The 72,089-nt window shown below is 43.4% G+C and overlaps 2 long non-coding RNA genes across 5 annotated transcripts in view; both read right to left on the bottom strand.

Moving 5' to 3' along the window:
* Positions 1-8,330, bottom strand: part of LOC129645057 (uncharacterized) — a 9,114-nt gene extending 784 nt beyond the window's left edge. Inside the window, exons 1-4 of the long non-coding RNA XR_008711146.1 lie at positions 7,123-8,330; positions 6,807-6,907; positions 2,434-4,312; positions 1-2 (exon numbers count right to left, since the gene is read on the bottom strand). The exon at positions 1-2 is cut by the window's left edge and continues 262 nt beyond it. This is a non-coding gene — a long non-coding RNA (uncharacterized LOC129645057). The remainder of the gene's footprint in view (positions 3-2,433; positions 4,313-6,806; positions 6,908-7,122) is intronic.
* A 7,342-nt stretch (positions 8,331-15,672) lies between these two features.
* On the bottom strand, positions 15,673-66,390 carry LOC129644359 (uncharacterized). Of its 4 annotated transcripts, none has more exons than XR_008710814.1 (5): positions 66,253-66,372; positions 29,981-30,627; positions 28,691-29,122; positions 17,062-17,166; positions 15,673-16,652 (listed from the first exon to the last, which is right to left on the bottom strand). It is a non-coding gene; the product is annotated as an uncharacterized LOC129644359 (long non-coding RNA). The 4 variants fall into 4 exon arrangements; XR_008710815.1 differs by having other exon boundaries at positions 29,988-30,627; positions 66,253-66,371; XR_008710813.1 differs by having other exon boundaries at positions 28,691-30,627; positions 66,253-66,390.
* Between the last annotated feature and the right edge of the window lie 5,699 nt (positions 66,391-72,089).

Here is a 72,089-nt window from a genome sequence, read left to right as displayed (position 1 = left end):
TTCTGGGAGAAAAAAGAGAAACCATTATGATGCTCAGAATCCTGTTTGGCCAAGAAGGAAGATGGTGTGCCACCTGCAGAGATAAAAAGTCCACATTGACCCTAGTTGGACATTTGCCCCTTTATCATAGACCACTAACCTGGTGAGTGGGATAGGATCTGGCTTAGAAATCCAGAGACCTGGGTTCTGTTCAAATCCTGCCACCCAGAGCTCTGTGCCCTGAGGAAATCCCTTTCAGTCTCTGGGTTTAATGGTCTACAGCATAATAAGATTAAAATCACCCCCAAGCACTTTTTCAGTCCCAACATTCTATGATATGGTTCTGGTTAATATATTCCCTGTTTATTAAAGAGCACCCTTAAAATAAATAATTATTAAGACATTGACCAAGAAATGTCTTAGTTAGTGACACTCCTTTTTTTTCTTTAATATCAGAAATACTTTAAAAGGTGTTCTTGATAGTAAAAAATAAAAGCATATGGGCTGTTATTAAGGCTATTTGTTTCACTATTCTACCAGATATTGGGAGCTACATTATGTAGTTTTCCGACTGTCTAGTATAGCTATTCATAAAAGTCCCTTAAATTTAAATACCCGAATTTTTTATAAACAAGAAAACATCAATAAGCAGTTGACTTTGAAATTATCCAGCTATCTATTTTCTAGCATTATTTTGAGTTACAAAAGTAAGAAAAGACCCTTTCAACTTGTTTCATTTCTCCTTCTGGAAGAACTATACACCAGGTCTCATTTCTTGACAGTAATTTGCTTTGTTATCATAAGTCCATTGCAGAAAATATGTCTGAAATCACTTTGGAGACTGCTTCCTTTCACCATGACAAGGGCAGTAGGGACCCAAGTCAATAAGTGAATGAGAACAAAACAAATGTGCTCTCAAGTCTCACTTGGACGCGGGGCCTGTATATCTGATGCCTTGTAGAATGCTCCCACTGCTTAGTCTCCCCGCCACCTCCACACAGTGGCACAGGACCCGGCACACGGCAGTAACAAGACCTGCTGTTCCTGAGTCCTTAGTAACGCTGAGCAGGGTGCTAGGAGCTCACCATATCCATCTCGGTCAGCTTTCACATCTATCCTGTGAGGTGAGTTTTATTATTATCCCCATCGTACAGATGAGGAGATTAAGACTCTAAGAGTAACTTCCCCGAGGTCCTTTTACAGGTGAAATGATGCTGAGACGGGCTCAAACCCAAGCCATCCAATGTCAGAGTCTAGGTCTTAATGGCGGGTCTGCACAGCTTCCCAAACGCCCTCAACAAGTATCACAGCTAGAAGGGTGGGTAGAGGCGTGAAGGCAGCCAACAGCTGCTCCTGCCTTCCTCTCTTCTGTTAGTCCCTGCTGCAGTGTCGTGACAATCTACAGCTTAAAGGTGCTTCCTGCCCTTTATCCCCTTGAACAACTTTATATTGGGCCGTATTCTGGAAGTGGTAAGCTCTCTGTTCACCAGGGCCGACCTTCTAGAGAAGGGGGTGGACAATAAGCAAGCACACACGTAAATCAACAAAGGACCAGCAGATACTGAAACATGTTTGGAGGCAACAAAACAGGATGGGGAATAAAGTGACTGGAGAGAGAGCACAGCTTGCATTTGTCCTACTGACCTACTTCTAATTACTTCTACTGCCAGATCCCCAAAGAAGTCCAGCTCTTGGAAACTTTGTTATCACCAGAGCCTCAAAACTAGTGTCTCTGTTTGTGGGTTCTTTTTTTCTTCAGTTTATCAGGTTGACCTCTTTGAAACAGTATTCCTAAATTGTTATGTTTCCTTCTTGCATTTTGATGCATGTTGGACTCAAATACCTCAGTTTACACCCAGGTCTCCCCATCACCTGCGCTCTTCCTGCACATCTGAAACCATACCCTTTCCTTCATCCACAAGTATATCCGAAGCGTCAACCATGTGTTGCCCCAACACTAGATCTATGGTTCTCTGGGCCCCGTGTCCTGGATCTTCTACATCTTCTATACTTAGTCCCTCATTCCTGATGCTGGAACAGTCTTATTCGCTCTGTCATTCGCTCCAAACTTTCTTGTCATTTAGAGACTGGCTCAAGTCCTGGTTTGACAATGAACTTTTGACTACTTATACCATTTCAAACTAGCATTCTTTTTTAAACAATGTCATTAGTTTCCATAACTTAAAAAGCTTTCCGTAGCTTAGACATCTCGTTAGTTCCTATAGCTTTCGATTTCTCATTTGTTCTTATTTCTCCCTGCCGCTTTCTATTTTCCATTGGTTTCTATTTTGGCCCCATTGCTTGGCAATCCTCTCTCATCAGGACGCTGTGTTGCACGACCCTGTGTGGGATTGAGGTTTGTATGTTTATTCAGGACAACAACTAGTCCTTCTGTTCCTCTCTTATCACCTAATCAATGATCACAATGGCAACAAAAATGTATTGAGCACTTACCATGCGCAAAGCACGCTACTAAGTGTTTACACTGCTGAATCTATTACTCCTCCCCAGAGCTTTCTGACCATTGCCTGTGCTTGGCAGACGAGGAAACTAAGGCTTAGACAGGTGACGCGATGTGGAGAAGGTGGCACTTTGCAAGCAGCAGCTGTGGAATTTATTTTTTGTTGAAGTACAGTTGATTTACAGGCTTCCCAGGTGGTGTTAGTGGTAAAGAACCCGCCTGCCAATGCAGAAGACATAAGAGAAGTGAGTTCAATCCCTGGGTTGGGACGGTCCCCTGGAGGAGGGCCTGACAGTCCACTCCAGTATTCTTGCCTGGAGAATCCCATGGACAAAGGAGCCTGGTAAGCTACAGTTCACAGGTTCACAAAGAGTTGGACACAACTGAAGGGACTTAGCACACACTCACGCATGGTTGATTTACAATATTGTGTTTGTTTCAGGTGTACAGCAAAGTGATTTGTATACATAGATAGATAGATAGATACAGACATATATGTGATTATTTTCCATTATAGGGAAATACAGGATATCGAATACAGTTCCTTGTGCTATACAGAAAATCCCTGCTGCTCATCTAGTTTATTTATAGTAGTTTGTATCTGTTAATATCATACTCCTCACATATCACTCCCTATTCCTTTTCCCTTTTGGTAACTGTAAGTTTGTTTTCTATGACTAAAACTCTGTTTCTGTTTTGTTTATAGATTTCTTTGTATTATTTTCAGATTCCACATATAAGTAACATTCTACAGTATTTGTCTTTGTCTGACTTCACTAAGTATAATATACTCTAGTTCCATTCATGTTGCTACAAATGGCTGTATCTGTTTTTACAGCTGAATAACACCCCGCTGTGTCTGTGTGCACATGTGTGTGGCACTTCTTAAGCCAATTGTCTGTTGATGGGCACTTGAGTGGTTTCCACATCTTGGTTATTGCAAGTAGTTCAGTTCAGTTGCTCAGTCATGACCCACTCTTTGCGACCCCATGGACTGCAGCATGCCAGGCTTCCCTGTCCATCACCAACTCCCAGAGCTTGCTAAAACTTACATCCACTGAGTCAGTGATGCCATCCAACCATCTCATCCTCTGTCGTCCCCTTCTCCTCCCGCCTTCAATCTTTCCCAGCATCAGGGTCTTTTCCAATGAGTCAGTTCTTCACATCAGGTGGCCAGAAGTATTGGAGTTTCAGCTCCAGCATCAGTCTTTCCAATGAATATTCAGGATTGATTTCCTTCAGGATCAACTGATTAGATCTCCTTGCAGTCCAAGGGACTCTCAAGAGTCTTCTCCAAAACCACAGTTCAAAAGCATCAATTTTTCCAGATTCAGTTTTCTTTATAGTCCAACTCTCATGAGAGCTGGACTGAACTATTCTATAGTGCTTCTATGAATATTGGGGTGCATGTCAGCCCTGGAATTTAAATCTAGAGGTTGTGGTTCCAACCCAACCTCTAAATCAAGCTGCCTAAGCACAACCCTCCTCATTTCTTTATAATCCCTGGCTCCTTCCTAAAGGCTTACATGCACTCAACATTAAAAAGCACCATAGGGGTGGTATGGTGGGGAGGAAAGAAAGCACGTAATTCTGGAGCAGGTTTCTGTCTTTTTGGATGTTGCATCTGCAAGGATCATGTGGGAAAATGCCCCAAACACTGCCTCTGATCAGGAGGTGAAGCTTCCACCGAGGAATTGGTGGGTAAGAAGGGAAAATGCCTTAAAGTCATCGATGAGATAGGGCAACATGAGAGCTGCTTCAGGGTGAAGACAAACACATCAAGAAACTCAGAGAGTCATGCTCGCAACATCGGGGGTTCCACGGAACTTGTTCAAGTTTCCCCTGAAGGTCAGTGGATTTCTGATAATTGAGCTGCAAAACAAGTGGAAGTAGGGGAAAGAGATGTTATTGATATTTATCAAACATAAATAGGAAGGCATGCAACAGTTTGGACACCCTTTTAATTTTTTTCCTTTTCCATTTAAAAAATAAGTTATAACACGAAGTTCAATGCTGAACTAAAGCAGGTCCCCATTTTCTGAGAGTCCCTGAGAAATGGAAGGGGAGCAGGATCTTTCTAATGCCTCTGAGGGATGGAAGGGGAGAGGGATCTTTCTGAAGCCTCTTTTATAGACTCAGTTTAGTCTCTCGGTCATATCCAACTCTTTGTGACCCCATGGACTGCAGCACGCAAGGCCGCCCTGTCCATGACCAACTCCCAGAGTTTACTCAAACTCATGTCCATTGAGTTGGTGACACCATCCAACCATCTCATCCTCTAGCTTCCCCTTCTCCTCCTACCCTCAATCTTTCCCAGCATAAGGGTCTTTTCCAATGAGTCAGCTCTTTGCATCAGGTGGCCAAAGTATTGGAGTTTCAGTTTCAGTATCAGTCCTTCCAATGAATATTCAGGTCTGATTTCCTTTAAGATTGACAGGTTTGATCTCCTTGCAGTCCAAGGGACTCTCAAGAATCCAACACCACAGTTCAAAAGCATCAATTCTTCAGCACTCAGCTTTCTTTATAGTCCAACTCTCACATCCATACGTGACTACTGGAAAAACCATAGTCTTAACTAGACAGACTTTTTTTTGGCAAAGTAATGTCTCTGCTTTTTAATATGCTATCTAGGTTGGTCATAATTTTCTTCCAAGGAGCAAGCATCTTTTAATTTCATGGCTATAGTCACCATCTTCAGTGATTTTGGAGCCCCCCAAAAATAAAGTCTGTCATTGTTTCCATTGTTTCCCCATTACTGGCCATGAAGTGATGGGTCCAGATGCCATAATCTTAGTTTTCTGAATGTTGAGTTTTAAGCCAACTTTTCCACTCCCCTTTTTTACTTTTGTCATGAGGCTCTTTTTTTTAATTAATTAATTTATATTTTACTTTACAATATTGTATTGGCTTTGCCGTATCATGAGGCTCTTTGGTTCTTCTTCGCTTTCTGCCATCAGGGTGGTGTCACCTGCACATCTGAGGTTATTTCTCCCAGCAATCTTGATTCTGGCTTGTGCTTCCTCCAGCCCAGTGTTTCTTATGATGTACTCTGCATAGAAGTTAAATAAGCAGGGTGACAATATACAGCCTTGATGGACTCCTTTCCCAATTTGGAACCAGTCTGTTTATAAGGTTTATGCATCTGTTTATAAGGTTGGGTGTGCTCAGTTGCTCAGTCTTGCCTGTTTGTGACCCCACGGATTGTAGCCTGCCAGGCTCCTCTGTCCATAGAATTTTCCAGGCATGCATGCTTCTCCAGCAGATCTTTTCGACCCAGAGATTGAACCCGCATCCCTTGCATCTCCTACATTGGCAGATGGATGCCTGCCATCCACTAGCACCACCTGGGAAGCCCTCTTTATAAGGGCACTAATCCACCCCACTCCAGTACTCTTGCCTGGAAAATCCTATGGACGGAGGAGCCTGGTAGGCTGCAGTCCATGGGGTCGCTAATAGTCAGACGTGACTGAGCGACTTCACTTTGACTTTTCACTTTCATGCATTGGAGAAGGAAATGGCAACCCACTCCAGCATTCTTGCTTAGAGAATCCCAGGGACAGGGGAGCCTGGGTGGGCTGCTGTCTATGGGGTCGCACAGATTCAGACACAACTGAAGTGACTTAGCAGCAACTTAGCAATCCTATTTATGAGGACTCCACCCTCATGACCTAATCACTTCCGTAAAGCCCACCTCCCTAAATCTTAACCCCCCAAGGGGTTAGGTGAGTTTGTGAGGGACACAAAGTTTTCAGAGGACTAAAAGGGGGAAGAAAGATGTTTCCTTAACTTGAACCTTTACAACCTGAAGAGACACCCTGGTGGCTTAGAGGGTAAAGCATCTGTCTACAGTGCTGGAGACCCAGGTTCAGTCCCTGGGTCAGGAAGATCTCCTGGAGAAGGAAATGGCAACCCACTCCAGTATTCTTGCCTGGAAAATCCCATGGATGGAGGAACCTGGTAGGCTATAGTCCATGGGGTCGCAAAGAGTCGGACACGACTGAGTGACTTCACTTTCACTTATTTTTACAACCTGATTGTCTGGACCAAAAGAAGAACTAAAATCGGGTTGGAAGTGAGGAGGTTTGGTCAGGGTAATAATAATAATCCACTCCAAAGGTGTCTTTACCAAAGAGACAACGCATTTTAAGAGTTTTAAAAATCTTGTTGGAAGATCCCAGAGAATAAGAAAGGAGGTCATACAGAAGCATTTGCAAAAGCACTGATATCTTTTGGTTTGGGATTTTAAATGGCAGTTGTCTGTACCAGCTATATTAAAACAAGCAAAATGTTTGGAAAGTCTTATCATTCAAGTGTGAGATACAAATAAGAACCTTAAAATCATATATAAGAATGGCAATCAGCTTACCAAAAATTTAAATGAACATCAGGTTTAGTGTAAATCTCCCAGCAACTAAAGCAAGAAGAAAATTTTAATCAGTTGGAAAGTTCCAAATTGGATGACGTCATCTGCCAGAGAAAGAAAGTTATTTCTGCTTTGCTTCTCATGAAAATCTCCTCACTGCTCTGGGTTTCCCAGAGCAAACACGTTTTCAAAACTGCGGTGGTTTCCCCTTTATTTCTTCATAGGAAAAGCTCAAATATCACCCCCAAGCATAGAGCTCCATACCCACTAGTCTACTGAATTCAATATGTTGAGGCTTTCAGATTTCGATTAAACACACCAGTGAGAAATCCATGAATGTGCTGTGTTCCCTTCCAGTCTTTGCTGAGCGCCTTGCTTGGCCCTTACCAACAGGGGCAAGTTATTTCCTTCTGTCCTGAGGAGCGGAGGCCAGCAGGGTGTAAGGCGATAGCCTTGAAGAGCAGGAGTTCAAAGACGGCGTCCGCCAGGGAGCCTTGACCTCACACAGCTCCGAGTCCTAACCTACACCCAGTTAGCAATCTGAGAACCAGCCTCTCCAAACACACACATCAAGAGGACGCCTCGAGAGGGGAGAAACCGCTGCTTTCTCTCGTTCATGGCTATCAAGCTTCCATGAATGACAGGCTTTTGGTCTCTCCTCAGCTGTTTTTAATAGGTTGAAAACCCCGAGGCTGCTGATCTGTGATTATATAAACATATATATATATATTTCGATATACATTTTCTCAAGTCTAAATAGATAGTGTATATGTGGTTTGGAGCTAGCTTTTATCAGGAGTCACTCCTCTTGTTATTTTTTTTTAAAGTCTGGGCTTTGTTCTCCTTCAAAGACCTTTTTTAAAGAAAAAAAATATTTTAAAGGTACAGTAAGCTTTAGTGTCCTTGATTGTTCTCTGCCAAGAAGCCCATTTTAAATGTTTGATTTCCCACCCCCTCCTCCCGAAGTTGTGGAAAGGAACAAAGTGGATATTATTCTTTCAGTCTAAGTTTAAACAGCTTCATGAGTGGAGCCAATTGAAGTAAATCATAATTGCTAAACAGGATTAAGTTTACAACAGCCTCGCGAAAGTCTACAAAAAAGCTCAACACAAAAATAGACCCAGACAACGGGAGCGCATTTGTATGTAGCTGCGGTTCCAAGGCTCCTTTTTCTAAAAGGCTGGTGTTATGAATCAATGCGCGTAAAACAGTCACCTTGCTGGTCCCGTGTTCGCACTTGATCCGTATTATTTATGTCCCACACTCTATTATGTAACTGGCAAACATTTTCAAATAGGAAGGCTCACATGCCACCAACGGTGATGGACAATCAGGCTGGATTGCTTTCTCCCGCATTTAGGAAATGAGGGCGACCGCACCCCGTCGTCCCCATTTGTCCACCCTTTGTACTACACGATTCATCTTCAGACTAATGGATTTTATGCAGGTGATCAAAAGTTGTGGGCTTACTTCTCGACTCAATTAGCTAAATTATTTCTTACCATTTCAAATCATAGCCTAAGGCTCCACAAGGCAGCAATTAAAAAAAAACACTGAAAAGTCAGACCATTCATGCTCAGACCTCAGACCTGGAGTAAGAAAAGCCCAAGCCCTTCTAAGATCCAGAAACCAGCCTGCTCTTCAATTTTGTAAGCCCATCGTCCCCAACCATCTACTTTCACTTGCTCTCAGTTAGAATTTTCATAAAGTCCTGAGTTGGACCAGGCACTGTGGTGCAACCTTTCTGACCAAGCCTGTTGTCAGAACACTATTCTGCCAGCTGCTCAGGAAAAGGGGGTTCTATGGTCTAATAAGTTTGGGAAATGTGCATTTCACAAAGCTCATTAGCATATTAAAAACACCCAGAGGTCCTGCATAAACTTTTAACTTAGCTAACTTAGTTGAGCCCCCGTTTCCCAAAATCAAGAGGCCACAGAATCTCATATTCAACATAATACTCCACAGAACCAGTGTTCTGCCAGGATTCACTTTGGGAAATCCAAATTTAGCGGGCCAAATTGGCTCTCTGCTTACATTTTTCCTAATTTAAGTTGAACAATACGTTATAAATAATCCCTTGTGCCTTTGTGGGAAGTGCCATCATCTCTGGAGTTCTGTGGATGGTGTGAGTTTTTATGTGAATTGGGATTTCTGTCGGGGCTTAAGCAAGTTGCTAATGTGGGGTCTGAAAGCATGCATTCTCTGTCACCTTCCTCCTGGGCGAAAGGTCTTCAGAATGTATCCTGGTGACCCGTTGTAACTTATCCTTGTAATGCATTCTTGTAACTTTTACAAATGCTTCATTTTCCCCAATACTGAACCAAACCTCACTTCGGTCTCTGCTTGACTAGTATTAAGGCAGCCAAGTGAACTGTTTAATACTCAGTCTCAAGCTGTTGAATCCAGTTCCAGGCCCTCTGCAGCAAAGACACACACTTGATTCATTACTAAGCTTCATAGATCTGATTTCCTCACTACAGTGAAGTTACATCCTTGGAACACAGTGCACCCTGTGATCAAGCAGCCTCAAGACCGTTGACCTTCACCTCCCCTAGCTCAGAAAGCTGCAGACCGGGCCTCTGTTATCAATGGGATTCAGCAAGGACCCAGCATAATAAACTCTTAGCTCCAAAATGTTAAGTTTTGCCAGAGCATATGGGATTATAAAAGCAAATGTGTATTCTGCATAATATTGTGTCACGCTGTCAGGCACATTTTTAAAAAAGGCAACACCCACAGGTCTGAACAACTTCAGTTTTATGCAAATTCTGCAAGCACTAAGACGTGCCTGCTTGTCACTTTTTTGTTGTATCAGCATACTGCCCCAGGGAGGAATCACGTCTCGTCGTGTTCTGCCGTTATTAGGGTCGACCTCTGCAAATCCTCTCGCCACTTGCTAAAGGAACTTCCAGCCCTGCACGAGAGTTCTCTGTTCACATCCTTCTTTTGTGACTGGCAGAGAGGAGCTTCTGTGAGTACAATGATGCAACTCAGTCCTCCTTGGGAATTCAATGCCATGGATGCCCAACCCCGCACGCTTTTTATAATCATGACCATCATCTTTTTATTATGTCTTGGACTTGAGGAGGCCTGGAAGCAGATGTAAGTCATGATGACCTGACTTCAATGGGAGAATGAACCAGGTGGCTAATTGTCTCTAAAACAAATACACTGATAATTAGCAGGAGAGCACAATGCAACAGAAGCCTAACCACCAACCTTTATTTAAGTTAAGCAAATGGGTCAGCAAATGCTGCAGCTGCACCGTACTTTGACAAGTTAATCAGGGAGCCATACTTCATCTCGGCAGCCACGCCAGCCAAAGCATGCCCTCAGGACTTGATATCAATGATGCTAAAACTGTGAACTTGGGAAGCTGTCAATACTCACAACCAAAACCCCTTGTCTGAGTACTTGGCAAAGCCAAGATTTAAGGTGCTAGACTTTCTATGGAATGCTGGGGTCAAAGCCTGGACAATAGGAAGACGGTGAGATCTCACCTCCACACATTGGCAGAGCTAATAACTGTGGCTGTCTGGCAAACTTCGCTTTTCTAGGGTTTAGATTACTCTGCTTGGATCGACGGACGTCTAGATCAGGGCTCAGCACACGTTTTCTGTAAGGGGCCAAAGAATGAATACAGGTCTTGAATGAATGAATGGGTCTTGTGGACGTAATGGTCTCGGTCAAAATTCCTTGGTTCTGCCATTTTAGCCCTAAAGCAGCCATAGACAAGTGGAAAATAAATTAATGGAGCTGTATTCCCATAAAATTTTATTTATGTGCACAAATTAAATTTTATATACTCTTCACTTCAAGAAATATTCTTCTTTTGATGTTTTTCCAAGCATTTACAAATACAGGAATAATTCTTGGTTTATGGGCCATTCAAAAAACAGGCTGGATCTGACCCATGCACTGTAGTTGATTGACCTCTGGCCCAGATGAATTAATTGATCTGGAGTTAAAGTATCAGAGATAACATGGGGTCTTTCTCTGTGATTTCCTGTGTATCGGTTATTTCACCATACAGGGGAATTCAGTTATTAGAAGAGCTAGAATCAAGGCCAAGGAAATGGGCTATTCAAATTACTTGATCATAATAAATACACATTGATAACCTGTGTACAAGTCACTCAGATCCTGAAGGGTGGAGACTCCAAAGGAGGTTATAATTCAGAGTTCCAATTGGACAGGGATCAACCTCAAGGCACAGGCAAAGAAGTACTTCCCTGAATGACTTGTCAATAGGTAATACAATACACAGATACTTTAACCCACATTCTTCATTTCTGGGAGTTTATCCTAAAGAAATAATTAAAATTACATGCATATAAAAATGTGTATATGTGTATATCTGAGACACTTTGATGTACAGCAGAAATTAGCATATTGTAAATCAACTATACTTCAATTAAGTAAAGAAAAAAGTGAAATGTACAGAAAAAAGTCACTATGTTGTGTAACAGGAACTAACATAGTGCTGTAGCTCAATGTACTTCAAAAATAAACACACATTTTAAAATAAAACAAGGACTTCCCTGGTGGTCCAGTGGCTATGAATCTGCCTTACAATGCAGGGCATACAAGTTCTATCCCCGGTCAGGGAGCTTAGATCCCACATGCCACAGAGCACCTACTGAGCCCACAAGTTCTGGAACCCTTGTGCCACAAGGAGAGAGTCATGTGTCACATGCAGTGAAGACCCCACATGCTGCAACTGAGGCCCGATGCAGCCAAACAAACAAAAAGAAAACAAAAAAATAAAATTACACACAAAAATCGAAGAACATCATCAAGGATGTTCATTGCAGTATTGTTTACAAAAAAAAAAAAAGAGGCAAGCTAAATGTCAAAGAATTATAACTTAGTGAAGCAATCCATTATCCATGTAATATCTATACAGTGGATTATTAGGTAGCCATTAAAAGTGTGGCATATAACGATATGTATTGGTATGGGAGGATGTTCAACTTGAGGCCAGAGGCAGGCATATAACAAAACAATAAGACAAAATGGTATAATTTTTGATTTTAGATTTGCAGAAAAATGTCTCAGAGCACATAACCAAGAAGTGGTGTTAATTGTTCATCTCTGGAGGGTGGGTTTATGACTGATTCTTAAATTTTTTCTTCTGTATTATATTTATAAAATATTTTTAATTCACCCATTCATTGCATATTTATTCAGCACTGAAGATCCTCTGGAGAAAGAAATGGCAACCCACTTCAGTATTCTTGCCTGGAGAATCCTATGGACAGAGAAGTCTAGTGGGCTATGGTCCATAGAATCACAAAGAGTTGGACATGACTGAAGCTACTTATCATGCACACACGACTATCAGGTTCTAAAACCTAATTTTCTACAGGGGCAATTTTATATTTTTTAATTAAGAAAAAAAATTTTTTTAAAGAGGTGGTCCTGAAAATTGAGTATAAGAATACCTATAGCAGTTGGGATGAACCACGTGGGAACCCACATCATAGAAGAGCCACTGGGGAGGGTGAGTACCAGACAGAATGAGGCAGAGGCTGAGAGGGTCTCTGATGTATGTGAAGCTACATGGGTAGCACTTGTCAGCAACACTATGTGGAACTCTGTCACTCTTTCCACTGTTTTTCAAAACTGACCCTTGTAAGCATGCCCTAGGCTTATTAAGGGTGCAGTAGATGAGACCCCAGAAAACACAATGGCATCCCACTCCAGTACTCTTGCCTGGAGAATTCCATGGACAGAGGAGCCTGGTAGGCTGCAGTCCATGGGGTCGCTAAGAGTCGGACACGACTGAGCAACTTCACTTTCACTTTTCACTTTCATGCCTTGAAGAAGGAAATGACAACCCACTCCAGCGTTCTTGCCTGGAGAATCCCAGGGATGGGGGAGTCTGGTGGGCTGCCATCTATGGGGTCGCACAGAGTCGGACACAACTGAGCAGCTTAGCAGCAGCAGCAGAGACCGTAAGACATGGCAAAGTCTAGCCTAATAACACACAGACCTGTAATGCTAATTTCTTCTGAGAGAGAAAGATTTATTTGTTTTATTTATTCATTGTGAGAATCTTCCCAAAAAGGAAAACCAATGGGTGACTTAACAGAGATTTCTCACTGTAGTAGAGTCCACACTTCCCTGGTTTGGGCTGATTTTGACATCTTGTGCCATGAAGTGTGTTTTAAAGAATATAGAGCAAAGCCCCACAATGGTGTTGATGGAGAAGTAGAAAAGTAGACATGGCCATGACTTTCTACAGACTTCTCTCATCTGTTGGTCTTACTGAGGTGTGTGATCTTTTCAGATGCTGAGCCCAAATATTTGTTCTTCTGACACTGAAGTATGCCTGTCATTTTCTACTGCACTTGAGCTTACACCTGCTGTGTAGTTCAGAAAACCCCAGAGAAAAGAAGCATTTACAAGGTTATTGGAAGATGTGGACCTCCAATCCTATCCGGTGTATCCTGCGTTTCACATGTTTATTTCAACTATGAGATTTTTATTATGAAAACTTAGGAACAATAACGATTGGACCTGAACACCAGAACGAACTGCTCTCAGTGAGCTCTTGTGTCAATTCCGACAGCTGGATGTAGCTCAGCTACACTGACGCCTTATCAAAAGCATTTTTACCGAAGACAGAAAGATGGGCTTTCTATGGAGAGGAACTAGAGGTCCCAGGGACCTAGGAAACTTAGAACTGATACTGCATCTCCCACTTTGCCTCCATCACTCCCTCCCCTTCCACACTTGAGAGTCTATTTCATTCCCTGCATCTCTGTTTCCTTTGACATTGGCTAATTCTCTTGCAGCCTCCTAAAATAATAATTCTGGTGTGTGGCTGGCTGATGACCCAACATGCAATCAAAACCATGCTGGCCAGATATGTGCAACTGCTTCTCAGCCATTGCTGATCCATCTGTCACTTTCCGTACATTGGTTTGGAAAAAGCTTTCATGAGCAGAGTCTACCAAGCATGCTTGCTATACACATCACATATCATCACACACACACACATGAACTCATTTGTATGGAGATTATTTATGTGTATCTGTATCTAGAACATAAACCAATATTTTTAAACCTCTATTTATACTTTTTTTTTCATTTTTAAATAAGCTATCCCTTTCTCCTAAAAGGAAAAACCTGGAATGCTGGTTTCATTGCTGCCATTTTTCAAAAGATCCTTATCTCTAATTCAGGATGAACCAGGTTGGGTCACAAATATTTGCATCAGCTATTTTGTTTCTGCACACATTCAAAGGCGCAACAATGGTCCAAACAACAGAGAAACTTAGCAACAGTTGCTCTTGTCTTCAATATAACACTTAATTTTTCCATTAATGTATGAAAATTCTCCAGAGATTGGCTATGAGCTTGCATTGCTATTTTTATTTTTATCAATAATAATAGCAGATTTTATTGGGCAAATCTTTTGCAGCAAGCGATATGTTTATGCAAATCATCTTTTCATCCTCACACCATCTTTGAGGCATAGCCAAAGGGTAGATCGTTTTATCCCAAATGAAAAGATAAAAAGAAATTGGTAGAGATGTCAGCACAGGGAGGATTACTGGCCTTGAATTTGGTTTGAGGTTTTACTCTTTCCCTCAGCCAACCAATTCTCTCTCCGGCCATTGCCCACAGGGTGATGCTTTTGCATACGTATGTTAGGTAATGTAATTTCCTGCTTGCTTGTACAGGGGTACAAGTACTTGCTTATACAAGTACTGTGTACTTGCTACACAGCGCCTGACCTGTCTCTGGAACCCTATCTCATACTTCGTTCTTCATTCATTTTGCTCCCATGCCACTGGCTGCCCAGGGTTGGTATACCTTGGAATCACCTCCAAGGACAAGAATCCCTGAGAGTGTCACTTATTAGAAAATGTTCCAGGAAAAGCCAGTAGGAGAGTGATGGAGGTGGGACAGAAAAAGAAGAAAATCCAGCAAGGGTGAGAAATCGAGAAAAGTCCCACTTAGCACTGCTGCGGCTGCTAAGTCGCTTCAGTCGTGTCCGACTCTGCGTGACCCCACAGACAGCAGCCCACCAGGCTCCCCCGTCCCTGGGATTCTCCAGGCAAGAACACAACTTTGCCTTATTTCTGCAGGGGAGGTCTGGGAGGTACCCCATTGGCAAGGGAGCTGGGGAATTGATACCCCCACTCTCATCAATATTGCTAAAGGGCTGCCCCAGAGAAGGTCCACTCCCAGGACTCGTAGCTCTTGGGACTTTCAGGAAAAGTGAATTCTGGAGGTCTGAAGGCAGCCCTCTGATAGAGAGGCAACTGCTGCCCCTGGGAAGGAAAGCACTCCAAAGACTGATGACTCCAGATGGACAGAAGCAGAGAGCTGATGGCACCTGGGACACTGGATTCTGTCCCTGACACTCTCCACGAAGGCGTCTTGGGGCTTCATCCAGGCCTGCCCACTCTGGGCTGCTCTGCCCCTGGCCCTCTGCACTGCTGTCTTCTTTCCCCAAAGAGCCTCTGCTTCACTTGTGCCTCCTCCAATCTCCTGTAAGTGGAGGTGGAGGTCTCTGATTAAACCAAGTTCCCCAGCCTCCAGCTTTATCCTTCTCAGCACTTCGTATCATCAGTCATGGTTTGCTGACTCTTTTGTTTGCTTGTTTGCTGGCTTCCTATCTGCACCCTGACCCCACCCTGGTCAACTTCACACTTCACTGAGCGCAGGGATTTTGTGTGCCTTGTTCTTTACTGTATCTTGAGCAACTAGCCCAGCTTCTTAAGTACCCAAGAGGCACTCACTCAACAATGTTTCTTGAAGAAGTGAAAACTGAATCACACCTTTTCACACAATGATTTCAAGTATTCCACTATGGATAGCAATTCATTTTAAGATACCTAAAAATAAAACTCAGAAGAATAGAAAATATGCTCGTGTTTTAAGAAACCTAAATTCCACAATAATATATTAACAAACAAAGCCAAAAATAATTCAAGTATAATCAAAACAAAACAAAACAAAAAACAAATTAAATATGAAAGCTTCTCTCTACAGTGGGTGGAATAGTCAACAAATGGTAGAAATAAGAGAACTAAAAAAGAAAATTGGGGGGAGATGTTTCTATTTTAATAAACCAGATTGTCTCCAAATTGGGTATGGGAACTTCTTTCACACATAACATTTATTTTTATCCTACTCTCCCCCCTAAAAATAAGGTGTTTACCATGTGAGCTGAGAATACTCAAGTTCCCTTTGGTACATGGATGCAAATCTGGCTTCAATTCTTTCCCTCCTGCATCCAAGATGAGTTGGTAGCTCCTCCCACCAGGAGGCATTGTCTATTTCCCTTCCTCTGGAATCTGGGCTTGCTTTTGACGGTATAATGAGGTCAAAGTGACAACGATCCAGTTGACTCCGGAGCTTAAGAGACCTTCCATGCATCCACTCTGTTGGAACCTTGCCGCTGCCATGTGGATAAATCCAGACTGACCTGCGGGAAGGATCAAAGGACACGTGGAGCGAAGCTGATGTGTCCCAGCCATGGCCAAAGGGGCCCTGGCTGACCAAAGGGATGCCAGTAAACCCGGCGGAGGTGGGCAGAGCTCAGCCCAGATCAGTGGGTCCATCCGGCGGATGCATTGTCTTGTCAGTAATAGTCAACAGTTCTTTTTAACCACTTAGTTTTGAGGGAGGGCCATTCCACCACCACAGCTAGCTGAAACTTCCCCAGTCATCGTGCTGGACTTCCAGCGGAACCTGAATCTCACAACAGCTCTGTCTGGTTGCTTCAGGGATGCTTTTCAAGTCAGTGTCAGAAAAAAGCCATCCGAGTTCCTACCTTATAGCACAGGGAACTGTATTTAATACCTCATTATGCACATAATGGGAAAGAATCTGAAAGAGAAGATATATACATGTGTATAACTGAATCACTTTGCTGTATATCTGAAGCTGACAACATTATAAATCAACCATAATTTTTAAAAATTTTTAAAAAGAAGCCATCTCAGAATTATGTAGTGTGAGTGATCAACAGAAAAACAACCTCAACAGGTAAGTTCTGTTAGAACAATAGCTCCTTCAAACACCTAGTGGTCTGAGGCTTGAAGAGTTAGAGTTCATTTTGACAAAAAAAGACAAAAAAATACATGACCTCCCTACCTCACAAAAAATAAAAAGAGAATCCCATTAAGCTCCTCTCTCTATTATAGCATTGAACCATGTTCACTAAAATTTACGTACTCTCTTATTTTATAAATTATTAGATATGACTTAATGGTAAGTAGAGGATTAAGTGACTCACCATTCACTTCATGTTTTTTAAGTTGTAGGTGGGATTTTGTTCTTGTCACTGTTACCAGATCATCTGCTGTTTTATTGTCCTGTGCAGAGATAAGAATCTAGGCACCTGCCAAACCAGAAGAAAAGAAAAGAAATCAGGAGAGGGGCCAGGGGGGAGGGAAGCTTTGTTCAATGTAACTACTGGCTGGCCCTACATGAAAAAGAATAACGAATTAAGGAATAACCTGTCGCACGTCGCTGCGTCCATGGAGGTGTAGATCTTTAAAGCGGCGTCCATGGAGGTGTAGATCTTTAAAGCGGCGTCCATGGAGGTGTAGATCTTTAAAGCGCACCTCAGTTGCCGCAGTTACCATTTTGAAAAATGAAACGATGGAATCATCCAATGAAATTTTGGCTGCACTTCTCATGGGGGTTCAATGCGTTGTTTTGGTATTGACGGTCCTTCCCTCCAGGTTGGCTGTGAGCGTTTCCATTCTAATTATGCATTGTTTCAGGCCAGAGCTCATTTTCTCACGGTTTTGTACTGTGTCAAAAGCCGAGATTTTAAAAATCATCCTTTCTTTTGTTTCTTTGTGTTTTGTCATCTCCTTCCACATACATATGCCTGTACATCCATTGTTTATGGATTTATAATTAAATAAAGAATAGTTTTATCCCTGCTCAAGGAGCTTTGGAAATTCAGAGTTTACCTCCTCATAGAATAGAGAATTTTTTGATTTATTTACCAGATTTTAGACTTGTGGCATCTAAGATTTGTTAATGCACCTTGGCGACCTGAATTTGTCCAATGTAAACCTTCAAGAATCCTCTACCTATAGAGGTGAAACAACAGCAGACACTCAAATGACTCTTTGTCCTTGCCTTCTAGAGGCGAAATTTTTTTCCCCAAGCATTTCTAGAACCCATTTCCTCCCTTTTCCTGATTAACTTCATCCTGAATTTTTGAGATCTGTAGTTTGGGTGGGATTGACCCCACTCCCAGTTCCATTCAGTTATATATTTGCTTAAGCTAACCAGTCTATTCCACTTACTGAGTACTTTCCTAGGCCTATCAGTGCATCCCGCTGGAATTTCCTGGTGGACCAATGGACAGCAATCTGTCTGCCAATGCAGGGGACATGAGTTCGATCCCTAGTCTGGGGAGATTCCGCATGCCAAGAATCAACTAAGCCTGGGAGCCACAACTACTGAAGCCTGAGAGGCTAGATCCTGTGCTCTGCAATGAGAGAAGCTCCGCAATGAGAAGCCCAAGCACCGCAGTGAAGCATAGACCCTGCTTGCTGCAACTAAGAACATGGCACACTGCAGCAGGTCCAGCACAGCCAAAAATACATGAAAAATACATAATAATCTTTAAAAAACCACATTCCATTTACCCAGCCACAGGAATTAGCTCAGGGTTGACAGCATAAGACCAAAGGCAGGCCAATCAGGGATAGGAATGTGACCTAAAGCAGACCAATGAGTGCTGGAACATATGAGCCAGTCGGGGCCAGGGAGAGTCTAGGCTTTGTCTGAGCTTTTGTGACCTCCTAGGAACCAACTTCAGACCACAAGGGGAGCCGACCTGGTTTCAGGAGGAAATGATCTTAAAGAAGATGTGTTAAGAAAGGGAGGGGGGAGGAACGAAAACAAAACTGGGTCATGGACATTCTTTGAGCCCAGAATAAAGCCTCATCTGAAACAGTCCCTCTTGATTAATCAATTAAAAGAACCAATAAATTCTATTTATTTCATGCAAAAATGGCCTCAATAAAGGACATAAAGAGTATGGACCTAACAGAAGCAGAAGATATTAAGAAGAGGTGGCACAAATACAGAGAAGAACTGTACAAATAAGGTCTTAATGACCCAAATAACCATGATGGTGTGATTACTCACCTACAGTCAGACATCCTGGAGTGTGAAGTGAAGTGGGCCTATAGGAAGCAGCACTATGAACAAAGCTAGTGGAGGTGATGGAGTTCCAGCTGAACTATTTCAAATTTGAAAAGATGATTCTGTGAAAGTGCTGCACTCAATATGCCAACAAATTTGGAAAACTCAGCAGTGGCCACAGGACTGGAAAGGCAGTTTTCATTCCAAGCCCAAAGAAACGCAATGCCAAAGAATGGTCAAACTACCGCACAATTGTACTCATTCTCACACACTAGTAAAGTAATGCTCAAAATTCTCCAAGCCAGGCTTCAGCAATACATGAACCGTGAACTTCCAGATGTTCAAGCTGGTTTTAGAAAAGGCAGAGGAACCAGAGATAAAATTGCCAACATCTGCTGGATCATCAAAAAAGCAAGAGTGTTCCAGAAAAACATCTATTTCTGCTTTATTGACTATGCCAAAGTCTTTGACCATGTGGATCACAATAAACTGTGGAAAATTCTTAAAGAAATGGGAATACCAGACCACCTGACCTGCCTCTTGAGAAATGTGTATGCAGGTCAGGAAGCAACAGTTAGAACTGGACATGGAACAACAGACTGGTTCCAAATAGGAAAAGGAGTACGTCAAGGCTGTATATTGTCACCCTGCTTATTTAACTTCTATGCAGAGTACATCATGAGAAACGCTGGGCTGGAAGAAGCACAAGCTGGAATCAACATTGCCGGGAGAAATATCAATAACCTCAGATATGCAGATGACACCACCCTTATGGCAGAAAGTGAAGAGGAACTCAAAAGCCTCTTGATGAAAGTGAAAGAGGAGAGTGAAAAAGTTGGCTTAAAGCTCAACATTCAGAAAGAGAAGATCATGGCATCTGGTCCCATCACTTCATGGCAAATACATGGGGAAACAGTGGAAACATTGGCTCACTTTATCTTTGGGGGCTCCAAAATCACTGCAGATGGTGATTGCAGCCATGAAATTAAAAGACTTTTACTCCTTGGAAGGAAAGTTATGACCAACCTAGACAGCATATTCAAAAGCAGAGACATTACTTTGCCAACAAAGGTCCATCTAGTCAAGGCTATGGTTTTTCCACTGGTCATGCATGGATGTGAGAGTTGGACTGTGAAGAAAGCTGAGTGCCGAAGAATTGATGCTTTTGAACTGTGGTGTTGGAGAATACTCTTGAGAGTCCCTTGGACTGCAAGGAGATCCAACCAGTCCATCCTGAAGGAGGCCAGTCCTGGGTGTTCATTGGAAGGACTGATGCTGAAGCTGAAACTCCAATACTTTGGCCACCTGATATGAAGAGCTGACTCATTTGAAAAGACCCTAATGCTGGCAAAGATTGAAGGCAGGAGGAGGAGGGGATGACAGAGGATGAGATGGTTGGATGGCATCACCGACTCAATAGACATGGGTTTGTATGGACTCCGGGAGATGGTGATGGACAGGGAGGCCTGGCGTGCTGTGGTTTATGGGGTCGCAAAGCGTCGTACATGACTGAGCCACTGAACTGAACTGAATAAATTCTATTTTTTCTTTAAGCCAGTTTGAGTTCGTGTTTTGTTTTGTTTTATTTCGGGGGGAGGGGTGTTGTTCTAGTCAAAAAATTTAAATTTCAAATAAAACTAAAGATAAAATGGCAAACCTTGAAAATTAATGAGTTTCTCTTGAAGAGTATCCAAGCTTGATTGTGATACCAGAGAAGAAATTCAGGCATCAGAAGGGTGGTTTTGTTTTAAGATTGCTGTCGACACTTTAGTCCTGAGTACTGAATGAAAATCCATGAGGGTCAAATCAATGGTAACCCACAGCTCATCTCACCCAGAAGGATAATCAGGTCATGGACAAACCAAGCAGAGAAGATAAACACAAGTCAAACACTTAAATACCCTTGAAATAAGTGATGTACCAAGTACCCTAAGTTCCCATTTTTCACTATGGGAATTTTAGTCTGAGGGAATCATCCAGGAAAATAGAAACCCCTCTAGACATTGGGCTTCCCTGGTGGCTCAGAGGGTAAAGCATCTGCCTGCAATGCAGGAAACCCAGGTTCGATCCCTGGGTCAGGAAGATCTCCTGGAGAAGGAAACAGCAACCCACTCCAGTATTCTTGCCTGGAAAATCCCACGGACAGAGGAGCCTGGTGGGCTACAGTTCATGGGGTCACAAAGAGTCAGACACAACTTAGCAACTTCACTGTCTAGACATTAAATGGAGAAGCCAAATAGGGACAGGATGGCAACCCAGAGACTCCGGTCCAGGAAGCTGGGGCTCCCCTGGGCTGGGAGCCCAGAGCAGGAAGGTAGTGTTATCAGGCCCTGAGGGCCTGTTCAGGTGGAGCAGGTACATGGAGGATGCTGAGCTTCCAGCAGAGACGCTGCATGAGTCAGACAGAGAAGAGGAGAAATGCCCCTGCTCCTTCCTCCCGCCACTCACTCACCTCTCGTGATGACCTCCTGGAACCAACACAGCCAAACCCCCCTGTCCACAGACTCCAGGAAACACAGCCAGCAATGATCAGTCCCTCTGTGGTGCAGAGCAGAGCAGGAGAAGGACAAGGAAGAGATCTGACCCAAGGACCAGCTCCACATCGAATCTACACGGGGCCATGATCTCCTCCTTTCTTGAAGCACGTCTACCTTAGTTAGCACAGACTGATGGGGAATAAAATCATGGGATGTTCTTTGTCTCCATCCACAGTCATATTGAAGCCAACATTTGAGACAGTGTGTATAAAACTCCCAAGATATTTATTAAACCCAGTGCTGTTTATTCAATTGTAACTTGATAATTTACAGTAGATGCCTTCTGTACTCCTGATCTTCCTGCACAGAGCCTGCATCTCTGGTAGTTTTTCCCATCTCACTAAATAGCAGCCCCATCCTAACAGTTACACAGGCCAGAAATCTTGACTTCTATCTCTCTCACCCAGATCACATCTGTCAGCAAAGCTGAATAGCTCTGCCTTCACAATATACCCAGACGCTGAACATGCCTCTGTCTGCAATGATGTCCAGTCATCCCAGCCAACCACCTCTCTACCTGGATCAGTGCAACCACCTCATGACACATCTCTTTGCCTCTGCTCTTGTTCTGCTACACCGTGGAGTAGCCAGGGTGATCCTTTTAAAATGTAAGTTTGTTCCTGTCATACCTCTGTTCAAACCTCCGATGGCTCCCATCTCTTCCTCTTTGTCATAAGTTCAAGAAGCTCCTTCAGGGACAAGACCACTTCGAGTCTGGAAAATTCATCTTAGACTATGACCCCACTGTCATTAAAAACATAAGATCAGGCTACAGCTTGTGGCTTTAAAAAAAAATAGTTCTAAGCAACTGTCCTTGCCACAGCCTATACAGAGTTCCATTTCAAGAGCTCATGGGTAAGTCCAACAAAGTTAGCCTACGTGTGCAATGAACACAGTCGACTCTACAGTTCTGTACTTTAACAGGTTCATAGTACTTTTTATACAAATAAGACATAAAAATCAAACGCAAAAATAAAGAAAACATTTTTAGTTGTACAGCCCAGTACCTTGAAAAGCACAGGACTGCAGTATAACAGCTGGCACACAGACCCTGGCATCCGGTGAACGGGCAGAAGAGTTACTGATGGGAGAGGAGGTGGGAGTCGGTAGAGCTGAAGGATCGCCAGCAATAGGAGACAAAGGCCAAGCTTCAGTGTCACTCACCCCTGACGCTGATGCCACAGAGCCTGGTTCCCAGCTGGATTCAGTTCTGTCTACCCTCTCGAAAAATGATCCAGTGACATCGGGGTGGTAGCACGTTTGCATTTCTGAAAATTCGCAACTTAAGGGTGCACATGTATGAGACTCACTGTACTACAATTCAGAGTTCAAAACACGTGTCCTGATAAAGAGTAAACAGTTATTTCAAGGTGTAATAAATTTTGAGTGGATGGATCCTCAATCTATCAAAATAATATTAGGTTAATATAAAGCTGACAGAGTGGTTTGAGCTGAAGTATAGAACACAAGTTCTTTGGTCAGATTATTTAGATAGGAATTGGAAAGCAGTTTATCTGAACTATGAGCTAAGCTGTTTAAAAAGCATGTTAATATGTTATAGAATATATTTTTCCAAATCTGCAACCTTATGAGCTTAGATAGAAATTGTTGAGAAGAATATGAATTAACCCATACAATCTAGATCTTTCCAAACCAGAAGTTTGAAAACTTCTGCCCAGAGCCAAACTCTGTGACTTAAATAAGTCACTTGAGCAATGTTGATTGTTGATTGAATGAGTCAGTCAATCTTCTTTCTGTAAATGAGTACACTGAGGCACAAATGGTTCAAGGAATGAATTTTTTAAGAAATAATTATTGCACATTCATTAAAGGTCGGGCACCGGATATGACAAGAATAATTCCAACATGAACAAAGCATAGATGTTGGGCTTGTAAGACGCTGGGAGAGACCACCTTTGAACATGTATAAGTGATAGATATGCTACAAATACAGAAACGGGTACTGCTAGGACTTCCCCGGTCGATCCAGGTTAAGACTCCTCACTCCGAATGCAGAAGATGCAAGTTCAAACCCTGATTGGGGAACAAAGATCCCACATGCTAATCCCACCTGCCACACAGTGTGGCCAAAAAAAAAAAAAAAAGAGAGAGACAGTGCTGTGGAAAATGTAACATAGGGAACAAATAAAGTTTAAGAGTCTAATTTGCAACTTAAAGTAGAAGATAACAGAGCAAACTAGTCCAGTGGTTCCCAAACCTCAGCATGCCTCAGAATCACCTGGAGGGCTTGTTAACATACAGATCGCTGGGCCCCGTCTCAGCATTTCTGACTCAGTACATCTGGGATAGGGCCTGAGAACATGAATTTCTAGTGCTCCCCAGGTTGAGGCTGATGCTACCCTTCTGGGGACCACATTTTGCATAATAACTGAGCTAGGTAAAGATGGGGACCAGGGGCTGGGGAAACCATCCTCTAGTGTATGGGGGAAGCCCTGTGTATAAAAGAGTAGGGCAGGGAGCTGAAATAATGCTTTGTATTGATCAGGGTCCCAACAGAAGTAGTGATATAGTTAAACAGGGTCAGTTAGGGGAGTCTAATGAAGTGCCCTCTAACAAAAGTTTAGGTGGGGCTGAGGGAAGTGAACAAGGGAAAGGATGCTGAAAATGAAGGTTCGGACATGACTGAAGTGACTTAGCAGCAGCAGCCACAGGAAGGAGCTTGCACCAGCCCCATCACTCAGGGGCACAGGAATGGAGCAGTAAAGGAACCAGGCAGAGGACTTCCCTGGCGGTCTAGAGGTTAAGACTCCACACTTCCAGAGCAGAGGCCAAGAATTCAGTCCCTGGTCCACAGGGGACTAAGATCCCACATTCCATGCAGTGCTCCCAGGAAGGAAAGAAAGAAAGGAAGAAATCAGACAGCACTGGAACCAGAGGGGGAAAACCTCTTAACAAGGCCTGAGGTCTTCATAGAGAAACGTGGCTATCTGCAGCCTACCACCTGGCAGGGAGTAAGCCTCGATTCACCCTCTCCCACCTTCTCCTGCATCCCAGCCTCATTTCAGAGCCAGTCAAAACCCAGAGGGCAAGAAAGCTCGGGAGTTGCAGCCCTAGATGTCAGCGTCTCTGAGCCCAGAGAAAGAAGAGACAGCATGAAGAATGGATCTGAAGCGGCAGGAGGAAAGCACTAGCCTTGGACTAGAGGAGACTGGTGGTCAAGAGGTCATGGAAGACCACAGACTGTTTCATATCGTTGTGCAACGAAGCACCATAAACTTAGCATCTTAAAATAACACACGCTTATCAGCTTACACTTCTGTGGGTCAGGCGGCGAAGCCTGCTGAGCTGGTTCTCTGGTTCAGGGTCTCATCAGGCTGTAACCCAGGTGTTGGCCAGGCTGTACTCTCATCTGAAGACTTGACTGGGGAAGGTTCTGCTCCCAAGCTCATTCAGGGTTTTGGCAGAATTCAGTTCCTTGGGGTTATCGGACTGAGGCTGTCAGTTCCTACAGGTTCCCTGCATTTTCCTGGCATGTGAATCTTTCTACTGACATGCAAAACATGGCTGCTTATTCCTTCAAGGCCAGCAGGAAAACAAGAACGACTCTAAAGAGATGGAATCTTAAGCAGCATGATGTAAACACTGGAGTGGACTTCCCAAGGGGCACCAGTGGTGAAGGACCCGCCTGCCAGTGCAGGAGACATAAGAGATGCGGGTTCAATCCCCGGGTCAGGAAGATTCCCTGGAGGAGGGCACGGCAACCCACTCAAGTATTCTTGCATGGAGAATCCCTTGGACAGAGGAACCTGGCGGGCTGAAGTCCATAGGGTCACACAGAGGTGAACACGACTGAAGCGACTGAGCACACCCATGCAAACGCTGGAGTGGCATTCCATCATCTTTGCCACAGTCTACTGGGTAACAGCAAGTCATGGACTAATTCAAGGAAGGTTACCTTAAAGTTTGTCTGCTATACCAGGTAACATTGTAAATCCTATTTTATCAGGATAAAATACTTTATCCTGATGCTAATAAAGGGAACTCAGTCAAAGAATGTTTTGCATGGAGGGGTGGCAGAACTACGTCTGCATTTTACAGCTCTCTCTGATTCTCATACAGAGGACCAACAGAGAATGCAGGGGCTCCACTTAAGTTCATAGAGCTAGCTGTCGTCTGGGCCAGGACTCCAGCTCTTTGAGAATTACCATGCTCCAGCAATATTACAAGGTTTCTTTTTATTCTATGATGCCATATTTCTCTGCATATACAACATGATGAAATGCCATATTTAATAGCCTTGCATCAATATGAGAGATAGAGAAATAAAAGAGAGACTATTTTGGTTAGCAAATATTTGGACTTGGTTTTAAATAAAAATCTGAAACAAATTCAGAGTTTAGTTTTTCCCCTTTTACAACGTTTATATATGTGGAATCATTGTTTAGGGAAAAAAATTATTTTTCCTACATGTCATCAGAGGTGGCACGAGACCCCTCTGAGTTTCCTTACTTTCCACCTCAGCTTCTGGCCCACCTGGATCTAAACAGGCCTTCTCTCACACTCCTAGTAGGAACGTTCCTGGGTATAAACTCTCTGGAGAGAAACAGTAAAATATATATTTAAAACCTCGCAGTAGTGTGTTGGCTCACAAGAATCAATTGTTACTTTTTCAGAATAATTTTAATGGAGGGTTTAAACCACTGGTAGCTTGAAATCAACTAGCTTGGAAGTATTTATACCCCAAAAATGAGCAAATACTACAGATCAAGGCTTTCTTCCCCTTTGCAAGCGGGTTATTAAGCATTTAACAGCACAGCACTGCTTTAAGACGTTCAAACTCTCTTAATAACTCTCAGCCAGTTCAGTTCAGTTCAGTCATTCAGTCATGTCTGACTCTTTGTGACCCCATGAACCGCAGCACACCAGGCCTCCCTGTCCATCACCAACTCCCAGAGCTTACTCAAACTCATGTCCATTGAGTCGGTGATGCCATCAAACCATCTCATCCTCTGTCGTCCCCTTTCCTTCCCACCTTCGATCTTTCCCAGCATCAGGGTCAAATGAGTCAGTTCTTTACATCAGATGGCCAAAGTATTGGAGTTTAAGCTTCAACATCAGTCCTTCCAATGAATATTCAGGACTGATTTCCTTTAGGATTGACTGGTTGAATCTCCTTGCAGTCCAAGGGCTTCTCAAGAGTCTTCTCCAACACCACAGTTCTAAAGCATCAATTTTTCGGCGCTCAGCTTTCGCTACGGTCCAACTCTCACATCCATACATGACTACTGAAAAAACCATAGATTTGACTACACAGACCTTTGTTGACAAAGTTATGTCTTTTTAATAAACTGTCTATGTTGGTCAGAATTTTGTTTTTTCCAGTTTTACTGAGATATAATTGACATATGGTATTGTATACATTTAAGGTATACAACATAATGACTCAGTGTATGTGTATATTACACAGTGGCTACCACAATCTGTTTAGTTAATATCCATCACCTTATACATAGAATTAAAAAAAAAAAAAAACCTGAATAGTAGCAATGATGTCTTTCAATGGTGGAATGAAGTTGACTTTTATTTTCTTTTTATTTCTGTGTATTTTCTGAATATTCTTTGATGAATATGTATTGCATTTGTATCCGTGTGAAAAAGATGCTATCGAGAAAAAGTAAGTTCAGAAGAACGTGGGAGATATCAGCTTACATTCAGCCCTCATTTTCTGCTCACCAGACGTTCTCTGTGCCAGACTGACACCTACCCATCAGGGACAGATGACACATTATCTGCATCCTCGCCATAATAAGATAGTCATTCTGGATCATGGTGGTTCTGCACATTTTTAGCCTTCTGAATTTTTCAGGATGTGGCCAATTTTAGTTTTCAGAACATTGCACAGAATTGCACTTCTAACCTCAAACCTGTGAAAGCAGTGAATTAAGCATGTAACTTACCTGGTACAGGTTAGTCTCCACTTAACATCCCTTCAAGCCCTCTCTATTACAAGACCTCGTTTTTCCAAGTAGAAAGACATGAGTCACAGTGACTCTGGGCTCAACTTCCAGCTTACTCTCTGATGGCAGCAGTGATGATCTGATCAGAGAATTAGGCAGAGACTCTTTTGGAGCCAGCCGGTCCAAAAGCCACGTGCGTTCCGCTCTGCTCTCTGCCATGGAGATTGCCCCACTAACATCCTCATTGTGGGGGATGCTGGCAGTCGACCAGCTGTGCCAGTGCCCAGAGGTAGGAACTGATTTTACTGGTGAGTGGTCTCAACTGAAAACAAAAAGCACGACCTAAAAGTTGAGAATTATTCTTTATTCGGTGGACTTCCTAAGGACCTAAGCCCATGACACAGCCTTTCAGATAGCTCTGAGCAACTGCTCCAAAGAGGTAAAGGAGGAGCCAGTTTTTGCAACAAAGATGAGGTAGTTGGAATATTAAAAGATTACTGTCCATTAAAGGGGGAAAAAAAAATCTCAATGAATATAGCCCCTGTGTGGCTCAGCTGGTAAAGAATCCGCCTGCAATGTGGGAGACCTGGGTTCCATCCCTGGGTTGGGAAGATTCCCTGGAGGAGGGAAAGGCTACCCACTCCAGTATTCTGGCCTGGAGAATTCCATGGACTGCATAGTCGATGGGGTCACAAAGAGTCGGACACGACTGAGTGACTTTCACTTTCACATTTTCTGTAGGGGAAGATGCAAGAGTCTTGCTATCATTGAAATCACTCTGATAAACACCTCAACTCTTAGAGCCAGTATCCTGTTTCGCTCCGTCCTGAATCCCCTCAGGGTGCACAGTTTGTTGGATGTGTGTGGTTGCAGCGGCTGATGGCTTGATGGCCCCAACATCCTTTGTTTGCAGATATGGCAGGCAACACCGTTTGTCCACAATAGGCAAACACGCTTGGCCACAGATCTAACCCACATTTTCTCCACTCAGCATTGTAAGTAATCAAAGCACACTGACCTCCCACCCTCCAGAATGTATCCACCACTTCATCCCACATTTGAAAGAAGACGGGTTGATCCCCAGCCTCTTTTAAACCCCAACACTATCCACCAGTGTCCTTCTAGAGTGGACACTGCTGAAGATGAGGGTCATGCCTGACATTCCCGGTTTTGTATCCACAGCACTTAGTGTGGACGCTTCTGCACATAGAAGTGCTTCGTAGAAGATTGAGGATGGGGAGGATGAAGAAGGATGATCAGAGAAAAAGATACAGAAGGGAATCTCTTTACCTCTTACCTCTCACTCCTATTTCCACCAAATTCAGAAGAGCAGGACCCTTCCCAGAGGCAAATTTTGGCCAATTTTCCCCATTCTTGGTTTAATGGATGGCCCAGCATTTGTGGCTTAAATAATTTATAGTGATCAGTGGGAACTACTACCAGGTGAGATGGGTGCTCATCTGAGAACAATCCTTAGTGATGACCGACAGGGGCGTGGGACATCCGGCAGCTGTTAATTACGTTCTGGCCTCTCTTGGCTGGCTCCCACTTCCTCTTCTCTCCCTTGCTTAATACATATTTTAAATAAAGTGAATTTTTTTAGGTGGGAGAGACCTCTCAGAAGTCAATGCAACTTTGCTCTTCCTTGGCCGAAGCCTCCTGACTCTCACTCCTGGAAGACACAGCACCGTTTCCTCCTTCTCCTCAATTGGCACCAATTAAACACCTTCTAGGTAGAGAAATAATTTGTTTAACCGCATAAGAAAATGGCCACTTCAAGCCCTTTAAGAGTTTTGGTTCTCAATTACCCAGCCTTCCTTCCCCCGTGAAGTGATAATTAGAGTCTGGATGATAACTGGATTACCAAGGACATCTCTCCTGACAGTCGTTTACCACCTAATCAAGTGTTAAGGTCGTAAATTATGCATTTCTCAACAGCATTCAGGCCCATTTGAAAACAATTTGAAACAGTTCAAGAGTTCCTAGATGGTCTTCGGTTTTACAGGGCTGTGAAGGGTCCTGCTTAAAGAAATTACCCGCTTAGAAGAATTACCCAGTTAGAGGAATTACCCACTTAGAGGATTCAAAGTGTAAGGCTCTCTTAGTTCTTTAATCCGCTACAGATCATTATTTTTTAACTGACAATTGAGTATCCCCTACCAACCCCGACACGTAAGGGAAAAACGGAGTGGTTCCCAGTGTCAACACCTCTCCCCAGGGAGCTTGGATGAAAAGAAAGCTTCTACAGAGAATTTGAAAAGAGGAAAAATAAAAATGAAGAGAAGGCAAAGCCTTACAACTCCATTTTTCTGATAACTGGTCCAAAATGAGATCCAAAAATTTAAAAGTTTGAGACTGAAAACTTCACCCTGATTCTCATTTGTGATTCAGAGGGAAGAAAGTATTCTAAGTGGGTGGTGGAGGTGGACGTGTCGGGGAAACTGAACAAGGCTCCACACCTTGCTCTGATCACTTCCAAAGGCAGCTGAGCTTGCTCTGGGCAGTGGGCTCTATGTGAGGATTCTCACTGACTTAGAACCACTGCCACACACACCCCCCACCTCACCCCCCAACGTCTGCAACCCACCGGCGACCTGAGCTAACGTCAGGTCTCAAAAAGCAGCCATCACAGTAGTCTAATGCTTCACGGTAAAATTCTCCCCCTCAGTTGGTCCCCACTGGTCCCTCTGCCTTCCCTCCACTCCCCAGGGCAGCACGGCGACGTCTTTGAAGGCGTGGGATGTCTTTGCTGTACGTCCATGACAGCATCTCTTCCGCCTCTTTAATAACAGCAGCCGTGCTTCTTTCTTGAGCCTGCCTGGGAGTCTGTTACAGGCTCAGGGTTCCTCTTGGAAGGAGAAATGGTATACTTGGAAGCACAGATTACACCATGTAATTGTACTAAGAGAAGGATCCATCTCCAGTCCAGCCCAACTCAATTAGAGTATTTTTACTGCTTAATTTGATCTGAAGAGCCTCACAGAAAGGAAAAAAAAAGTCTTCTTGGAGGAGTAGCAAAGTATGGTGCATGGTTTTCTTCCCTCTTTCTCGTACCCCCTCCTCCATCTCAGTAACGTGTATGTGCTCCGTTGCTAAACTGTGTCCAATTCTTTGTGACCCTGTGGACTATAGCCTGCCAGGCTCTTCTATCCACAGAATTTTTCAGGCAAGAATAATGGAGGGAATTTCCATTGCCTCCTCCAGGGGATCTTCCTGAGCAGTATGTCCCATATACTAAAAACAAAAACAAAAAACAAATTACGGACCAGAAATCCAAAATAAAGACAGCCCCTTCTCATCCCCTCAGCTGTGTTTCAGGACTTCACTCATTGGATCAATTTGAGTTGTTTGCATGTCAAATCTATTTGATCTCTCTAAAACAAAGATCCTTTATTTCAGAATATTTATTAGAAGAAAGAGAGAGGACACAGTTGGTGTAAGATATATGGAGGATGGGCTTCCCAGGTGGTGCCAGCCGTGAAGAACCTACCTGCCAATGCAAGGGGTGTAAGAGCCATAGGTTTGATCCCTGGGTCAGAAAGATCCCCTGGAGGAGGGCGTGGCAACCCCACTCCAGTACCGCTGCCTGGAGAATCCCATGGACAGAGGAGCCTGGCTGGCTGCAGTCCACAGGATCACACACAATCAGACTTGACTGAAGAGACTTAGCACACATGCACATATGAAGGATCATTTTAACTGAGCCAGCATAAAAAGCCTCTTGCCTAATCTCCGTTCCTAGCTTTCTAAATCAAAGCATCCCATCATCACTACTGTCCTGTTTAAGCACCCACAATGGCTGCCCATGACTAGTTCAGTGAAATCCAAGCGCCATTCAGAGACCTTCACCTTTCCACCCTGCTCAGTCACTTTCCCTCAGTAGGCACGATGCACCCACCATCACACCCATTCTACAAAGCGAGTTCTGCACGTCCTTGTTCCCGCGGTTCCCTCTCATCTCCTTCTCTGCTCCCTGTAAAATCCTAGGCACCCATCAATAACTAACTCAAATGCCACCTCCTCCATAGCCCTATCTTCTATCAGCTGATGCAAAGGAACTAACCAGCCCCTGGATTCACTTGCCACTTTTCAACCCCTATGGTCCAACTTTTACCATCGTTTTATGTCTCTTTCCCTTGCGCATGTGCTCAGTCGCTCAGTCATGTCCAACTCTTTGCAATCCTATAGACTGTAGCCTGCCAGAATCCTCTGTCCATGGCATTCTGCAGGTGAGAATACTGGAGTGGGTTGCCAGTGTAAAATTCCTGAGGATCATGATTACATCTTATATACTTGGTGTCTTTCAGTTCAGTTCAGTCGCTCAGTCATGTCCGACTCTTTGCGACCCCATGAATTGCAGCATGCCAGGCCTCCCTGTCCATCACCAACTCCTGGAGTTCACTCAAACTCACGTCCATTGAGTCCAAGATGCCATCCAGCCATCTCATCCTCTGTCGTCCCCTTCTCCTCCTGCCCTCAATCCCTCCCAGCTTCAGTCTTTTCCAATGAGTCAACTCTTCACCTGAGGTGGCCAAAGTACTGGAGTTTCAGCTTTAGCATCATTCCTTCCAAAGAACACCCAGGACTGATCTTCAGAACGGACTGGTTGGATCTCCTTGCAGTCCATGGGACTCTCAAGAGTCTTCTCCAGCACCACAGTTCAAAAGCATCAATTCTTTGGTGCTCAACTTTCTTCACAGTCCAACTCTCACATCCATACATGACCACTGAAAAAACCATAACCTTGACTAGACGGACCTTTGTTAGCAAAGTAATGTCTCTGCTTTTGAATATGCTATCTAGGTTGGTCATAACTCTCCTTCCAAGGAGTAAAGTGAAGTGAAGTAGCTCAGTTATGTCTGACTCTTTGCGACCCCATGGACTGTAGCCTACCAGGTCCCTCCATCCATGGGATTTTCCAGGAAAGAATACTGGAGTGGGTTGCCATTTCCTTCTCTAGGAGATCTTCCCGACCCAGAGATTGAACCCAGATCTCCTGCATTGTAGGCAGACGCTTTACCGTCTGAGCCACCAGGGAAGATAAGGAGTAAGCATCTTTTAATTTCATGGCTGCAGTCACCATCTGCCGTGATTTTGGAGCCCCCCAAAATAAATTCTGACACTGTTTCCACTGTTTCCCCATCTATTTCCCATGAAGTGATGGGACCAGATGCCATGATCTTAGTTTTCTGAATGTTGAGCTTTAAGCCAACTTTTTCACTCTCCTCTTTCACTTTCATCATAGTGTCTTTAGTACCTGGATATTCCAGATAAGAAATCAGGTTTTCTGTCTATTTCTAAATGAAATTTTGAAGACTATTTTTGAAAAGTTTCAGTGTCTTTTTATTTTGTTCTAAACTCAGCTTCTGAAAAGCAGACCTCATGGAACATCACCATACTAAAATTAAGAGAAATTGAAGACTTGGTCTTCACAGTCATTTTTTTTGTTCTTCCTCTAATCTTTCATATGGAGTTGCATGTGTTCAGATATGCTTAATGGGGGGTCTTTTGGCTCTTTGTAACTCTCGAGTGTGTGTCACATAAGCAAAATGTTCCCCTCTCACTGGAATATTGATAGAAACAAATCATTTGCCAAGCAGACTCAGGTGATAATCTCCTGAATTTTGTTTTACCGGGATGCTAAAAAGTATATGATAAATCATGATAATCATGATCATTAAAGTAGAGTTGTTAACATATAAATTATTTAACTCAAATAAAAGCAATGTCCCAGCTGATGTACAAATTAGGTATACACAGAGCTGGGTCAACAAATACATCACTTGGGAGGTATTTTTCTTGAGACAAGTGCCTGCTCTTGTACATTCTCAAGTCAGGGAGAACGGTCAGGCTGGAGGATCATTCTAAAGGGCTGGGAGTCACCCCCACACACACACTCGTGGGCTCTAAATGCAGTGGGGACACCACCTCAAGCCCTCATTTAGGGTGGGAGTTTGTTCACAGGCTTTCCACGCAGCTGTAATCCTGCTTCAGGACCACCCTCCAGCCTCATCCTTGGGTCCTCCCACATGACTAGCCAGTGCTCCAGCAACCAGATGTCCCCAAGGACAGGCAAACAAAGCTGATAACTTCTCCTCTCACCCAGCTTCTGCTCTGTATTCTCAGTCCCCCAGCCTCCCAGATTTTAAGGCATCTCCAAAGTCTCCTTCTTTCTCTCTACAGCCTTAAAGTTATCAAGTTGAGTAATATTATTTTAAAAAATCACTAAACATTAACAAAGCAAAAGAAGATTCATGAACATTGAGAGACAAAAGTGTAAGATCAGAGCTAAAGTGACCCCACAAAGGAGAAAAAAGAAGAAAAACAGGAGCTGAGAGCAAAGCAAGACATAATCTTTGCCATTTATCACATGAGGACCATCACTGTATCGCAATCACATTCCCCAAGACTGAAGCCCCAGCGGCTGCCTCTATAACTTATGATACTATATCAAACCTTCACTCCCCTCCGCCCTCCTAGAAGAATTGTCCCTGGTGATCTCGTGGGGTGGGGCCTTGAGGCAGTAGAAGGCAGGCGTCTCATAAAAAGGGAAAAGGGGAGAACGGGAGACGTCACAGTGTCTGCCCCAGGAGGATGTGCAATGACTGGGGGCAGTAGACGGATACTATCAGATAAGATTAAATCTCCTAGTGAGAAAGTTCTTCCCAGAAGGTTCGCTTATCTTTAGAAGCACCCCAAGCCCTCGGGCCACAACGACAGAGCCTGTCTTCTAGAGCCTGGAAGCCGCAACCACAGAGTCCCTGCACTGCATCTGAGCACCCTAAAGCCTGTGCTCCGCCGCACAGAAGCCCACGCACTGCAACTAGAGAGCAGCCCACACCCACCACAAGTAGAGAAAGCCCGCACAGCAGCAAAGACCCAGCACAGCCATAAATAAGTCAACAGAATTTCAAAAAAGGAAGCAATATTGCAACAAATAGAGAATTTAAAAACAGTGCACATCTTGCTTGCAGTTGCCTTTGCTGTGCAAAAGCTTTCAAGTTTAATCAGGTCCCACTTGTTTCCTTTTGTTTTTATTTCTGTTACGTTAGGAGGTGGGTCATAGAGGATCTTGCTTTGATTTATATCTTTGAGTGTTCTGACTATGTTTTCCTCTAGGAGTTTTACAGTTTCTGGTCTTACATTTAGGTCTTTAATCCGTTTTGAGTTTACCTCTTTGTATGGTGTTAAGAAGTGTTCTAATTTCATTTTTTTACATGTAGCTGTCCAGTTTTCCCAGCATCATTTATTGAAGGGGCTGTCTTTGCCCCATTGTATATTCTTGCCTCCTTTGTCAAAAATAAGCTACCCATAGGGGCATGGGTTTATTTCTGGGTTTTCTATCTTGCTTCATCAGTCTGTATTTCTGTATTTGTGCCAGTATCATACTGTCTTGATAACTATAGCTTTGTAGTATAATATGAAGTCAGGAAGGTTGATTCCTCCAGCTCCATTCTCCTTTCTCAAGACTGCTTTGGCTATTCAGGGTCTATTGTGTTTCCATATGAATTGTGAAATGTCTTGTTCTAGTTCTGTGAAAAATGGCATTAGTAATTTGATAGGGATCACACTGAATCTGTAGATTGCATTTGGTAGTATAGTCATTTTCACAATATTGATTCTTCCCACCCAGGAACATGGAATATCTCTCCATCTGTTTATGTCATCTTTTATTTCTTTCATCAGTGTCTTATAATTTTCTGTGTAGAGTTCATTTGTCTCCATAGGTAAGTTTACTCCTAGATATTTAATTCTTTTTGTTGCAGTGGTGAATGGGATTGATTCTTTAATTTCTCTTTCTGATTTTTCATTGTTCATATATAGAAGTGACTTCTATGTATTGATTTTGTGTCCTGCAATTTTCCTAAATTCACTGATTAGCTCTAGTAATTTTCTGATACTATCTTTAGGGTTTTCTATGTACCGTATCATGTCATCTGCAAACAATGAGAGTTTACTTTATCTTTTCTGATCTGGATTCCTTTTATTTCTTTTTTTTCTCTGATTCCTGTAGCCAGGGCTTCCGGAACTGTGTTGAATAATAGTGGTGAAAGTGGACACCCTTGTCTTGTTCCTGATCTTAGGGGGATGCTTTCAGTTTTTCACCATTGAGAATAATGCTTGCTGTAGGCTTATCATATATGGCCATTACTATGTAGAGGTAAGTTCCTTCTATGCCTATTTTTTTTTTTTCCCCTTACACCAGTCAGAAAAGTCTACAAACAATAAATGCTGGAGAGGGTGTGCAGAAAAGGGAATGCTCTTGCACTGTTGGTGGGAATGTAAATTGGTACAGCCATTATAGAAGACAGTATGGAGATTCCTTAAAAAAAAAAAAAAAAAAAAAAAAACAGAAATAAAGCCACCATTGACCCAGCAATCCCACTCCTTGGCATATACCCCAAGGAAACCAAAATTGAAAAAGACACATGTATCCCATTGTTCATTGCAGCACTATTTACAATAGCTAGAGCATTGAAGCAACCTAGATGTCCACTGACAGATGAGTGGATAAAGAAGTTATGGTACATATACACAATGGAATATTACTCAGCCATAAAAGGAACACATTTGAGTCGGTTCTAATGAGGTGGATGAACCTAGAACCTATTATGCAGAGTGAAGTCAGAAAGAGAAAGATAAATATTGTATTCTAATACATATATACAGAATCTAGAAAAATGATACTAAACAATTTAATTTCAGGGCAGCAATGGAGAAATAGACATAGAGAATAGACCTATGGACATGGGGAGAGGGGAGGAGAGGGTGAGATGTATGGAAAGAGTAACATGGAAACTTACATTACCATATGTAAAATAGATAGTCAACAGGAATTTGCTGTCTGGCTCAGGAAACTCAAACAGGGGCTCTGTATCAACCTAGAGGGGTGGGATGGGGAGAGAGACGGGAGGGAGGTTCCAAAGGGAGGGGGTATATGTCTACCTGTAGCTTATTCATGTTGAAGTTTGATAGAAAACAGCAAAATACTGTAAAGCAGTTATCTTTCAATAAAAAATAAATTAATTTTTTAAAAATGAAAGAAAATAGTGCACATCAAAAAATCTTTTAAAAAATACCATTGGTTTGTCTGACTTATTTAATGTTACAGTCATCTCCTATTTGTGGCAAGTGATACCAATTTTCTATTCACTGTATTCATATGGCCTTCTTTTTAGAATAAATTATTTAACATGTAAAAACAAGCAAGTTTAATGTAAAATACAAAGTAAATAATTGTTCATGGTTGCAAAATTGTGGTAAAAATCAGGAAGGATGATTGAATCTTGGGAAATGTCATTATAATTGTTAGAATATGGGATGATGCAGCCAGAGGACCTGGGATAACAAGTCTCATCTCTGCTCCTTTGCTGGTCCTGAGATCCAGAGCAAATGGCGTAATCTCTCTATGCCTCATTTTTCTTTCTTTTTTTAAAAACATTTTCCCTTTTCAAAATACTAATGCCAGACCTTTTTTTTTTAAAGTAGAGTTGATTTAAAATGGTATATTCATTTCAAGTGAATGGCAAAGCAATTCAGATAGGATACATCTGAAGAAGAATGTGCTTTGTATGTTAACATCTGTAAGATGGTATGGAAAAATTTATATGTATCATTTATATATATATATATATTCTTTGTCAGATTCATCACCTATAATGGAAAAGAATCTGACAAAGAATATATATATATATATACACATATGTGTATATATATTCACACACACACACACACACATATATATATATGTGTATATATATATATATATCAACCCACTCCAGTATTCTTGCCTGGAAAATCCCATAGACTGTGGAGCCTGGTAGGCTACAGTCCATGGTGTCGCAAAGAGTCAGACATGACTGAGAGACTAAATAGCAATACATAGCTTAAGTGAAGTCGCTCAGTCATGTCCGACTCTTTGCGACCCCATGGACTGCAGCCTACTAGGCTCCTCCATCCATAGGATTCTGCAGGCAAGAGTACTGGAGTGGGGTGCCATAGCTTACAACATTGTAATTCCGCTAACTTCTATTTGCACCTGTTTTCTTACCTATGAAATGGGAATGAAGATAATCCTGCCCACAAGACTGCAGTTGGGTCTGATGAGCCACACATGGGAGGTGAGGCTGAATACATCAAGGGTCTGGCGAGCATCACAGTAAGAGGGCATGGCCAGTGCCGGCCAGTTAACTTACGTGTCCACCAGTGTCTGTACTCTGTAGCATGTGCCTGTCTGGCCATGTGTGCCTCCCAAGAAGACTGTATGCTCCTTGATGGCAGCGACCGTATCTTACTGATCATTTCATGTCCTTGTCCCTTGGGACACTGTCTCTCTGTAGCGCAGGACTTATGGATACTTTTTTCAGATTCTTTCCCATTATAGTTTATTACAAGATATTGAATATAGTTCCCTGTGCATTACAGAAGGTCCTTACCATTCATCCATTTCATGTACAGTAGTGTGTGTGTGCTAATCCCAAACCCTTAATTCATCCCCCCCTCTTCCTCTTTGGCAACCATACCTTTGTTTTCTTTGTCTGTGAGTCTCCTTCTGTTTTGTAAAAAAGTTCATCTGTACCTTTTTTTTTTAATATTCCACATACAAGTAGTATCTGATGTTCACATTTCTCTGACTTCCTTTGCCTAGTGTGATAATCTCTAGATCCATCGATGCGGCTGCAAATGGCATCACGTCATTCTTTTTAAGGCTGAGTGATATTCCACTGTACATAGGTGTCGCACCTTCTTTATGCATTCATCTGTCGGTGGACACAGGCCACTTCCGTGCTTAGGCTATTCTAAGTAGTGCCGCTGTGAACACTGACCCTCTGTAACGTGGGCTTATGAATATGTTGAGCTCTGTTAAATCAACTGATTGAATAGGATAATCTACTCATCTTGACAATCTAACAGAGGCCCTTGAGGTGAAAAGTTGTCTACTATATCCCATACAATTATTAGTGTAGTGACTTCCCAGTTTAGAAACTGGCTGATTGATAATGTGTGCCTCCCCATTGTCTGAACAGCTGTGACCACCTTCTGACTGGTCCCCTGAGTCCACCAGTGTCCCCTGCCTCCCCAAATCCTTTCTCCATGTGGCTACCAAAGTGATCATTCTAATATCCTTCTACCAAAACCCCACCTGGGCATAGAGAAAAACTTCCTTAGCATGGCACACAGGTCCTTCACTATCTGTCTCTGGCCTGTAGCTTAGTCTCACCCCACAGCATCCCTTCCTCCAATCCAACTGACCCATTTCAAGAGCTCAGACGAGCTGTGTGCTCTCTCACCTCAGGGCCATTGCACCCCCAGTTTCTTTTGCTGGAATGTGCTTTACTTTTCCATCTCTTTACTTGGCTGGATCCTTCTCTCCACCTAAATGGTGCCCCCTATAGAAGGCCTTTCTGTCCCCCTCCGCACTAGGCTGAATGTCCCCCAGGAGAATGAATCCCTGTCTGGGCCCTCATCTCTGCCTAGATGGATGCATACAGGTCTGCTTTCCTGTCTGTCACCAGCATGGACTGTGGGTCTCAAATTAACTGTGCAACAGAATCATCCCTCCAAGTTTGTGAGACAGATTCTGATTCATTAGGTCTGAGGTAGGGCCCAAGAATTTGCATTTCTAACAAGCACTAATTCTCAAAAATGGCTGCATATCAGAAACACAGGAGGAAGGCTGAAAATCTCCTACTGCCCAGACCCCACCCAGACTGATTGAAATCAGAGCCTCTTGGCGGCAGGGGACAGGAGGTGAGGTTGTGCTGGCCTAAACATATTGATTTTTTTTTTATTATTATTTACTTTCCCAGATTACTTTCCTTTTATTATTATTTACTTTCCCAGATGGGGCTTCCCTTGTGGCTCAGCTGGTAAAGAATCCACCTGCAGTGCAGGAGACCTGGGTTCGATCCCTGGGTTGGGAAGATCCCCTGGAGAAGGGAAAGGCTAACCAATCCAGTGTTCTGGCCTGGTGAATTCCATGGACTTTACAGTCCATGAGGGTCGCAAAGAGTTGGACAAGACTGAGCAACTTTCTCTTTCACTTTTCTTTCACTTCTCAGATGAATCCAGGTTTAAGAAATCCTGCTTTAGTGATGCTTCTCCAATTTTAATGTGTACGTGCAGCGATATTGATAAAAGGCAGTAGATCCATGGTAGAGTCAAAAGGCTGCGTTTCTAAGAGGCTCCCAGGTGATGCTGGCGCTGCAGGTCAGTGGTCCACACGTGGAGTGGAGTTTGAGAAGAGCTGACCCATCCACTACTCACAGCCTCCGCAATGTTGCTAGAGGTCAGCAGCATCATTGAATGAACACCTGTTGTTTATACTTACCCAGTAGCACCTCTGAATTTGATCTTGTCAGAAACAGGTGTTTCCCTCGTGACTTATCAAGGCTCAGATCTGAATCTATGGTTTGCAGCCTCTGCCCACGGCATCTCAGGCGTCTCCCAGGACTCGTGCCATCCACGTGCACCAGGCCTCGATGCTTCAGTGTCTGCAGCTCTGGAGTTCAGAGCAGCTGTGTCTTGCTGAGGTGATTCCCTCAAGGAGCAGTTTATTCAGCCAACTTGTGCAATGTCCATCCTTGTCAGGCCTAACTCCAAAATTGGTAAAAGGGAAAGAAGGAAGGAAGGAAGGGTGGGTGGGAAGGAGGAAGAATTGATGGCCGGGTTGTAAAGAGCAAAAGACGGGGAAGCTAAACAAGAACATTGTGTCCTAGTCGCTGAATCTCACCCTCGGTTGACCTCCTCCTACCATCTTCTTTTTGATGGTTCTCATCTGACCCCAGTTGGGAAGCCCCATCCAACCCCACTTCAACTAAGCCTAGAATCCCCCCACTCCTTCCCACTGGCTTCCTCTATAACCTTGGGGATGCAGACTGGGAGGGGGATGCACAGTGGGCCAGCTCTGACTCATCCAACTCCATGAGTATAATGAGGCTCAACTTCTTGAAAATTTGAAATGATTGAAGAATCATCTTCCAAGACAGACTCCCCAGTCAGGCAGGACTTAGGCCAATGGCATTTGAAAATGTTCAGTCAGTTACCAGTATTTCAAATTCAAGATATATTTCACCAAATTTAGATTTCCACAACCTAAATGTCCATTGACAGATGAATGGATAAAAAAGATGTGGTACATATACACCACAAAACCTCGAATAGCCAAAGCAATCTTGAGAAAGAAGAATGGAACTGGAGGAATCAATCTGCCTGAGTTCAGGCTCTACTACAAAGCCATAGTCATCAAGACAGTATGGTACTGGCACAAAGACAGAAATATAGGTCAATGGGACAAAACAGAAAGCCCAGAGATAAATCCATGCACCTATGGACACCTTATCTTTGACAAAGGAGGCAAGAATATACAATGGAGAAAAGACAATCTCTTTAACAAGTGGTGCTGGGAAAACTGGTCAACCACTTGTAAAAGAATGAAACTAGAATACTTTCTAACACCATACACAAAAATAAACTCAAAATGGATTAAACATCTAAACATAAGACCAGAAACTATAAAACTCTTAGAGAACATAGGCAAAATACTCTCCAACATACATCACAGCAGGATCCTCTATGACTCACCTCCCAGAATATTGGAAATAAAAGCAAAAATAAACAAATGGTACCTAATTAAACTTAAAAGCTTTTGTACAATGAAGCAAACTGTAAGCAAGGTGAAAAGGCAGCCTTGAGAATGGGAGAAAATGATAGCAAATGAAACAACTGACAAAGAATTAATGTCCAAAATATATAAGCAGCTCATGCAGCTCAATTCCAGAAAAATAAACCACCCAATCAAAAAGTGGGCCACAGAACTAAACAGACTTTTCTCCAAAGAAGACATACAGATGGCTAACAAACACATGAAAAGATGCTCAACATCACTCATTATTAGAGAAATGCAAATCAAAACAATGAGGTATCATGTCACATTGGTCAGAATGGCTGCAATCCAAAAGTCTACAGACAATAAGTGCCAGAGATCATGTGGAGAAAAGGGAACCTCTTACACTGTTGGTGGGAATGCAAACTGGTACAGCCAGTATGGAAAACAGTGTGATTTCCTAAAAAACTGGGACTAGAACTGCCAGAAATCCCACTGCTGGACATACACACTGAGGAAACCAGAAGTGAAAGAGACACGTGTACCCCAATGTTCATCTCAGCACTGTTTACAATAGCTAGGACATGGAAGCAATCTAGATGCCCGTCTACAGATGAATGGATAAGAAATCTGTGGTACATATACACAATGGAATATTACTCAGCTATAAAAAAGAACACATTTGAGTCAGTTCTATTGAGGTGGATGAAGCTGAAGCATATTATAAACAGTGAAGTAAGCAGAATGAGAACCATCAATATAATATACTAATGCATATATATGGAATTTAGAAAGATGCTAACGACAATCCTACATGCAAGGCAGCAGAAGAGACACAGACATGAAGAATAGACTTACGGACTCTGTGGGAGAAGGGGAGGGTAAAATGATTTGAGAGAATAACTTTGAAACATATATTTCCATATGTAAAATAGACGACCAGGGCAAGTTTGATGCATGAAGCAGGGTACTCAAAGCCAGTGCTCTGGGATGACCCAGAGGGATGGGATGGGGAAGGAGGTGGGAGGGAGTTCAGGATGGGGGGCACATGTACACCATGGCTGATTCATGTCAACATATGGCCAGTTCAGTTCAGTTCAGTTGCTCAATCATGTCCAACTCTTTGTGACCCCATGAATTGCAGCATGCCAGGCCTCCCTGTCCATCAGCAACTCCCAGAGTTTACCCAAACTCATGTCCATTGAGTCAGTATTGCCATTCAGCCATCTCATCCTCTGTCGTCCCCTTCTCCTCCTGCCCCCAATCCCTCCCAGCATCAGAGACTTTTCCAATGAGTCAACTCTTCACATGAGGTGGCCAAAGTACTGGAGTTTCAGCTTTAGCATCAGTCCTTCCAAAAAACACCTAGGACTGATCTCCTTTAGTTTGGACTGGTTGGATCTCCTTGCAGTCCAAGGGACTCTCAAGAGTCTTCTCCAACACCACAGTTCAAAAGCATCAATTCTTCGTCACTCAGCTTTCTTCACAGTCCAACTTTCACATCCATACATGACCACTTGAAAAACTATAGCCTTGATTAGACAGACCTTTCTTGGCAAAGGAACATCTCTGCTTTTCAATATGCTATCTAGGTTGGTCATATCTTTGCTTCCAAAGAGTAAGTGTCTTTTAATTTCATGGCTGCAATCACCATCTGCAGTGATATTGGAGCCCCCCAAAATAAAGTCTGACACTGTTTCCATTGTTTCCCCATCTATTTCCCATGAAGTGATGGGACCAGATGCCATGATCTTCGTTTTCTGAATGTTGAGCTTTAAGCCAACTTTTTCACTCTCCTCTTTCACTTTCATCAAGAGGCTCTTCAGTTCCTCTTCACTTTCTGCCATAAGGGTGGTGTCATCTGCATATCTGAGGTTATTGATATTTCTCCTGGCAATCTTGATTCCAGCTTGTGCTTCCTCCAGCCCAGCGTTTCTCATGATGTACTCTGCATGGAAGTTAAATAAGCAGGGTGACAAGATACAGCCTTGACGTACTCCTTTCCCGATTTGGAACCAGTCTGCTGTTCCATGTCCAGTTCTAACTGTTGCTTCCTGACCTGCATACAGGTTTCTCAAGAGGCAGGTCAGGTGGTCTGGTATTCCCATCTCTTCCAGAATTTTCCACAGTTTATTATGATCCACATGGTCAAAGGCTTTGGCATAGTCAATAAAGCAGAAATAGATGTTTTTCTGGAACTCTCTTGCTTTTTTGATGATCCAGCAGATGTTGGCAATTTTATCTCTGGTTCCTCTGCCTTTTCTAAAGCCAGCTTGAACATCTGGAAGTTCACGGTTCATGTATTGCTGAAGCCTGGCTTCGAGAATTTTGAGCATTACTAGCGTGTGAGATGAGTGCAACTGTGCAGTAGTTTGAGCATTCTTTGGCATTACCTTTCTTTGGGGTCAGAATGAAAACTGACCTTTTCCAGTCCTGTGGCCACTGCTGAGTTTTCCAAATTTGCTGGCATATTGAGTGCAGCACTTTCACAGCATCATCTTTCAGGATTTGGAGTAGCTCAACTGGAATTCCATCACCTCCACTAGCTTTGTTCGTAATGATGCTTCTTAAGGCTCACTTGACTTCACATTCCAGGATGTCTGGCTCTAGGTGTGTGATCACACCATCATGATTATCTGAGTTGTGAAGATCTTTGTTGTACAGTTCTTCTGTGTATTCTTGCCACTTCTTCTTAATATCTTCTGCTTCTGTTAGGTCCATACCATTTCTGTCCTTTATCGAGCCCATCTTTGCATGAAATGTTCCCTTGGTATCTCTAATTTTCTTGAAGAGATCACTAGTCTTTCCCATTCTGTTGTTTCTTCTATTTCTTTGAACAGTATGAAAAGACAAAATGATAGGATACTGAAAGAGGAACTCCCCAGGTCGGTAGTATGCTACTGGAGATCAGTGGAAAAATAACTCAAGAAAGAATGAAGGGATGGAGCCAAAGCAAAAACAATACCCAGTTGTGGATGCGACTGGTGATAGAAGCAAGGTCCAATGCTGTAAAGAGCAATATTGCATAGGAACCTGGAATGTTAGGTCCATGAATCAAGGAAAATTGGAAGTAGTCAAACAGGAGATGGCAAGAGTGAATGTCGACATTCTAGGAATCAGCGAACTAAACTGGACTGGAATGTGTGAATTTAACTCAGATGACCATTATATCTACTACTGCAGGCAGGAATCCCTTAGGAGAAATGGAGTAGCCATCATGGTCAACAAAAGAGTCCAAAATGCAGTACTTGGGTGCAATCTCAAAAGCGATAGAATGATCTCTGTTCGTTTCCAAGGCAAACCATTCAATATCACAGTAATCCAAGTCTATGCCCCAACCAGTAATGCTGAAGAAGCTGAAGTTGAACGGTTCTATGAAGACCTACAAGACTTTTTAGAACTAACACCCAAAAAAGATGTCCTTTTCATTATAGGGGACTGGAATGCAAAAGTAGGAAGTCAAGAAATACCTGGAGTAACAGGCACATTTGGCCTGGGAATACAGAATGAAGCAGGGCAAAGGCTAATAGAGTTTTCAAGAGAACACACTGGTCATAGCAAACACCCTCTTCCAGCAACACAAGAGAAGACTCTACACATGGACATCACCAGATGGTCAACACTGAAATCAGATTGATTATATTCTTTGCAGCCAAAGATGGAAAAGCTCTATATAGTCAACAAAAACAAGACCGGGAGCTGACTGTGGCTCAGACCATGAACTCATTATTGCCAAATCCAGACTTAAATTGAAGAAAGTAGGGAAAACCACTACACCATTCAGGTATGACCTAAATCAAATTCCTTATGATTACACAGTGGAAGTGAGAAGTAGATTTAAGGGACTAGATCTGATAGAGAGAGTCCCTGATGAACTATGGATGGAGGTTCGTGACATTGTACAGGAGACAGGGATCAAGACCATCCCCATGGAAAAGAAATGCAAAAAAGCAAAATGGCTGTCTGGGAGGCCTTACAAATAGCTGTGAAGAGAAGAGAGGCAAAAAGCAAAGAAGAAAAGGAAAGATATAAGCATCTGAATCCAGAGTTCCAAAGAATAGCAAGGAGAGATAAGAAAGCCTTCCTCAGAGATCAATGCAAAGAAGTAGAGGAAAACAACAGAATGGGAAAGACTAGAGATGTATGGCCAAAACCACCACAATATTGTAAAGTAATTATTTTCCAATTAAAATAATTAAAAAAGAAAAAAAAAGGGGTGGTACATATACACAAGGGAATACTACAAGCCTCCTCCCCTTGATAACCATAAGTCTGTTCTCTATGTTTGTGAATCTATTTCTGTTTCATAGATATTCTCCAGGCCCGAATACTGGAGTGGGTAGCCTTTCCCTTCTCCAGCAGATCTTCCCAAGCCAGGGATCGAACCCAGGTCTCCCACATTGCAGGCGGGTTCTTTACCAGCTGAGCCACCAGGGAAGCCCACATACGCAATGGAATTCTACTAGCCATGAGAGAAGACTGTAGTGATGCCGCTTGCAGATGGACCTAGAAGTGATCAGATTAAGTGAATCAAATTAGAGCAAGACAAATACAAACGGCATCACCTGGGTTGCCATTTCCTTCTCCAAGGGTATCACTTGTATGTGGGATCTAAAATATGACACAAATGAACTTATCTGTGAAACAGAAGTAGACTCTCAGACATACAGAACAGACTTACGGTTATCAAGGGGGAGGAGGGCTGAGGGAAGAAGGAATTGCAAGTTTGAGATTAGAAGATGCAAACTGTTCACACAGTGAATAAACAAGGACCTACTGCACAGTGCAGGGAACTACACTTAGTGTCCTGTAAGAAACCGTAAGGGAAAAGAGTATGAAAGAGAATACACACACCGACACACATACACACAAGTGCATGTTATGTATGTATGTATGGGGAAGGAAATGGCAACCCACTCCAGTACTTTGGCCTGGATAATTCCATGGATGGAGGAGCCTGGAGAGCTAAAGTCCGTGGGATTGCAAAGAGTCAGGCATGACTTGAATGACTAACACATGTATGTATGTATTACCTGAGTAACTTTGCTATACACTGAAATTAACACAATATTGTGAATCAACTATACTTCAATAAAATAATTTTAAAAAGAAAAAACATTAGATCTCCAGCTTCTCTCCAACACTGGAAGGTCTGACAACATGGGGCCAGCTTAGGTTGGAGTTGAGCAGAGGTGCCCACTTCACTTTCCCTCCAGGCAGGTGAGCCCCCAAACCTCCTCACCATCCCCCAGCACTGAGGCCAAGCATCAGCAACCACAGCTGTCTTGACCTCACGCCACCTGAACTGTGCCTGCCTTCCACCGGACCACTTTCTTTAACTACCAGTACCTGTCAGCCCCAAAGACCCTCCAGGGTGCCGTTTGCAGACCACACATGCAGGGCAAGCAGCCCCCTGCCCAGGGCCCCCTCTTGACCTTAGAACCTGAGCTTGCGTTCTGGCATTTGCTGCTGCTGATTCACAGCCCAGTAGAAACAGGGAAGGCACGCTCTCCCTGAAGCATCCCTGGTTGTCCTCTGGGCCTGTCCTTTCTCCTGATGACAGGCGTTTGCACCGTCGTGATTACCCGCTCTCCAGGTGTCTCAGGCTCCCTACCTCCCCACACAGAATTTGCCCACAGGGGAAACCTGCTGCCTTCCCAAGAGATAATAATACTTATCGGGACCTTTTGTAGAGTTCCTGGACCTTTGGGGATTGAACCACATTTTGCGCGCTGTAAGCCCTCCATTAACGCCCCTGTCATTGTCATTATGATTACTGGGGATTACGCAGCACTCTCAGAAGTCTTGCCAACACCAGGCAGGTGCCACCTCAGAGCCTCACCTGGCCCGGCGCGGTGACTCAAGCCGGACGCACCTGGCTAGAGGGCTCTGCTCAGCCTGCTGGCTGCTGGACCTCTGCCCGAGCAGAGCCCTGTGCTGAAACTCTCCCTTCCTCTTACTCAGGGGCAGCGCTGGGGCCCCAGGAGGGCTGGGGGAGAGGGAGAGACCTTCCCAGACCCTCCCAGGAAGCACAGCCCCTGGACCACACAGCAGAGGGCATACTACATTCCAGACACCTAGAGATATTTATAGATAAGTATATTTGTATATGCTACACATGTACTTTCAAATCTATTTACATGCAAGTCCCATGATATTATCATGAAGCTGGGAAGGTTACCCATGTTTTCCGGATGAGAACCAGAGATGACAGAGGTCGATAAGCTATCTGGAGGTTCACGCAGCTGCTGAGTGACAGAGGGATGGGAACCCAGGTCTTGATCCCGGGCTGCACTGGGCATCCCTTTCTTCCTAGAGTAGGAATCCAGTCCCTTAAAGCTCTATCTTCCTTGAGTTCTGCTGCAGCCCTGGGTCTCTGCAGTGAGAACTCCCAGACTATTCTCCCCAGTAGCTGCACCAATTTATATTCCCACCAACGGTACACAAGGGTTCCCTTTTCTCTCCATCTTGGTGAATACTTAATATTTCTTGTCTTTTTGGTAACAGCCATCCTAACAGGTGTGAGGAGAGACCTCCTTGTGGTTTTGCTTGTGTTTCCCTGATTAGGGATATTGAATACTTATTGGTCTTTTGTACGCTTTTTTTTTTTTTTTTTTTTTTGAGAAAAATGTCTATTCAGGCCCTTGGTCCCTTTTATAATCAGGTTGTTTGGGGGTTTTCTTGCTATTGAGTAGCACGAATTTGAGCATATTTCCAATCTGTTTTTCATCTGAGATCTTGCTGCTAAATTGGCATCTTTGGGGTTTACCAACACTTTTCACTGCCCTGTTTTCCTCAAAACAAAGTTCTACCTGCTTGAGAGATTACTTTGAAAGGGGATTTCCTTACTCACCAGTCACGTGGAGGGAAATGTGATGAATGGAACCAGCATCACTCCCATGAGGAGAGTCCGCCTGGGAAGCCCTGGGCAGGTACAGGAAGCAAGGGTGTCTTGCATGTCTTCACCAGAGGCTGCCTTGGAGCTGTCAGCTCCCAGAGAAGAGCTGAGGCAGCGTGTCGGAGCCAGATCGTACAGGCTTGTAAAAGCCAGTTGTTAGGTTTTCAGGAGTTTGTGAGCCCGTGGTCAAACCACTGGTCTCTTTTTTTTTTGAGGGGGGTGTCATTGGAGTATAGCTGTTTTACAAATTGTATTAGTTTCTGCTATACAGCAAAGTGAATCAGAATGTATATGAATACATATATCCATTCTTTTTCATGTTGGTTTTTTTTTTTTTTTGGACAAATGCCACAAATCAGGATTCACAGACTCACAACCCCTAATTTATCAGCATTCCACTGGCTAGCTGCAACTAATCAACTCTAGCCACTGACTCTTTGCCAAATGACAGGACTGATCCTGGCACCGATACTTAGCTGAACTATTTGACTCTTCTCGTGGTTCCACCAAGGCGCCAAGAGTCTCCTTCTTCCAGCAATACTCACATAAACACCCATATCCGGTTGTTTCTGCATTTCTACGGACACATGATAGTGGATACACATGAGGAGCAGTGTGCCCTCGCTGTCTGGAGCACCTCATCCAGGGTCTTTCCAGGGCTGTCATGTCACGTCCCTGGGTGGTGTTGATGGGAAACAGGACATGAGAACAAGCTCCGCCTGTTTTAAGGCTCTTTTATCATGATTTCTCGTTGGAGCCTTGAGCACTGCTGGTAGGAAAGGAAATTGGCGCAACCAACTGTAGGTTCATCAAAAAGCTGGAAATAGAACTACCATATAATCCAGCAATTCCCCTTCTGGGCATTTATCAAAGAAAACAAAAATGCAAATTTGAAAAAATATGCATACTCCAACATTCACAGCAACATTATGTATAATGGCCAAGATATGGAACCAACCTAAGTGTCCATTAATAGATGAATGGATATTAACCCTTTGTCAGTTGCTGCATATGGATAAAGCAGATACAAAAAAAATATCATATATATATGTGTATATATATGTATATATATATGGAATATTATTCAGCTATAAAAATGACATCCTGCTTTTTGTGACAACATGGATGGATCTTAAGGGCATTGTGCTAAATGAAATAAACCAAACAGAGACAAATACTGTAAAATAGCACTTATCTGTGGAATCTGAAAAAGCCAAACTCATGGAAACAGAGAGTAGAATGGTGGGGAAATGGAGATACACCAGTAAAGGGAACAAACTTCCAGTTAGAAGATGAAAGTTCTGGGGATCTAATGCACAGCACTACAGTGATAGCTAATAGACACTGCTATATTATACACCTGAAAGCTGCTACAAGAGTAGAGCTTGAATGTCCTCACTGCAGAAAAGAAATGGTACTTATGTGAAGTGATGGAGATGTATGGTTATAGTGATAATCATATTGCAGTATACATGTGTACCAAATCAAGACATTGTACACCTTAAATTTACACAGTTTTATCTCAATAAAGTTGGAAATTTTCTTAAATAAAATAATTTTTCTTTTCATATATTTTCAGTGTCTAAGATTTCTGAGATTTCTTGAAAACAACTTTAAAAGGAAAGGGCATGAGAGTCTGATGTATAAAGTTGGCCACGTTATTCAATTTATCTGAGACTCACTCTGTGGAAGTGGAATTACTAACATTGGTCTTTCAGGGTTAAGAAAGCTGAGAACTGTAAGGTAAGTATTTGCTGTTGTTCAGTCTCTCAGTCGTGTCTGACTCTTTGTGACCCCGTGGACTGCAGCACACCAGGTTCCCCAGTCCTTCACCAACTCCTGGAGCTGCTCAAACTCATGTCCACAGAGTCAGTGATGCCATCCAACCATCTGATCCACTATCGTCCCCTTCTCCTCCTACCTTCAATCTTTCATAGCATCAGGGTCTTTTCCAATGAGTCAGCTCTTCACATCAGATGGCAAAACTATTCGAGTCTCAGCTTCAGCAACTATCCTTCCAATGAATATTCAGGGTTGATTTACTTTAGGATTGACTGGTTTGAACTCCTCAGAGTCCAAGGGACTCTCAGGGGTCTTCCCCAGCACTGCAGTTCAAAAGCATCAGTTCTTTGGTGCTCAGCCTTCTTGACTGTCCAACTCTCACATCCATACATGACCACTGGAAAAACCAAAGCTTTGACTATACAGACCTTTGTTGGCAAAGTAATGTCTCTGCTTTTTAAAACACTATCTAGATTTGTCATAGTTTTTTTTTCCAAGGAGCAAGTGTCTTTTAATTTCATGGCAGCAGTCACTGTCTGCAGTGATTTTGGAGCCCAAGAAAATAAAGTCTGTCACTATTTCCATTGTTTCCCCATCTACTTGCCATGAAGTGATGGGACCAGATGCCATGATCTTAGTTTTCTGAATGTTGAGCTTGAAGCCAACTTTTTCACTCTCCTCTTTCACTTTCATCAAGAGGCTCTTTTATTCTTCTTCCCTTTCTGCCATAAGGGTGGTGTCATCTGCATATCTGAGGTTATTGATATTTCTCCCGGCAATCTGGATTCCAGCTTGTGCTTCACCCAGCCCATCAGTTTGCAAGATGTACCCTGCATATAAGTTAAGTAAGCAGAGTAACAATAAGCCTTGATATTCTCCTTTTCCAATTTGGAACCAGTTAGTTGTTTCATGTCTGGTTCTAACTGTTGCTTCTTGACCTGCATACAGGTTTCTCAGGAGGCAGAAAAGGTGGTCTGCTATTCCCATCTCTTTAAGAATTTTCCACAGTTTGTTGTGATCCACACGGTCAAAGGCTTTAGCATAGTCAATGAAAAGTATAGCATCCAACTAATCTTTGGAATCTATTATGACTTTTAAAAGTATACCTTAGTAAATGCTTCTTCCACATCACACGGATGAATACTTGGAATATCTCCCCACATTTTAGTAAGAACAACAAGAACTAAAGAAAGAATTTCTTGAGAAGATGTGTGATCTACTTTCCCACAAATTTGTGGAGCTTTACTACCTCCAATAAAAAATAATTCTGCACACACTTCACAAATTCTATTCTGAAACAATCTGTTATTTGGGACAAGCCAAGTTCAACGAACATAGCAGTACTCTTGACTTAAAAGTGCCTGGAGAATTAATTCTCTAAATTTGTACTAACACTTTAGAGATGGGGGGATAGTCAGGTATTTCTTTGTAGCTGTACAGATAGAACTTCAGAATTCAAAATCCAACTCAACTCTTGAGAGAATTCTGTCTCTTTCTCAGTCACACAGAGCCCACAATCTATGAGACCTTAAAGACAGTGGGATCTTGAAGCCCTTCTGGTAAATAAGCTGCATATGTAGAAGAAACACATTGAGACTATTCTTAGAGAACTTTTCTACTCTTTGAAGTTCATCAGGGTAATGAGAGCCATTTGGGGACTGAAGGAATGGGAAACCCTAATATCCTAGGATGTTACTTCAAATTCTTCTCAGTCCCAGCCTTTTGAATTTCCAAAACATGTAGACCACCTTGGGTGACAGGTCTCTGGGTGGCTTTGAGAACAGGTAGTTCCAAATCTGGGGAGCAGTTTAGCGCCTTAAGTGGCCATCCTGCTCAGCCCAAGCCTGTGTAAGAGGTTGCCTGGCACATGAACTGGCAGAAAACATAAAGCAAGCTCAAAGCTGAATACAGTTCAGAACTAAAGAACATCACATATGTTAAGAACATATCACAGAGCCAGGCATGTTCAAGGTACTCAATATAAAAGACCAATTGTTGTTTTTAGAAAGGTTAGGTTTGAGGGCTCAGGTTGGGTTGAGGTTGAAATTGGCTTTAATCTTGGTAATTGTGAAATATTTTGAATCTTTTCCTGGTCTTGAAAATCACAGTCACACTTTGGACGCCAGCCCACAGATATTTAAGACAGACCTGACGCTAACTCTCCAACTAGATTATGAATGTCTGTAACAATAAGACCTCGATCTTGAAGGTTCTTTATCCTCACAACATCTGGCTCTGCACTCTACACATAGAAAGTTCTTGATAAAAACTTAGCTTCCCTAATTTGTTCAAAATGCGGCCATGTCCTCCAAGTTGCTCCCACATCACTTTGTGAATCAGAAGAGTCGGTGAAGCCCCAGGGGCCCTGTATCCCCCAACTACCAGCCAGTGATTCGATTCTAGTCGACACGAGAAGCGCCATTGGTACAAATCCGCATGCCAGGCATTTCAAGCGAAGTTTGAAATAACTGATGGGACTGAGATCTTGAAAACCCTCATCAAAGTTCTTGTCCTTCAACCTCAAAGCCTCACATCATTGCATCTGAGGAGAATGCACAGTAGAGATATTTCCCAGAAGCTGGGGGAGAAGTGGCATGGAGATTTCCCTGCTTATTAAAACAAAATAATAACAACATAGCTCAGGAAACATTAGCTATCCACGACCCAGTCTCAGTTGGTCCTATGTGTGTCTAAGTGTGAGTCCCACCCTGACATGTTGGCCTAACCTCTCCAGAGTGAAAACACTCAAGCAATGTTGACTCTACTTTCTTCTTAATGCTGACAACCACCCAGAGCAAGGAGAAACTTCAGTAAATGTCATATTAGAGCAAAACAAAGCAACACACAACACCTCTTTGGGGTGTCAATGAACATGGGAAAATGAGAGAGCACTGCGAAATTCTGGGAGCTAAGGTGTTTAATGAGTGGTTCCTGGCTATAAGGTACTGTTTACGCCATTCACCTGCACCGTCTCCCCCACACAATGGTGTCTACAGGGTGTGCTCTGAGACTCGGTGGTAATTGTAGGGTGGCTGGAGGCCAGAACCTCAGTGTCAAGCAAGAGCCGAAATTATACAGCCAAGCACCTATTAATCAGGATTAACTCCCAAGGATGCCAACTCTGGAATCTTCTTCACAAATAAGCATCTTTGTGCACACTTTTAAAGGAAAACAAAACACTCGCTTGCTCAGATGCAGTCATCTGGTCCAGAAAAGATGCTTTTGCCCTGTCGTGAAAACAAACCGGATGGATGCCCAGAAAGAAGTCAGGGTGGGTCCAGTGAAACTTCCATTGCCCACCTTGTGGACCTGTTCTGAGTCCTCCTTCTCTCTCCATGATTTTAATTTATCTGGGAAATCTTGCTTATGGTCAAGATCAAAAGCTGTCTCTAAAGTGAATAGAGAATTCACATCATCTGACATACATTTAGGCCAGGGAGGCACTTTTATTTCAATTACCTACTTATTTCAACAAAACATAAAATTTTTAAAAACTCTACTAGGCTTGGGAATAAATTTTGTTTGCATACCTCAAAATGTTGTTGCTCAGTCGCACAGCCATGTCTGACTCGTTGCTATCCCAAATTCTTTCCTGCCTTTCCCACAGGCAGAGGGGCTAAGGGTTAGCTTAAGACTATAAAATGAGGCAGAACCTCCTTTGAGGCAAAGCTTAAGCAGATGTAGGAACCCAGAGGTCCCGAACGTCAGTAACTAAGTGTGGAGAGTAAGGTGGGTCCCTGCCACTAGCAAAGGCGTGCAGTACCTTCTCTGGTCTGTAGCTTTTATGTACAAACTCATTAGGGTATGTGGGGGTGAAGGCAGCAGGGGGACTTCAGAGCTTTGACATTTCTGAGTATCTTGGAGATTTTAATTTCAGTTTTCTTGTGCCTTCACAATTAAGCCATTTTCAAAATGGCTGCCTAGAAAGTTTTGATCTTTTGGAGGAAAAACTTCAACATCCCACCCCCTCCCCTAAGGAAAAGGGGCCCTCAGATGGGCAGCCGAGAGTCTGTGGGCCAATCCTATGGGGTAACTACCTGCGCTTCGGGTTTTCCCTATTTTAGAGAAGTAGTTTAGAGTGTTTATCCCGTCAAGGAAGCACAGTGAATCAACTTGCAAATATTGAAGTTGGATAGTTCAGGAAATCTGCTCTTGGTTTTATTTAGATCATTGGATTTTTTTAAAAAGGAATCTCATAGCTGATCATAATGATCAATATCTTATTTACAGAATATACCTATAGGATACGTAGGATATAAAATATGCCCTTTGATCATAGGAGGCTGTGTGTAAATACAAAAAAATATAAAGAATCTGCTTGATCAAAGTTACTCCACCAAGATGTTTTCTGATCTAACTTATATAAAACAGGTTTTATGGATACCTGAGTTTTATTTTAATCTTTCATCCAAAGTACAGATAGAGTTTTACTGAGTTCTATGTCTTAAAATTATAACTCTTCATTTTGATCAGACTTTGTAGTATACATAAATTAGCAAACATACACAGCATTTCACTGTTAAAAACAAGTTGTTTTAATGAAAACATAACCTGAAAATCAAGCAGTATTTTTTGGAGGGAAAAGACATTGGGTGAACAGCAGTGTCTTATTGACATTAAAAACAGTTGACATAACTCTGCAAGGATGCTGAAATTTAACTTTTGTATGTTTTTATTATACCCAGAGTATCAAAGATAACAGAATTTATTCATAGAATGGCAGTCATTGAATTCAGTTTTCTGGTACAATTTTCTTCCCATATAAACTCATAAAAAATGTGATGGGTGAACCATTAGGAATGCTTAAAGCAGCCCCTGATGTATGCCTGCACAGAAAGAACAGATAGATTGCAAAATGTTTATGTCTTTTACATTTTTTACAGTATTAATAAGGAAACACTGTGATTACCAATCAGAAAAGACTCCAGAGTGGTGCTTGTAAAGTGTACCATTATAAAGATTTATATCTGTATCTGGGGAGTAATATGGAGCATTGATATTTTAAGGAGCTCAGTTCAAAAATCTCTTTATTCAATGAAAGCCTGAGATAGTGAAATATCTTTTTTCCTGCAGCAGAAGTGTGGGTATTGTGGTTAGTTGATGATCTATATGGTAGGGAAAAATAGACTTGAACCCCCAAAATATTCACCAAAGCCTTGAAAAATGCATTACAAGGGAGTTTTGCAACTTTTCACCACACTGCCTGTCACAGCTGGAGGTGAAGGAGGTGTGGGATTACCTACCTTGGTTATTTCCTGACTGAGGCCCATGTCAAGAATGCAGAGTGATACAAATGAACTTACTTACAAAACAGAAATAGACTCACAGACATAGAAAGCAAACTTACTGCTGCCAAGGGGGATAGTGGGGGTGGGGGGATAAATTAGGAGTTTGGGATTAACATAAACACACTACTATATATAAAATGGATAAGTAATAAGGACGTATTGTGTAACACAGGGAACTCCACTCAATATTCTGCAATACACTATATGGAAAAGAATCAGTACAGTAAGCCAAAAAACTTACCTAAACCTCCATAATGAGTGACTATACACAAATATAAAATATCTAAAGCCACGTGGTCCCATATAGTAGCTACTAGGCGTGCATGCACTCAGCACAGGCGGCTGCGACCGGCGCACTAAGCGCGGCCGAGAGGAGCTACCCCACGTCCAGGGGCAGGGGCAGAAGCTGGGAGGACCCCATGCCCGAAGGGCGGCGGCCAAGAGGAGTTACCCCACGTCCGAGGTCAGGGGCAGCGGTCGAGAGTGCCAGGCTGCAACGGTGCAGGAATGGCAGAGAAGAGCTACCCAAGTCCGAGGCCAGGGGCGGTGGACAGGAGGACCAACCCCACGTCCAAGGAGTGGTGGCTGAGCTGGCGCGGGAGGGCCTAGAGGCGCTAGCCCACGTTGAAGGTCAGGAAGGGTGGCGGTGAGGAGATACCCCTCGTCCAAGGTAAGGAGCAATGGCTGCACTTTGCTGGAGCAGCCATGAAGACATAGCCCATGCCCAAGGTAAGAGAAACCCAAGTAAAATGGTAGGTGTTGCAAGAGGGCATCAGAGGGCAGACACACTGAAACCATACTCACAGAAAACTAATCAATCTAGTCACACTAGGACCACAGCCTTGTCTAACTCAATGAAACTAAGCCATGCCCGCGGGGAAACCCAAGATGGGCGGGTCATGGTGGAGAGATCTGACAGAATGTGGTCCACTGGATAAGGCAATGGCAAACCACTTCAGTATTCTTGCCTTGAGAACCCCATGAACAGTATGAAAAGGCAAAATGATAGGATAATGAAAAAGGAACTCCCCAGGTCAGTAGGTGCCCAATAGGCTACTGGAGATCAGTGGAGAAATAACTCCAGAAAGAATGAAGGGATGGAGCCAAAGCAAAAACAATACCCAGCTGTGGATGTGACTGGTGATAAAAGCAAGGTCCGATGCTGTAAAGAGCAATATTGCATAGGAACCTGGAATGTCAGGTCCATGAATCAAGGCAAATTGGAAGTGGTCAAACAAGAGATGGCAAGAGTAAATGTCGACATTCTAGGAATCAGTGAACTCAAATAGACTGGAATGGGTGAATTTAACTCAGATGACCATTATATCTACTACTGCGGGCAGGAATCCCTCAGAAGAAATGGAGTAGCCATCATGGTCAACAAAAGAGTCCGAAATGCAGTACTTGGATGCAATCTCAAAAGCGACAGAATGATCTCTGTTCGTTTCCAAGGCAAACCATTCAATATCACAGTAATCCAAGTCTATGCTCCAACCAGTAATGCTGAAGAAGCTGAAGTTGAATGGTTCTATGAAGACCTACAAGACCTTTTAGAACTAACACCCAAAAAAGATGTCCTTTTCATTATAGGGGACTGGAATGCAAAAGTAGGAAGTCAAGAAACACCTGGAGTAACAGGCACATTTGGCTTTGGAATACGGAATGAAGCAGGGCAAAGACTAATAGAGTTTGGCCAAGAAAATGCACTGGTCATAGCAAACACCCTCTTTCAACAACACAAGAGAAGACTCTACATATGGACATCACCAGATGGTCAACACCGAAATCAGATTGATTATGCTCTTTGCAGCCAAAGATGGAGAAGCTCTATACAGTCAGCAAAAACAAGACCGGGAGCTGACTGTGGCTCAGATCATGAACTCCTTATTGCCAAATTCAGACTTAAATTGAAGAAAGTAGGGAAAATCACTAGACCATTCAGGTATGACCTAAATCAAATCCCTTATGATTATACAGTGGAAGTGAGAAGTAGATTTAAGGGCCTAGATCTGATAGATAGAGTGCCTGATGAACTATGGAATGAGGTTCGTGACATTGTACAGGAGACAGGGATCAAGACCATCTCCATGGAAAAGAAATGCAGAAAAGCAAAATCACTGTCTGGGGAGGCCTTACAAATAGCTGTGAAAAGAAGAGAAGCAAAAAGCAAAGGAGAAAAGGGAAAATATAAGCATCTGAATGCAGAGTTCCAAAGAATATCAAGAAGAGATAAGAAAGCCTTCCTCAGCGATCAATGCAAAGAAATAGAGGAAAACAACAGAATGGGAAAGACTAGAGATCTCTTCAAGAAAATTAGAGATACCAAGGGAACATTTCATGCAAAGATGGGCTCAATAAAGGACAGAAATGGTATGGACCTAACAGAAGCAGAAGACATTAAGAAGAGATGGCAAGAATACACAGAAGAACTGTACAAAAAAGATCTTCACGACCCATATAGTCACGATGGTGTGATCACTGACCTAGAGCCAGACATCCTGGAATGTGAAGTCTAGTGGGCCTTAGAAAGCATCACTACCAACAAAGCTAATGGAGGTGATGGAATTCCAGTTGATTTTTTTTTCTCCAAATAGGAAAAGGAGTACGTCAAGGTTGTGTATTGTCACCCTGCTTATTAACTTATATGCAGAGTACATCATGAGAAACGCTGGACTGGAAGAAACACAAGCTGGAATCAAGATTGCCGGGAGAAATATCAATAACCTCAGACATGCAGACGACACCACCCTTATGGCAGAAAGGGAAGAGGAACTCAAAAGCCTCTTGATGAAAGTGAAAGTGGAGAGTGAAAAAGTTGGCTTAAAGCTCAACATTCAGAAAACGAAGATCATGGCATCCGGTCCCATCACTTCATGGGAAATAGATGGGGAAACAGTGGAAACAGTGTCAGACTTTATTTTGGGGGGCTCCAAAATTACTACAGATGGTGACTGCAGCCATGAAATTAAAAGACGCTTACTCCTTGGGAGGAAAGTTATGACCAACCTAGATAGCATATTCAAAAGCAGAGACATTACTTTGCCAACAAAGGTCCGTCTAGTCAAGGCTATGGTTTTTCCTGTGGTCATGTATGGTTGTGAGAGTTGGACTGTGAAGAAGGCTGAGCGCTGAAGAATTGATGCTTTTCAACTGTGGTGTTGGAGAAGACTCTTGAGAGTCCCTTGGACTGCAAGGAGATCCAACCAGTCCATTCTGAAGATCAGCCCTGGGATTTCTTTGGAAGGAATGATGCTGAAGCTGAAACTCCAGTACTTTGGCCACCTCATGTGAAGAGTTGACTCATTGGAAAAGACTCTGATGCTGGGAGGGATTGGGGGCAGGAGGAGAAGGGGATGACAGAGGATGAGATGGCTGGATGGCATCACTGACTCCATGGACATGAGTCTGTGTGAACTCCAGGAGTTTGTGATGGACAGGGAGGCCTGGCGTGCTGCGGTTCATGCGGTCGCAAAGAGTTGGACAAGACTGAGCGCCTGAACTGAGGCATGCATAGTTATTTCAGTTAAATTAAAGTTCAGTTCTTTGGTCACATTTAAATGCTCAAGAGTGACATGTGGCTAGTGGCTACAGTACCAGAATACTAGTCCAGAGCTTACTTCCTTATGTTTCTGTTCAAGGTCATTTTCTTCACCTTTGTCTTTAAAAAAAAAAAAAAGTCACCATTTTAAGATCATTGTATCACCCCTAGACCATCCCTTGTCTTAATTTAGTTTCCTCCTAAAGCTGAGGCTTGGAAAAGGCTTGGATGGAGGGGGTTTATTTAGGAGGTGCCCTACCATCATCAAAACAAGACAAAACAGATATCACCAGGCAAAAGCCTGAGTGGTGGAATGAAGGAATAAGACTGTGAAAGGAAAGCTCCATAACGGTGGGCTATAGAGGTTGGAGCTGTGGACAGCAGGAAGCAACTGCTTGGCAACCTTGGAGAGACACCTCCTCCCCCCCGCCTCGAGTCATCTGCACAAAGTCCAGGGGGCTGGGGCCCTGGCTTCCACACCCAGGTTATCCATGCCACCTGTTGGTGGCTCTGCCCCTGGCTGACTCTATGTACCAACTCAATAGGCTCCCGCAGTTCTGAAGAAAGAGGTCAGGCAGAAAAGTGCATGGATGCCCACCTGGAGTGTAAGGAGAGTCCTGAAAGAGAGCACCATCCGTCAAAGCTGTGGCTGGTGTCAGAGAGGAGTCTAGGAGATGGGGCATAGTGCCCTGAGATCTTCTGCTCCACCTTCAATACTGGGGACTACATGTTAAGCTTATTTATCTTTGTCAAGGGCTTCCCAGGTGGTGCTGGTGGTAAAGAACCCATGTGCCATGTAGGAGATGCAAGAGACATGGGTTTGATTTCTGGGTCAGTAAGATCCCCTGAAGGAGGGCATGGCAACCCACTCCAGTATCCTTGTCTGGAGAATCCCATGGGCAGAGGAGTCTGGTGGGCTGCAATCCATCGGGTGACATGACTGAAGTGACTTAGCATGCATGCACATCTTTGTAAAGAATTTTGGCCATAGTCAATCAGGCAGTTTGAGGAGCTCAGTCGCTCAGTCGTGTCTCACCCTTTGCAACCCCATGGACTGCAGCTCGCCAGGCCTCCCTGCTATCACCAACTCCTGGAGTTTACTTAAACTCATGTCCATAGAGTCAAGTTCACAAATAGACATGATGCTATTGTTAACCATGGTTATCCTCTGGACTTTTCTCTTCCTGCACCATACCAAGGAATAAAAGCTTAAATCATTAGACAGTGAAAGAGGAAGAAGGAGGAGAAAGAGAAAGCAGGAAGGAGAAGGGAAAAGAGAAGGATGGGAAGAGCCTCGGATACTGAGTTAGTGTCACTCACAAATATTCTTTATCAGTGTGGCTGGGGGATTCAGTGAGGTTTTCCTGCAGGAGTATCAGACTCCTCTTTCAGATCCAAAGTCCAACGCTGCTTCAGAGCAGACAGCCAATACTGGGCTGGGATTCGGAGGAGTTCAGTCGTGGCTCCTCTTCCATGTACCCACCGACCCACCCTCCTCAGCCTAGAGGTCCACACTGGAAAGCTCTGCTCAGGAGCCAAGGTTTGCACCCCCAGGGTTCTCTGTTAAAACCAGCCACTCCTGGAAAGATGCCCCCTCACCAATATATACACACACACAATGAAACATTACTCAACCACAAAAAAGAGCAAAATGTGTCCATTTACAGCAACATGGATGGACCTAGAGTTTATCATATTAAGTTAGTCAAAAAGAAAGACAAAGAACATATGACACCACTTATATGTGAAATCTAAAATATGATACGAGTTAATTTATCAACAAAATGGAAACAGACTCACAGATTTAGAAAACAGACTTACAGTTACCAAAGGGGAAAGGGGGGAAGGCATAAGTTAGGAATTTGAGATTATCAGATACAAACAATTATATATAAAATGAATACATAACAAGGTCCTACTTCATAGCAGTTTTTATAAGACAGTCAATATCTTGTAATAACCTATAATGGAAAAGAATATGAAAAAGAATATAAATGTGTATGTATCAGATCAGATCAGTCGCTCAGTCGTGTCCAACTCTTTGCGACCCCATGAATCACAGCACGTCAGGCCTCCCTGTCCATCACCAACTCCCTGAGTTCACTGAGACTCATGTCGATCGAGTCAGTGATGCCATCCAGCCATCTCATCCTCTGTTGTCCCCTTCCCCTCCTGCCCCCAATCCCTCCCAGCATCAGAGTCTTTTCCAATGAGTCAACTCTTCACATGAGGTGGCCAAAGTACTGGAGTTTCAGCTTTAGCATCATTTCTTCCAAAGAAATCCCAGGGCTGATCTCCTTCAGAATGGACTGGTTGGATCTCCTTGCAGTCCAAGGGACTCTCAAGAGTCTTCTCCAACACCACAGTTGAAAAGCATCAATTCTTCAGCGCTCAGCCTTCTTCACAGTCCAACTCTCACATCCATACATGACCACAGGAAAAACCATAGCCTTGACTAGATGAACCTTCGTTGGCAAAGTAATGTCTCTGCTTTTGAATATGCTATCTAGGTTGGTCATAACTTTCCTTCCAAGGAGTAAGCGTCTTTTAATTTCATGGCTGCAGTCACCATCTGTAGTGATTTTGGAGCCCAGAAAAATAAAGTCTGACACTGTTTCCCCATCTATTTCCCATGAAGTGGTGGGACCGGATGCCATGATCTTAGTTTTCTGAATGTGAGCTTTAAGCCAACTTTTTCACTCTCTTCTTTCACTTTCATCAAGAGGCTTTTTAGTTCCTATTCACTTTCTGCCATAAGGGTGGTGTCATCTGCATATCTGAGGTTATTGATAGTTCTCCCAGCAATCTTGATTCCAGCTTGTTTCTTCCAGTCCAGCATTTCTCATGATGTACTCTGCATAGAAGTTAAATAAATAGGGTGACAATATACAGCCTTGACATACTCCTTTTCCTATTTGGAACCAGTCTGTTGTTCCATGTCCAGTTCTAACTGTTGCTTCCTGACCTGCATACAGGTTTCTCAAGAGGCAGGTCAGGTGGTCTGGTATTCCCATCTCTTGAAGAATTTTCCACAGTTTATTGTGATCCACACAGTCAAAGGCTTTTGCATAGTCAATAAAGCAGAAATAGATGTTTTTCTGGAATTCTCTTGCTTTTTCTATGATCCAGCGGATGTTGGCAATTTGATCTCTGGTTCCTCTGCCTTTTGTAAAACCAGCTTGAACATCAGGAAGTTCACGGTTCACATATTGCTGAAGCTTGGTTTGGAGAATTTTGAGCATTACTTTACTAGCGTGTGCGATGAGTGCAATTGCGTGGTAGTGTGAGCATTCTTTGGCATTGCCTTTCTTTGGGATTGGAATGAAAACTGACCTTTTCCAGTCCTGTGGCCACTGCTGAGTTTTCCAAATTTGCTGGCATATTGAGTGCAGCACTTTCACAGCATCATCTTTCAGGATTTGGAGTAGCTCAACTGGAATTCCATCACCTCCACTAGCTTTGTTCATAGTGATGCTTTCTAAGGCCCACTTGACTTCACATTCCAGGATGTCTGGCTCTAGGTCAGTGATCACACCATCATGATTATCTGGGTCGTGAAGATCTTTTTTGTACAGTTCTTCTGTGTATTCTTGCCATCTCTTCTTGTATATATATGTGTATGTATATATCTCACTTTGCTGTACACCTGAACTAATACAACATTGTAAATCAACTAAACTTCAATTAAAAAAAGGTTTATCAGCACTGAGTAGCATTTGTTTGTGACTCCTTTCTAAGACACTTGGGGAGGGCATTGAGAATCTGCATTTATGGGGATGGGGGAGCTTAATGCCATAGAAGGCAACATAAGCCCAGAACTGCTGCATAAGAGAGCTCTCCCGCAGCCTCATTTTTCCCACCTCTGCCTAGAGATAAGAACAGTGGTAGAGAGCTCCAAAGATACAGAGGCATTATTTCATTTTGAACCAAGAATAACCTTGGGTAAAATTGGCTCCTTCACTTCTTAAATACTTCTCGAGCAGCCACTAAGGGCCAGGCCTGGTGCTCCACTCCAGCTGTATGCTGATGACCAAAACAGACATGGTCCTGACCTCAAGAAGCCTACAGTGCTAATGCAGAAGACATTCAAAACTCAAGTACACTTACGAATACATAAGTACAAAGTCTAATGAGCATCACAAAGGAAAGGAACAAATCCTACATGACCAGGCCTCTGGAGGAAGTGACATAAATAGAAGCCTGAGGATGGGGTAGGAAGGAAAAAGAACATTCCAGGGAAAAGGGAGCCTACCTGAACATCACCTGGATAGGAGACAAGGGCATCAGTAGCAGAGTGGCCAGAGGAGTCTGGAGACAAAGGCAGGGGCTAGAACACATAAGGCCTTCGAGACATCCATCCTTTGTATCTCACAATTCAAGAACAGTTCTCCATCTGTACATGCGTAATTCTCATGTGCCTGCTCAAACAATAATAGCATTAACTAATTTATTCCAATCCCAAAGAAAGGCAATGCCAAAGAAAGCTCAAACTACTGCACAATTGCACTCATCTCACACGCTAGTAAAGTAATGCTCAAAATTCTCCAAGCCAGGCTTCAGCAATATGTGAACCATGAACTTCCTGATGTTCAAGCTGGTTTTAGAAAAGGCAGAGGAACCAGAGATCAAATTGCCAATATCCGCTGGATCATGGAAAAAGCAAGAGAGTTCCAGAAAAACATCTATTTCTGCTTTATTGACTATGCAAAAGCCTTTGATTGTGTGGAAAATTCTGAAAGAGATGGGAATACCAGACCACCTGATCTGCCTCTTGAGAAACCTGTATGCAGGTCAGGAAGCAACAGTTAGAACTGGACATGGAACAATAGACTGGTTCCAAATAAGAAAAGGAGTCCGTCAAGGCTGTATATTGTCACCCTGCTTATTTAACTTCTATGCAGAGTACATCATGAGAAATGCTGGACTGGATGAAGCACAGCTGGAATCAAGATTGCTGGGAGAAATATCAATAACCTCAGATATGCAGATGACACCACCCTTGTGGCAGAAAGTGAATAGGAACTAGAAAGCCTCTTGATGAAAGTGAAAGAAGAGAGTGAAAAAGTTGGCTTAAAGCTCACATTCAGAAAACTAAGATCATGGCATCCGGTCCCATCATTTCATGGCAAATAGATGGGGAAACAGGGGAAACGGTGGCTGACTTTATTTTTCTGGGCTCCAAAATCACTGCGAATGTTGATTGCAGCCATGAAATTAAAAGACACTTACTGCTTGGAAGGAAAGTTATGACCAACCTAGACAGAATATTAAAAAGTAGAGACATTACTTTGACAACAAAGGCCTGTCTAGTCAAGGCTATGGTTTTTCCAGTAGTCATATATGGATGTGAGAGTGGGACTATAAAGAAAGCTGAGTGCAGAAGAATTGATGCTTTTGAACTGTGGTATTGGAGAAGACTCTTGAGAGACCCTTGGACTGCAAGGAGATCCAATCAGTCCATCCTAAAGGAGATCAGTCCTGGGTGTTCATTGGAAGGACTGATGTTGAAGCTGAAACTCCAGTACTTTGGCCACCTGATGTAAGGAGCTGACTCATTGGAAAAAACCCTGATGCTGGGAAAGATTGAGGGCAGGAAGAGAAGGGGACGACAGAGGATGAGACGGATGGCATCACTGACTCGATAGACCTTGGTCTGGGTGAACCCCGGGAGTTGGTGATGGACAGGGAGGCCTGGCGTGTTGTGGTTCATGGGGTCGCAAAGAGTCAGACACGACTGAGCGACTGAACTGACTGAATATTGCCCAATGCCTGCGTGGCTCATACAGGGCCTTCATACTAGCAGTTATCCATTTACTGTTACTGATATTATTAAATATCAAAATTATAAGATTTAAGGGATTTCCCTGGCTGTTCAGTGATTAAGACTCTGCGCTTGCAACACGGAGGATGTGAGTTCATTCCCTGGTCAGGGAACTAAAATCCCAAAAGCATGGCCAAAAGATAAAAAAATAAAAATAAAAGATAGCTAACTTAAAAAAAAAAAAAGATAACATTTAAGGGCAATGCTTGGAACTTTGATTGGATTATCTCAGTTAATTCTCAATGCAATACCTTATAGCTAGAGTCACTACATACCATTTTACAGATGAGGAAAACAAAGCTGTCACAGGTTAAGACTTGACCCAAAGGTTGCACAGTTAATGACCCAGGTATATCTGATTCTAAAATCCATATTCTAGACTAAGGGTTGGCAAACTACAGCCTTAGTGCCTAACACCGCAGATCACCTGTTTCCATAGAAAGCGGTTTCTTGGAACACAGCCAGGCCCATTCATTTATGTATCGTCTATGGCTGTCTTCCCACTACAAGGGCAGACATGAGTAGTTGCCTCAGGGTCTATATGGCTCATAAAACCTAAACTATTTACTATCTGGACATTTACAGAAAAAGTTTGTTGACCTCTGCTCTAGACGGGACAAGAGTTTTTATGCAAAGACTCTTGGAATCCCCTAGAAATAAATTCTCTAAAATTGTAAGTGTCTATGCTTAGCTGGGTGCTTTTTCTGAGGAAAAGGTCTATGGCTTTCATCAGATTCTCAAAAGAATTTAGGACTTAAAGATTAATCAAGAGCCCAACCGAACTGGAGGAATTATTAGAACAGTGATCTTCAGACTGTGTGTGGTCCCCACACCCACAGCAAAGAACTTGCTGGGAAGTTGGGAACTTCCACCGCAGGAACCTGTTAGAAATGCAAATTTGTACTAAATCAGAAATCCTGGGGGTGGGGCCCACAAATCTGTGCTTTAACAAGCCCCCAGGTGGTTCTGAAGTTTTTTCAAGTTTAAGAACCTCAACTATCTAACCTTAAAAAATCAGAACGATTTCATATGGTGACAGATGGTTACCAGAATTATCAGAGTGAGCATTTTGCACTGTACTTAAATGTCCAGTCACTGTTATAAACCCGAAACTAATATAACATTGTACATCAACTATACATCCGTGAAATAAAAGTCAAAACCAAAGTCAAAACATTGAATGCCAACACATCAGAACTCTGGGGTTTAACCATAATTTTTTATTTTTGCATTTTGCAGAAAGAAAGAGGACAAAGTGGCTTATTTGAACTGATACTTGAAGTTGTCATCTTCTCCATTGGCTCTGACTGTCAACTGCAGCTTTTAAAGCTGAACATTTAAGTTCATCTGAGATTTCAAATTAAAGGACATTGCAGCATTTGGCTTTCTTGCCTTTCCACATTGGACTCCCATTTAAGCTGTGCACACTGCTTGTTAATAGCCAACAAGGGTAAACCCCTCTGCAGACGCCACACCGTGAAAAACATACTAGAGACCACCATCTGGACCATTCTTTTTTAGTGACACACGTGACAAAATGGTCAAACATAAAAATTCACTGCCTTGGAACTAGAATTTTCCTCCAACAAACTAGCTATGGTGAGCCTGCCTATCCTAGCCACCACAGTTCACAAACGCATTTCTGGTCCATATCTGGGAGGGTCCCCATCACGATCCCTCAGACCTTGCCCCATACTCCTCTCTGAATCATTTGTTTATTTCAGGGCTATTTCTTTCTGGCTCTGAAATCACCAATGTGACTTCAGAGATGAAAACGTTGTTGTTGCTGAATACCGTAGTTTTAAATGAAAAGGTGATTCTTAGGGAGATTCCCCACGTTTTCCATTTCAACTACTTTCTTTTCATCCTTGGGAATTAAAAAGTAATTCCTGCCTGAGGAAAGTGGCCCCTCTTCTGTGTACTCACGCCTTTGGAGGGAAGCCTTGCTCTTGGTTTGGATGAGCTCATCCAGAGAGACCTCCCGATGAACGTGAACCTCACCAGCTGCCCAGTTCAACCGTAACTTCCCAGCATTGTCTTCCAGCTTCAGGCCCCATGCAGAGTTTTTCATTGTCTACACCTCTCCTGCGGTGATTCCAGAAGTTTCCCATAAACCTCCCTGACACCTGCATAATTTAATAATTATTATATCAATATTTAATTACCCTCCACCTGCATAATTTAAATCAATTTTTTGTGTGTGTGTGTTTCTTTTCTCCATTTGGAGCCCAGGGTGTATGAAGCAGGTGTGCTGAAGTTGAATGTGGCGCTTTCTGGAAGATTCCCTCTATCGCATTAACAAGACCTCACGGCCTGGAACAGATGGGAAGCATTGTGTTTGGGTAATTAGTGTAGGTAACCCTGGTCTGGGAAGGACCCTTTCAGGGGCTGAGCGGGATTTGCTCCGTGTTTACCCACATCAGCTGGAGGAGTGAAGTGCCCGGCGCCACTAATTACTTTCGTGTACCCAGCAGCTTCCTACCTTCTATGTTTACTCACCCCTCCAGCACCATTTTCTTCAGAAGTCCACTATAATCAGCATTCCTGCAAAAACCCCACTGCTGCCAAACTTCCTCCTATTTGAGGAATAATACCGGCAGAGAGCACTAATAATAGTAAATGGTGCCAGGCACTGCTAATTACGTGATGCTCAGAACAGCCTTGTGAGAACATAGCATCCCCAGGTGACAGATGAGAAAACGAGGCCTAGATAATTTATCCAACATTGCACAGTTAGGAAATAGTGGAACTGGGATTTGAACATGGTCAGGGTCTGGAGCTCACACTGGTAACCACAGGGGGCTCTGGTGCTTCCAAGAGACACCTCTGTCCTCTTCGGAGAAAGGTGCTCTGTGACTGAAAGCAACAAACTCCCCCTAAGTATGGCTTCCCTGTAGCTCAGAGAGTAAACAATCTGCCTGTGATGCGGGAGACCTGGGTTCAGTTCCTGGGTTGGTAAGATCCCGTGGAGAAGGAAATGGCAACCCACTCCAGTATCCTTGCCTGGAGAATCCCATGGACAGACGAGCCTGGCGGGCTGCAGTCCACGGAGTCGCAAAGAGCAGGACACGCCTGAGTGACTAAAGCACCACGCGTGTCGTGAAGTTGCTCGGTCCTGTCCGACTCTTTGTGACCCCATGCACTGTAGAGCCCGCCAGGCTCCTCCACCCGCGGAAGTTTCTAGGCAAGAGTACTGGAGTGGGTTGCCATTTCCTTCTCCAGGGGATCTTCCCAACCACTACTATATATATATATATATATATACACACACACATACACACACACACCACTTTGCTATACAGTAATTAATTACATTGTGAATCAACTATACTTCAATAAAAAGATAATAAAAAATAAAAATCCTTCTGTCTGAGACCTCTTCACTGGACAAGCCTACATCCACCTGTTGGAAGCCCCCATTGAGACAGGATTTGAAATAGACTCTAGACACTGTCCTGACCCTCCTTCCCACAGTGTGCAGAAGGTCATGCCTTGAGACCTCAGAGGCAGTGCCCCTTCGGAGCACGTCTGCGAGGAGCCATAGCTGCGCTTAGCTGGTGTCAGCAGTTCGTGCAGAGTCAGGCTCTGCAACCGGGAGGGGAGAGACACAGACGAAAACCAGGCGGAGGCGGCTCCCCACCGGTAGGCGCGCAGCCAGGCTCCCCAGGCAGGCTGGCGGGAGCAGAGGCGGCCCTGCCTCTCAGGGAGCCACCCGCTCCAGGAGAAACTTCCTGTGCTTATAACAAGGCAGAGAGGGTGCGGGAAAGAAGTCCCTTTCTTTTAGAAAAGCAATGTGGTGTGACTTATTCTTATCTGCAGGCCCACATCTAACATTTGAAGCACCTGGAACAGGAGTACAAATAGAGCCCCAGGGACCAAATGTCCAAATATTTAAAAGTCATGAATCAAAGAACAAACCATTACATCAAGTATGTTTATTTTCTTGCCTGGACAAATGCATTTTTATCTGGTCCCATCACTTCATGGGAAATAGATGGGGAAACAGTGGAAACAGTGTCAGACTTTATTTTTCTGGGCTCCAAAATCACTGCAGATGGTGACTGCAGCCATGAAATTAAAAGACGCTTACTCCTTGGGAGGAAAGTTATGACCAACCTAGATAGCATATTCAAAAGCAGAGACATTCCTTTGCCAACAAAGGTCTGTCTAGTCAAGGCTATGGTTTTTTCAGTGGTCATGTATGGATGTGAGAGTTGGACTGTGAAGAAGGCTGAGCGCCGAAGAATTGATGCTTTTGAACTGTGGTGTTGGAGAAGACTCTTGAGAGTCCCTTGGACTGCAAGGAGATCCAACCAGTCCATTCTGAAGGAGATCAGCCCTGGGATTTCTTTGGAAGGAATGATGCTAAAGCTGAAACTCCATGTTGATGTATGGCAAAACCAATACAATAGTGTAAAGTTAAAAAAAATAATAATAAATTAAAAAAAAAAAGCTGAAACTCCAGTACTTTGGCCATCTCATGCGAAGAATTGACTCACTGGAAAAGACTCTGATGCTGGGAGGGATTGGGGGCAGGAGGAGAAGGGGATGACAGAGGATGAGATGGCTGGATGGCATCACCGACTCGATGGACATGAGTTTGAGTAAATTCCAGGAGTTGGTGATGGACAGGGAGGCCTGGCATTCTGCCATTCATGGGGTCACAAAGAGTCAGACACGACTGAGCGACTGAACTGAACTGAACAAGGCAGCTCTTGGATTGCATCCCCAGGACCCCCGAGGTCAGTGTGGACCCTGGAGGTGGAGGGAAACTGGCCTTGAATTGTGACTCATAGCTTGTTCTCACCTGACCCCACTCCAGATTCATCTCAGCCCCGAGAGGCCCACATGTACAGATGTGGACACAGGAATCTGTAGGCCTGAGTTCTGTCCACACTGCAAACAGCCATTCCTGCCACCCCCCAAGACTGAGGGTGCATCCATCACTGAAGCAGTCCATCTTTGGGAAAATATGCCCACTGAGTCCTGGAAACAGGCAGAAAAAGCCAGGACTCCCAAATCTGAACATCCAAAGGTGGTCTAGAAAGTATGAGTGACCAGAATCTCCTTTTTTAAATTTTTCTTTTATATTGGAGCATAGGTGACTTATAATGCTATGTTAGTTTCAGGTGCACAGCAAAGTGACTCAGTTTTACACATACGTGTGTGTGTGTGCTCAGTTGCTTTAGTCCGACTCATTGCAATCCTACAGACTGTGGCCCGCCAGGCACCCCTGTCCATGGAATTCTCCAGGCAGGAATACTGGAGTGAGTTGCCATGCCCTTCTCCAGGGGACCTTCCCAACCCAGGGATGGAACCTGTGTCTCCTTCATTGCAGGCAGATTCTTTATCACTGAGCCATGGAGGAAGCCCCATACATATACATATACATATACATACACATATGCATACACATACACATACATATACATATACACATATACCTATTATTTTTCAGATTCTCTCCCCACATTGGTTATTACAGAATATTGAGTGGAGTTGCCTGTGGGCAATACTTCCTTGACCCTGTAAGGAGGGGCATGACCCAAGGCAGCCCAGAGTGGGGTCTTCTGAAGCAGTGCTACTCAAAGTTTGGTCCTGGACCAGGAGCTCTGGCATCGTGAGGGGGTGGACTTTGGGAACACGCAGACTCTGAGGCGCATCACAGACTACTGAGTCAGGAACTCAGGGTGGAGCCCCGAACCCTGAGCTGGAACCAGCCTCCTTGCTTCTAACTCGTGCCTGAGTCCAGACGCACAGCTCTGAAAACGCACAGGGCTTGGGGCGGGTACCACATCAGCCTGGCCCAGTGCAAGGACGATGCTGCTTGTGTGTTTCCTTCTGACTCTGCTGTGGGCTCTTGCCACAGGTTCCATGTACATCTTTCCCAGCTGCCTGCATCCTACTGAAATCTCACCTGAGGCTTTTCTTACCTGTTTTATCTCACCTCCAGCTGTGCCCCACCCCCATCACCCTTGTGTATCTCTCTACTGTCCAGGGTTCAATTTGCATAGCTATTTTGCTTCTTCCTTTATTTTTTTTTTATCACATTTTTAATTTTGTGCTGGAACATAAGCTTTTTAGTTTGTATTCGGGTAGAGCCAGTTAAGAGGACTTCCCTTAGCTCAAATGGTGAAGAATCTGCCTGCAAAGCAGGAGGCCAGGGTTGAGTCCTGGGGTCGGGAAGATCCTCTGGAGAAGGGTAAGGCAACCGGCTCCAGTGTTCTTGCCTGGAGAATTCCATGGACAAATGAGCCTGGCGGGCTACATGTATTCGTTCTTCCCCAAACCCCCTCCCATCAAGGCTGCCACCTAACATTGTTGCTCCCTCTTTTAAATTGCAAGGAACTGCCTTTTGCACTTTGGGTGCCTATCCCAAGGCCTTGTAGAGACCACAGACCTCACAAACATGCATTGATCACCTTCACAGAAAGAGAGAAAAGGATAGGGAAAGGAAAACAAAGAAAAGTGACTCATGCAAAAAGGAAAGGACTTTCCCTTTGCCCCAGAATCCTCTTTCTTCCTTCCCAATTCCCCTGCTTATGCAAAATGATGAGTTCCAGGTGGGACTGTGCCATGCTGGAGCCAAGCAATTTTCACCAAGTTACCAGACCTCCACAAACCTGTTCCCCTACCTTGAAAAAGTGAGATGTCGTGAGCCTGGACTTTGATGGGGTTTTTGACAACACTGTTCACATAAGAAGTGCTCAAAAAGGCTAGCTTCCTTCCCTAAGGCCAAGAATTCCAACTGCCCAGTAATCACAAGGCAGGCACAACCGTAGCCTAAAATCCATTTAGGAAGGAGTGGTTTCTTGGGTCACAAAGCTATGGATATTTTGTCAGTGGGGGGTCGGGCCTAGCAGCATGTTCAGATTTTGTGAGTCCTAGAGCTTGTACAATCTGGGGGACTCATTACAAAAAGAGACGATCTTACTTTTGCAAATTTTGCCAAAATACACAGTCACGTGAAAGCGTCACTTGGACCCTCCCAGGCTCTTGGACCGCGAGTGCAAGGCCCTTGAGCTGTCCTCACTTCACGGTTTCAGGGCAGAGATCTGAAAGGGCAGGAAATACAACTTGGTGTTTAGGACTAAACACCAATAGATACAGTTCAAGGTTTCCTCTCCCCCCGGTCTTGCCTCAGTGGAGCTCTCTCTTTTCTGTCTAGCAGTTTCTGGGTGAATTCCTTTCCCTTCATCTGTCTGCAGTCAGAGTCCTTGCTCTCACTCATCACCTCCCGAAACCCCACGGCAGCACCCTTTCTTGGCTGCTTTGCAATCAATTTGCCTCCGAAAGATTCTGTTCAAACTTGCCCCCCTGCCCACGGCTAGAGAAGTGGCTGGAAATCAGGAACCCCACGTTGTGCTCTCCTGCTGGCCAGGGACTCGTTGACCCCCTCAGGCAAACCGCTTGGGCTCTGGGTCTTGATTTCTCTCTCTGTAAAACGGGGCTGCACAAGGGCGGTGCCGCTGTGTCCCACCTCCAGGAGTCCCGGGAGCGCATGAGGGAACAAGGTCATACTTCTTGAAGACTTGGCACTCTTGAGTGAAAATGCAATGCTCAATTACAAGAAAAATGTATCAGGGTTGAGAGTTCATTTCTTTTTCCTTTTTTTTTTCCCCACCAAAATATTCTGAGAGCAGAGTAAGCCAGAGCTTGTGTGTACAGCACTCAGCACTCACGGCATGAGAAATGTTTATCTAAGGAGAACATGCCAAAGTGTGGTTAGAACAAAGGAAGGAATAAAAGGAAAGTGAGATCGT

This window comes from Bubalus kerabau, chromosome 2 (assembly GCF_029407905.1).
Source record: "Bubalus kerabau isolate K-KA32 ecotype Philippines breed swamp buffalo chromosome 2, PCC_UOA_SB_1v2, whole genome shotgun sequence".
Taxonomy (NCBI): Eukaryota; Metazoa; Chordata; class Mammalia; order Artiodactyla; family Bovidae; genus Bubalus; species Bubalus kerabau.
This window is presented reverse-complemented; position numbering and strand designations above follow the sequence as displayed.